Genomic DNA, 72,089 nt, shown 5'->3' with positions numbered 1-72,089 from the left:
TGCGGTTTGCAGAGATTGTCCAACCTCCCTACGAACTGGCAAAAGGGGGGGGGGGCTCAGTATGATAGAGTGGACAGCTGAGGCAGAAGGAGCATTTCAGGAATTACAAACAGCTTTACTGAGTGCCCCAGCATTGGCCATCCCAGATGTTACCAAGCCCTTCCACTTGTATATGGATGAAAAAGCAGGGGTAGCCAAAGGAGTTTTGACTCAGACTCTGGGGCCTTGGCAAAGGCCAATAGCCTATCTTAGCAAGAAACTAGATCCAGTAGTGGCTGGGTTCCCCTCTTGCCTCTGCATAATTCCTATCATGGCCCTCCTGGTCAAGGATGCGAGTAAATTGAATTTGGGTCAAAATCTCATCTTGACCACCACCCACGCTATTGAGGGCCTTCTCTGGACTCCCCCAGACCGATGGATGACAAATGCCTGAGTGACGGGATATCAGGCCCTCCTCCTCAACGAACCAAGAGTGACCTTCCAGCCCCTGGCAGTGCTAAATCCAGCCACGCTGCTGCCAGAGTTGCTGGCTGACCACCCACATGACTGTGGGGAGGTCCTAACCCAAGTTGCAGGAATAAGGCCAGATCTCAAAGACACTCCCCTTCCAGATGCCGAGATGACTCTGTTCACAGATGGGAGTAGCTACATGGTCAATGGAAAGAGGTATGTGGGGGCTGCGGTGGTTTCTCCTGAGCAGAATCTCTGGACAGCAGCCCTGTCACATGGAACTTCAGCACAAAAAGCGGAACTGATTGCACTCAGGCACTGCAGATGGCCAAAGGTAAAACTGCCAATGTCTATACAGACAGCAGGTATGCCTTTGCTACTCTCCATATACATGGGGATATTTATAAAGAAAGGGGTCTATTAACAGCAGAAGGAAAAGGAATTAAAAACAGAGGAGAAATATTGGCTCTCCTCCAGGCTATTTGGGACCCCAAAGAGGTGGCCATTATGCATTGCCCAGGACACCAAAAGGCGACTGATCTGATTTCAAAAGGAAACCATTTAGCAGATCAAGCCACAAAGCAAGCAGCCCGAGAAACAGTGCAAGAACTGGTTACACTCCCGGCTCCAGTCCTACCAGAAAAACTGAATTATTCAGAAGAAGATTTAAAGTATTTACAGAAATGGGTTAAATTGGACTATGAAGGGGACTGGGCTAAGACTAAAGCAGGAAAAATAATTCTTCCTCGAAGACTAGGTAAAAAGTTAGTAGACCAGATACATCAGGGTACTCATTTGGGGATATGCAAACTTAAGGAGCTTATAGGCAAGTAGTTCCAGGTTTCTAAATTAGGGCGTATGGTTCAGGATGTAGTTGATAGATGTGCTCAATGCCAGGCAGTTAATGTGGGAAAAACTAAAATGGGAAGAGGGAAAAGAGAAAGAGGTAAGGAACCAGGAATTTATTGGAAATAGATTTTACAGAAATGAAACCTGGAAAATACGGGCACAAGTACATGTTAGTTTTTGTAGATACCTTTTCAGGCTGGGTAGAGGCTTTTCCTGCCAAACATGAGATGGCAGGAGTGGTAGCCAAAAAGCTACTAGAAGAAATAATTCCTAGGTTTGGGCTGCCTCTCATGATTGGGTCAGACAATGGCCCTGCATTTGTGAGTTCAGTCTCACAGGCATTGGCCAAGGCCGTGGGCACTAATTGGAAACTACATCGTGCCTATTGGCCCCAGAGTTCCAGGCAAGTAGAGAGAATGAACCGGACTCTTAAAGAGACCTTGACAAAACTAATTCTGGAGACTGGCGGTGGATGGGTGGATCTCCTTCCTTTTGCCCTCCTCAGGGCATGATGTACACCCTATTTAAGCAAGGTGACCCCATTTGAAATAATGTTTGGGAGACCCCCCCCCATCCTCGGCTATAAGAGGTTGCCCTAGCAGAAATGACTGATCAGTCTGTACTCCAGTCACTGCAGGCATTACAGTCTGTCTTATAAAAAGCCCACTCAGGGATCCAGACTGCCCACACTGGGACAGAGACAGAGGTGGAACCGCATCCTTACCAACCCGGGGACTTGGTTTGGATAAGTGGCTATCAAAGGGGAAACTTGGAGCCTCGCTGGAAGGGACCATTTACTGTTATCCTGACCACCCCCATGGCAGCAAAAGTAGAAGGCACCAGGGCCTAGATTCACGCAGGTCATGTCAAATGAGCCGAGGACAAGGACATCCCCCAGAGATGGAAGCTGCAGCCGATGGACCCTGCTGACCATGGACTAAAGCTAAGACTAAAAAACTGTGAGTTTATTGTTGTTCCTATTGTTACCTGTTATGTAAAGTATAGGTGGGAAATTAGATGAACGGAATTAGGAAAAATGGAAAAGTTTATACAAAGCATTGAATGGCTAACTCATCAGCCGACTGTGCACTACTGTTAAACGCCCTAATGTCATTTGTACCAAAGAAAATTGGAGTGATAAAAATGTTAGTCTTACATGCTCAATATAACCCCCTTACAACAGGAGAACATAGAACTGGCTGAAAAGTCAAGGATTTGACTAATTTCCAAAGAAAAGGGGGGAATGTAGGGGCCTGATTAGCCAGAAGAACTGTAAACCCTGGATATAGGGGCGGGCCAGGCCAGAGCCGTATCCAATCAGTGGGGCATGCATATATTAACTGTGGTGAGTTGAAATCTCATTGGCCACCTGTGTGTGGGCCAGGCTCAACCACCTCTATAAAGGTTAGTCTGTGAGGCTGGGGGTGGGGGAGAAGTAGGAGGAGTTAGAATAGCCATTAGAGTAGTAGGAGCAGTTAGAATAGCCATTAGAGTAGTAGGAGCAGTTAGAATAGCCGTTAGAATAGCCGTTAGAGTAGCCGTTACAGAAGCCTCTGGGAGCTGTTAGGGTAGTCATAGGAGTGATAGCGTCGGGGTCATTGGGAGCGTCAGAGCTTCAGGATCATCGGGAGCATTGGGAGTGGAATTGCTGGGAGCGGCACTGCCCCGAGCAGCAGTGCCACCGCGAGCGGCCTCGCCACCCATGACCCGTCTCGCTGTGGCCCCGCTGCGACTGGCCTCGCTGCCCCAAGACACGGCCTTGCCGGAGCAGCCTCACCGGAGCGGCGTCATTCCGGGGAGCGGCCTCATCAGCGAGCGGCCTGGTCCGGAGTGGCCTCGTCCTGAGCGGCCTTATCCAGAGCGGCCTCATCTGGGGAACAGCCTTGTCGGAGTGGCATCATGGGGAGCAGAGTCTGTGTCATCGGGGTTGTCGTCCTCATCGCTATCACCTCTTTGTCGTCAGGAGCAGCATCCTTGTCATCGTCACCTCTTCATAAGAGATGGCCCCGACCGGTTGGTTTGATTTTCGAAGCTTGGCATGAGATAAAGCTATGCTTGATTTTCGCTTTGTGTCAGTCTCGTTCCTTTGATCACGGACCCTAACATAAGCATCAGTAGCAGACTCAGATATGACAGAAATCTTGGAATTATTAGACCAGGAATCTTAAACAACTATGATTAGTATGCTAAGGGCTGTAATAGAAAAAGTAGACAATAACGCAAGAACAGATGGGTAATGTAAGCTTTACATTTAAAGATATTGAAGTAGGGGGGCCTGGGTGGCTCAGCGGGTTAAAAGCCTCTGCCTTCGGCTCAGGTCATGATCCCAGGGTCCTGGGATCGAGCCCCGCATCGGGCTCTCTGCTTGGCTGGGAGCCTGCTTCCTCCTCTCTCTCTCTCTGCCTACTTGTAATCTCTATCTGTCAAATAAATAAATCTAAAAAAAAAAAAAAGATATTGAAGTAGACGTAGGGAGTTCTCTGGTTCATGGGAAGGAAGAATCACCTCCAAATAGTCTCAACAAAACTGTAGCTAAGAAATGAAAATATGATAGCAGCAATCTCCTTCTCAGCCATATATTAATATATTTGATATACTGTGTTGCATATTAATAATAATAATGGAACTGCATAGTAATATTAATAATGTATCTATTGTGTAATATACTACAGACATTTTTTATAGCATTGTGATGCCAGTTAAATTGTGGTTCCATTCTGAGACCAATTTCTCAGAGTTTTTAAGAAAAGGAATTATTTAAGTATAGACACAGTGAGCTCTTGAAAAAACAAGAATTGTTAGCTTCTCAAATTAGAAATGAAAAGATCACTGAAGCATCCTGCAAGTTTTAATTTCTAATAAAGTAAATATTAACGGGTGTTACCTTCAAAAACAAAAAAACCAGTGGGGTCTCCATCCCCTTTTTTGAGAGACTATAGAATTCTTGAAACCAAGAAGTGAGGAAACCACTGTGGATTAAATGAACCAGCTGTGACTGGTTCATTTTTTTGCTATGATCCCATAAGCAATAATTATTAGGGAATTCCAAGCACCTGTATAAACCCCTGGTTGGCCTAGGATTTTTGTCATTTTAACCTACAAAACTCATTTTGGTGACCTGAAGAATCTGGACCACATTAGCTTTATCCCTTTTTTACTTTTTGTCCATTTTATTTTTCCTTTATTCTTTTTCCCCCTTTCTCACCTTATCTTTTTATTTTTTCTTTTTTATTCTAATTTTTCTTTATTTTTGTCCTTTTTAGTTTTTTATTCTTTGATTTTTTAAATTTTTCTCACCTTTTTTCCTCAACTCATTTTTTTCTTTATTATTTTGCTTTTTACATAGTTGGTTAGTATTTTGGTATTGCTTTATAGTTAGTATATAAGTATTTTTAGTTAGCATTGTTAGTATTCTCAATGTAGTTATTAGGTCATCAGGCTGCAAGACCTGTGGGCCACCTCTGCTGACAAGAAAACCAATATTGACAACTACTGGCTCCTCTAGACCATCAGCCAGATCAGCTGTGCTGAGGTGAGGTTGATTTGGCACATCCTGGCTGGGACAGGTGCCCATGGAGGTTGTTAATAAGATCAGCAGAGCTCCTCCAGTGACTTTGCCTTGAAGTTCAGAGCACAATGGCCTTGAATCACCCCAATATCATGAAATTTTTGAAGTGATTAAGACCCAGGAAAGACTCCAGCTGGTGATGGAATGTGCTAGTGAAGAAGAGTTGGTTGATTACCCACTGCATCACAGCCACATGAAAGAAAAAGGCTTATAACAAATTCCTCCAGATAGTATCTGGTGTGCATTGCTGCCTCCAGGAGGGCATTGGCCACAGTCATCAAAGCCAGAGAACCTGCTTTTGGATGCTGACCTTAATGTCAAAGTCATGGACTTTGGCTTTGGCAACAAGTTCACCTGTGGTAACAAGCAGGATACTTCTGTGGCAGTCCCCCTGATGGTTCCTCTGAACTCTTTTGATAACTCCACAGTGGGTATGTGGATGGGTATCCTTTTCTATACAATGGTCACTGGGTCCCTTCCTTTTAATGGACAGAACTTCAGAGAGCTGTGGCAATGGATATTGAGAGAAATATGTCACATTCCCTCTTAGATGTCTGTGGAATGTGAAAAATATGCTTAAGAAATTCTTATCCTCAAGCCCAGTGACAGAGGCATTTTAGAGGAAATCCTGAGGGACCCATGAATAAGCACTGGTCATGAATAGGGACGGAGCCATTCTCTAAAAATAAGGACACCCTGCAGACTGAGTTGATGCTGTCCATGGACTACAAACAGGAAGAAATCTAGGACCCACTGATGGGCCTGAAGCATGACAAAATGATGACCACCTGTCAGCTTCTGGGCTACAAGACAACCCAGCCTGAGGGCTACACCATCGCCATGAAGCTCTTGTTTTAGCTGATCCCACCAACAGCTGAGTCCTGTGAGGTAGAGCCTAGGGTCTCTCTTATCGCAAGAATCTGGAGTTTCAGGAAGCTGCCATTCCCATTTTTACTTTGTTCTCTAACACAGAAAATAAGTGCCATGAGGACCAGGTGTCAGGTGGAAGTCCAACAGAGTAGCCCAAGGGCCTGCCAGTCCCCTACCTGGCCTGGAGACCACCATCTACTTCCCAGCCTCTCAAGGTGGCCCTGTCACCTTGCCCTCCACCACAACATCAGCGGCAGTGGGAGAGTCCCAGAAAGAACCAACTGCCCCCAAAAGGAAACTCCCACCACACTGGGCAGCATGGTAAGCACCCATAGAATTTGATTGAAGGTATGACCCCAGCCTCTCCCTCTGGCAACCGCCAGGGCCCATAAGAGGCAACTGGAAGTTTCCTCACCTTTATAGACACTTGTTTCAGGTCAGCTGGAAGGACCCAGCCTGCAGCTCAAAACAGACTGGAGCCCATCAAATACCCCGTTGTGGAGCAGAGATGAGAAAGTACATCAGGTCAGGCTGTGCTCCCTGGTCTTTACATGGAACACAAAGATTCTGAGCTCCACGGAGCCCAAAGATGAGGTGCAGGATGTGGCCAGGTGTTATACATGAACAGCTGCGGGTATGGGCAGTGCAGCATGTACGTGTTGCTGTGTGTGGGATCAGGAATGTTTTGTGGATGAGGCTGATTGGAGCTAAAGATTGAAAGATAGTTTCACCAGATGCTGCAGTCTTACCCATTATATTCCAGGTACTGGTACGGAATGAGACTATAATGACTGAAATAAATACAAGGGTTTACATTCTGGAGAAATAGAAAAACATTTTTCAGATTGTCATATAAATAAATATGTTTACATGGGAAGCTACCCAATGTCCTATAAGAAAATACTGAAGGGGCACCTGGGTGGCTCAATGGGTTAAGCCTCTGCCTTCGGCTCATGTCATGATCTCAGGGTCCTGGGATCAAGCCCCACATCAGGCCTTCTGCTCAGTGGGGAGCCTGCTTCCCCCTCTCTCTCTTCCTGCCTACTTGTGATCTCCTTCTGTCAAGTAAATAAAATCTTAAAAAAATAAAATAGTGAGGTAAATTATAACAAGTTCTTTCAATTTATTTTGTGCAGTCATTAAAATATACAGTTGAGGAATTGTAAAATGATTTCAGTAACACTGGGAGCAAAAAAAGTAAGGTATAATCCCTCCTTTATAAAAACAAATGGAGGTTTTTCCATGCATAGGAGAGTTGATTATACAGCAAAATGAACAATGGTTATCCCTGCTGGTGAGATTGTGGAGCATAGAACATGTTCTCATTAAAGAGTACTGGTTTTGCCAGCTAGCAAGTAGATTTGTTTTTCCATTGTTGAATTTATAATTAGATGCTTTCCATGCTTTAAATGAATAACTAATGTTTTAATGTATTCTTCCTCTTTTAGTTGTTTCTTTTTGATTTTGATGGGTGGGGGCGAAGGAAGCTAACTGTCTCTGAGGGCTCTTGTTGAGTGGGAGAATGGTCCTCATCCAGTGGGGCTTCTAAAGATGTGACATCTGGGAACTGAGTTCCTTTAGATGCTGCTCCAGCAGGGACTCCTCTTCCTTTGTCTGTTATGGGTCTTGGCTTGCTTTGGGTTTTATCTATATTGGAAGATAAAAACTTGTGTCCAGATGGAGAGTTCCATAAATGCTTTCTAGGGCTGATGATGGGAGTTTGATTTCCAAGTCAGTATTCCTGGGCATTTGATTTAATCCTATTGTTATTAACCAGTATTTGGATGGTTCTGGATTTGTTCCATCATTCATAGTGATAGCTCCCATCTTCTAGCATCCCCACCAAATATGACTATATTGTGAGCTTTTCCCCTGGAAGTCACTGATGTGTTATTGCTTTTATCAGCTTTAAGAAACAATAATTCTGAAAAAAAATTCTGTTTCCAGATTTTTCATTTTATTTGGGGGGGGGATTTTTAAAGAGCTGGGCATTTTCAAGCTAATAATTAAAAATATTTACTATGGAGGAATTAAGAGTATACCCATAAAATAGCATAGGGCATATAATTTGTTATGAGGTGTGAAAATTCTAGAGGTTGTTCCCCTGATCTGTAATATTCCTTCTACCCCAGGGAAGGCTTTCATTGTTGTTGTTGTTGTTGTTATTTTACATTCTACAACTGATTATAAACACCCAGTGGTGGGGAGATAGGGCAAGATGACAGAAAAGTAGGGGACCTCATTTCATCTGGTTCTCTGAATTTAGCTAGATAACTAACAAATCATTCTGAACACCCATAAATTCAAACTGAGATATAATAAAAGAATTGCTGGAATTCTACAAATAGAAAAGCAACCACTTTTTGAAAGGTAGGAGGTGTGGAAAAGTGGATCTTAGGGATTTATTGGAAGATAAATGTTGGGTGGTGGGAGCCTCCATAAGCCCACTACCAGAAAATGATATAGTCCTGGAGTGCAAAATCAGAACCTTTAAAAACTTAAACAATTCATGGAAACCAATGAGAATGAAGACACCTCGGTCCAAAACCTATGGGATACAGCAAAGGCGGTTCTAAGGGGGAAATACATAGCCATCCAAGCCTCCCTCAAAAACATTGAAAAATCCAGAATACACCAGCTGTCTCTACACCTTAAAGAACTGGAGAATCAACAACAAATCAAACCAACTCCACATGCAAGAAGGGAAATAATCAAGATTAGAGCAGAGATCAATGAGGTAGAAACGAGAGATACAGTAGAACGTATCAATGAAACTAGAAGCTGGTTTTTTGAAAGAATTAATAAGATCGATAAACCATTGGCCACACTAATCCAAAAGAAAAGAGAGAAAGCCCAAATTAATAAAATGATGAATGAAAAGGGAGAGATCACAACTAACACCAAGGAAATAGAAACAATCATCAGAAATTATTACCAACAGTTATATGCCAATAAGCTAAGCAACCTAGATGAAATGGATGCATTCCTGGAAAGCTACAAACTCCCAAAATTGAACCAGGAAGAAATTGACAACCTGAATAGACCGATATCTAGTAATGAGATTGAAGCAGTGATCAAAAACCTCCCAAAAAACAAGAGCCCAGGACCTGACGGATTCCCTGGGGAATTCTACCAAACTTTCAAAGAAGAAATAACACCAATTCTCCTGAAGCTGTTCCAAAAAATTGAAGCAGAAGGAAAACTTCCAGACTCTTTTTATGAAGCCAGCATTACCCTGATCCCCAAACCAGGCAAAGACCCTACCAAAAAGGAGAATTTCAGACCAATATCACTGATGAATATGGATGCAAAGATTCTCAACAAGATCCTAGCAAACAGGATCCAGCAGCACATTAAAAAGATTATCCACCATGACCAGGTGGGATTCATCCCTGGGTTGCAAGGTTGGTTCAACATTCGCAAATCAATCAGTGTGATAGAACACATCAATAAGAGAAGAGAGAAGAACCACATGGTCCTCTCAATGGATGCAGAAAAAGCATTTGACAAAATCCAGCATCCGTTCCTGATGAAAACGCTTCAAAGTATAGGGATAGAGGGAACATTCCTGAACTTCATAAAATCTATCTATGAAAGACCCACAGCAAATATCATCCTCAATGGGAAAAAGCTTGCAGCCTTCCCGTTGAGATCAGGAACACGACAAGGATGCCCACTCTCACCACTCTTGTTCAACATAGTATTAGAAGTTCTAGCAACGGCAATCAGACAAAAAAGAGAAATAAAAGGTATCCAAATTGGCAAGGAAGAAGTCAAACTCTCTCTCTTCGCAGATGACATGATTCTTTATATGGAAAACCCCAAAGACTCCACCCCCAAACTACTAGAACTCATACAGCAATTCAGTAATGTGGCAGGATACAAAGTCAATGTACAGAAATCAGTGGCTTTCTTATACACTAACAATGAAAATACAGAAAGGGAAATTAGAGAATCGATTCCATTTACTATAGCACCAAGAACCATAAGATACCTGGGCATAAACCTAACCAAAGAAGTAAAGGACCTGTACTCGAGGAACTACAGAACACTCATGAAAGAAATTGAAGAAGACACAAAAAGATGGAAGACTGTTCCATGCTCTTGGATTGGAAGAATAAACATTGTTAAAATGTCTATACTGCCTAGAGCAATCTATACTTTTAATGCCATTCCGATCAAAATTCCACCGATATTTTTCAAAGAGCTGGAGCAAATAATCCTAAAATTTGTATGGAGTCAGAAGAGACCCCGAATTGCTAAGGAAATGTTGAAAAACAAAAACAAAACTGGCGGCATCACATTACCCGATTTCAAGCTTTACTACAAAGCTGTGATCACCAAGACAGCGTGGTACTGGCATAAAAACAGACACATAGACCAGTGGAACAGAGTGGAGAGCCCAGATATGGACCCTCAACTCTATGGTCAAATAATCTTCGACAAAACAGGAAAAAATATTCAATGGAAAAAAGACAGTCTCTTCAATAAATGGTGCTGGGAAAACTGGACAGCAATATGTAGAAGAATGAAACTCGACCATTCTCTTACACCGTTCACAAAGATAAACTCAAAATGGATAAAAGACCTCAACGTGAGACAGGAATCTATCAGAATCCTAGAGGAGAACATAGGCAGTAACCTCTTCGATATCAGCCACAGCAACTTCTTTCAAGATAAGTCTCCAAAGGCCAAGGAAACAAAAGCAAAAATGAACTTTTGGGACTTCATCAAGATCAAAAGCTTCTGCACAGCAAAGGAAACAGTCAACAAAACAAAGAGGCAACCCACGGAATGGGAGAAGATATTTGTAAATGACAGTACAGACAAAAGGTTGATATCCAGGATCTACAAAGAACTTCTCAAACTCAACACACACAAAACAGATAATCATATCAAAAAATGGGCAGAAGATATGAATAGACACTTCTCCAACGAAGACATACAAATGGCTATCAGACACATGAAAAAATGTTCATCATCACTAGCCATCAGGGAGATTCAAATTAAAACAACATTGAGATACCACCTAACACCAGTTAGAATAGCCAAAATTAGCAAGACAGGAAACAACGTGTGCTGGAGAGGATGTGGAGAAAGGGGAACCCTCTTACACTGTTGGTGGGAATGCAAGTTAGTGCAGCCACTTTGGAGAACAGTGTGGAGATTCCTGAAGAAATTAAAAATAGAGCTTCCCTATGACCCTGCAATTGCACTGCTGGGTATTTACCCCAAAGATACAGATGTAGTGAAAAGAAGGGCCATTTGTACCCCAATGTTTATTGCAGCAATGGCTACGGTCGCCAAACTGTGGAAAGAACCAAGATGCCCTTCAACGGATGAATGGATAAGGAAGATGTGGTCCATATACACAATGGAGTATTATGCCTCCATCAGAAAGGACGAATACCCAACTTTTGTAGCAACATGGACAGGACTGGAAGAAATTATGCTGAGCGAAATAAGTCAAGCAGAGAGAGTCAAGTATCATATGGTCTCACTTACTTGCGGAGCATAACAAATAACATGGAGGACATGGGGAGATGGAGAGGAGAGGGAGTTGAGGGAAACTGGAAGGGGAGATGAACCATGAGAGACTATGGACTCTGAAAAACAACCAGAGGGTTATGAAGGGGCGGCGGGAGGGGGTGGGGTGGGGTGGGAGGTTGAGGAACCAGGTGGTGGGTAATAGGGAGGGCACATACTGCATGGAGCACTGGGTGTGATGCCAAAACAATGAACACTGTTATGCTGTAAATAAGCAAATAAAAATAAATAAATAAATTAAAAAAAAAAAATCTGCTCCTGTGAGAGAAATCCCTGCCTGAAAGGTGCTCAGGTGGTGAAGTGGGACAGAAGCCTAGGTGGGACAGTGTGGTCTCAGGATCCCTGTGGTCACAGAAAGAACAGGGGTGTCTGAGCCAGCAGAGTTCCCAGGCATTGGAGTGAGGAATCCTGTTAGGATCAGCAAGCCCAGGTTGGGGGGTGGGGGTGCTCTCAGCTCTGTAAGCCATAAACAGCCAACTGCAGCATGATGGAGACACAGCTTTCAGTGCAGGGGCCCTGCAAAAGGCAGAAAAGTGATGGCTCTCTGCCTTCTGCAGAAAAGGTGTCTTAGCTACATTCATAACCTGTCTTGACTGTCCATTTGGGGTCCCTGAAAAGGATAGAAGCACAGTGACACTCCACCTTCCCCTGGGAGGATCAGTGCAAGTGCACACCACAAGAGTATGCAGAATTTGGCACACACAAAAGTGCCCTGAGGGTCTAATGAAGAAAGGGGACTGGGATTTTTCAGCTCCAGGGCTGGAGATCAGGGCATGGACATTTTTATTTTCATCCTCTAAAGAAGTGTGGAAAGCCTTCAGGGAACAAAAGCCACCTGGAACAATCAGAAGCAGCTCACACTGAGCTTGGCTTTCCAGCAAGGGGAGTTGCAACTCTGCACAGGTAAAGACACCTGGAAATCAACACAGCAGACCTCTCCCCTGTGGGACCAGCTGGAACATCGGGGGAACACCAAGCTTCTGAAGCATATAGGACTGCAAAACTCCAGCACTAGGGAAAAATAGTATCTAGAATTTAAGATTTTTTTTCCTCATGATTTGTTTATCTTTCAATGTAAAATTTTCCTTTTTTCTTTTTCGAAATTTTTCTATTTCAAAAAATAACTTTCTTATTTTACCAACTCTTTTTAAAATTTTTTTAAACTTTCTTCTTTACATTTACATTTTATAGATATAGTCTTCATTTTTAGCTTTCTTTCATTGTAATCAATTTTATTTTTGTATATGTATAAATTTTGCTTTCTTTACAATTTTGGGATTTAGTGTCTTCTAATATACAGACCAAACACACTTAGGACTGAGTGGATCACCGTGTTTTGTCCACCTGGGAGATTATCTTATCTCCCCCCCCCACTTTTTTCTCTGCCTCCCCTTTTCTTTTTCTTTTCTTTTGGTTCCTGACCTCTTCAGATTTGTCTAGTGTGTATTTCACTTAGATCATGGCTGATATTATTGATTTTATTCTCTTGTTCATCCACCTTTCTCTGGGCAAAATAGCTAGAAGGAGGAATTTACAGCAAAAGAAAGAACCAGAGGTAATACTTTCTGCCACAGATCTAATCAATATATATATAAGTAAATGTTAGAGCTGGAATTCAGGATAATGATTATAAACTCACTAGTTGGGCTGGAAAAAAAAACATAAAAGACACCAGAGAATCTCAATGCAGAAATAAAATCTAATCAGGCTGAATTTAAAACTGCTTTTACTGAGATGCAGTCTAAATTGGATGTTCTAAAAGCTAGGATAAATGAGGCAGAAGAGAGAGTAAGTGACTTGGAGACAAGTTGATGGAAAGGAAGAAAGCTGAGGAAAAGAGAGAAAAACAACTAACAGATAATGAGGGGAGGCTTCAAGAAATCAATAATACCATAGATGAAGCAATATTAGAATTTTGGGGGTCCCTGGGGAAAAAGAGAGAGAGGGACAGAAGGTATATTTGAATAAATCATAGCTGATACCTTTCCTAATCTGGGAAGGAAATGGGCATTCATGTCCAAGAATTAAAGAGGATCCCTCCCAAAATCAATAAAAATAGTTCAACATCCCCAAGTATAATAGTGAAGTTTGCAAATTTCAGAGATAAAGAGAAAATCTTAAACACAGCTCAAGATGAGTTTCTTAAACTACAGGGGTAGAAACATTAGGTTGGCAACAAACCTATCCATAGAGACCCAGCAGGCCAGAAATTCTGGCATGATACACTCACGGTACTAAATAAGAAAAACCTGTAGCCAAGAATACTTAATCCAGCAAGGCTGTCATTCAAAATGGAAGGAGAGATAAAGATCTTCCAGGACAAACAGAAACTAAAAGAATATGTGACCACTAAACCAGCACTGCAAGAAATATTAAAGGGGATCCTGTAAGCAAAGAGAGAGCCAAAAGTAGCATAGACCAGAAACAGAGACTACAGAAACAGGGACTTTACAGGTAATACAATGGCACTAAATTCGTATTCTTCAATAGTTATTCTGAATGTAAATAGCTAAATGCTCCAATCAAAAGAAACAGGGTATCAGATTAGATTTTAAAAAAAAGTGAGATCCAGAGGTGCCTGAATGGCCCAGTTGTTACGTGTCTGTCTTTGGTTCAGGTCATTATCCCAGGGTCCTGGGATCCAACCCCACATCAGGATCTCTGCTCAGTGGGAAGCCTGCTTCTCCCTCTCCCAACTCCCCCTGCTTGTGTTCCCTCTTGCTGTATCTCTGTCAAATAAATAAAATATTAAAAAAAAGAATATCCATCCATATGCTCTCTGCAAAAGGCTCCTTTTAGACCTAAAGATACCACCAGATTGAAAGTGAGGGGGTGAGCAATTTGTCATGCTAATGGACCTCAAAAGAAAGCTGGAGTAACAATCCTTATAGCAGACAAATTAGATTTTAAACCAAAGACTGAAATAAGGGATGAAGAGGGACACTATATCATACTTAAAGGGTCTTTTCAACAAGAAAATCTAACAATTGTAAATATTTATGCTCCTAACTTGGGAGCAACCAATGACATAAACAAATTAACCAAATTGAAGAAATACATCAATAATACAATAATAGTAGAGGACTTCAACATCCCACCAACAGCACTGGACAGAGCATCTAAGCAGAAGTTCAACAAGGAAACAAGGGCTTTGAATGACATGCTGGACCAGATAGACTTCACAGATACATATAGAACATTCCATTCTAAAGCAACAGAATACACTTTCTTCTCACACAGTACCAGAAGTCCTAGCCTCAGCAATCAGAAAACAAAAAGAAATAAAAGGCATTCAAATTGGCAAGAAAGAAGTCAAACTCTCACTCTTTGTAGATGACATGACACTTTATTGAACATTCTCCAGGGTAGATCACATACTAAGTCACAAATCAGGTCTCAACCAATACCAAAAGACTGAGGTTATTCTCTACGTATTTGCAGACCACAATGCACGGAAACTTTAACTTAATTACAAAAGGAAATTTGGAAGGAACTAAAAAACTTGGAGATTAAAGAGCAACTTACTAAAGAATGAATGGGTCAACCAGGAAATTAAAGACGAATTTTAAAAAATTCATGGAAACAAACAAAAATGAAAACACACTGTTCAAAACCTTTGGGATACAGCAAAGGAGGTCCTAAGAGAGAAGTACATAGCAATACAAGCCTCTCAAGAAATTAGAAAGGTCTCAAATACACAACCTAATGTTACACCTCAAGGAGCTGAAGAAAGAATAGTAAACAAAGCTTAAACCAAGCAGGAGAAGACAAATAATAAAGATTAGAGCAGAAAACAATGAAATAGAGGCCAGAAGAACAGTAGAACAGATCAATGAAAACAGAAGCCAGTTCTTTGAAAGAATAAGATTGATAAACCCCTAGCCAGACTTACCAAAAAGAAAAGAGAAAGGACCCAAATTAATAATATCATGAATGAAAGAGGCAAGATCATGACAACCACCAAGGAAATAGAAAAAATTTTAAGAACACTTTATGAGCAACTATATGCCAACAAATTAGGCAATCTGGAAGAAATGGATGTGTTCCTAGAAACTTACAAACTATCAACACCTGAGACAGGAAGAAATAGAAAACTGAACAGACCCATGACCAGCAAGGAAATTGAAACAGTAATCAAAAATTCCTGATAAATAAGAGTCCAGTGCCAGATGGCTTCCTAGAGGAATTCTACCAAACATTTAATGATGCTAATACCTGTTTTTCTGAAGCTGTTTCAAAAGATAGAAAAGGAGGGAAAACTTCCAAACTCCTTCTATAAAGCCAGAATTACCTTACCCCAAAATCAGACAAAGACCCCATCAAAAAGAATTACAGACCAATATCCCTGATGAACATGGATGCCAAAATACTCACCAAGATACTAGCCAATAGAATCCAACAGTACAATAAAAGGATTATTCACCAACGCCAAGTGGGATTTATTCCTGGCCTGCAAGCATGGTTCAACATTCACAAATCATTCAATGTGATACATCACATTAATAAAAGAAAGGACAAAATGATCCTCTCAACTGATGCAGAAAAAGCATTTGACAAAATACAGCATCATTTCTTGAAAGCTCTCCACAGTGCAGGGATAGAGGATACATACCTCAATATCATAAAAGCCGTCTATAAAAAGTCTACAGTGAATATCATTCTCAATGGGGAAAAACAGAGCTTTTCCCTAAGATCATAAACACAACAGGGATGACCACTCTCACCACTGTTCAATGTGGTACTAGAAGTCCTAGCCTCAGCAATCAGAAAACAAAAAGAAATAAAAGGCATTTAAATTAGCAAAGAAGAAGTAAAACCCTCAGTCTTTACAGGTGACATGCTACTTTATGTGGGAAACCCAAAAGATTCTACACCAAAATTTCTAGAACTCATATAGGAATTCAGCAATGTAGCAGGATATAAAATCAATACACAGAAATCAGGTGCATTTCTACACACTAACAATGAGACAGAAGAAAGAGGAAATTAAGAAATTGATCCCATTTAAAATTGCACCCGAAACCATAAGATGCCTAGGAATAAACCTAACCAAAGAAGTAAAGGATCTGTACTCCAAAAACTATGGAATATTTATGACAGAAATTGAGGAAGACACAAAGAAACAGAAAAACATTCCATGCTCATGGATTGGAAGAATAAATATTGTTAAAATGTCTATATTACCCAGAGCAATCTATACATTCAATGCAATCCCCATCAAAATACCATCAACTTTTTTCACAGAACTGGAACAAATAATCCTGAAATTTGTATGGAACCATAAAAAGATCCCTAGTAGCAAGAAGAACATTGAAAAAGAAAATCAAAGCTGGTGGTATCACAATGCTTGTCTTTGTGCTATATTATAAAGCTGTGATCACCAAGTATGGTACTGACACAATGATAGCTACATAGATGAATAGACAACCCAGAAGTGGACCCTCAACTCTATGGTGAAGTAATCTTCCACAAAGCAGGAAAGAATAGCCAATGGAAAAATGACAGTCTCTTCAATAAATGGTGTTGGAAAAATTGGATGACCACATGTAGAAGAATGAAAATGGACCATTTTCTTACACCACACACAAAGATAAACTTAAAATGGATGAAAGACCTAAATGTGAGACAGGAATCCACCAAAATCCTAGAGGAGAACATGGGCAGCAACCTCTTCAATCTCAGCCACAGCAACTTTATGTTAGACCTCCAAAGGCAAGGGAAACAAAAGCAAAAATGAAATATTGGGACTTCATGAAGATCAAAAGCTTCTGCACAGAAAAGGAAACAATGAACAACTAAACCAAAAGACAATTTATGGAATGGGAGAAGATATTTGCAAATGACCTAGAAGATCTAAAAAGATCTTAACCCAAAAACCAAACAATCCAGTCAAGAAATGGGCAGAAGACATGAACAGACATTTCCCTGAAAAAGACATGCAAATGGCTAACAGACATGTGAAAAACTATTCCATATCATTTGGAATCAGGGAAATACAAATCAAAACCACAATGAGATATTACCTTATAACCAGTCAGAGTGCCTAAAATTAACAAGATAGGAAACAACAAATGTTGGCAAAGATTCAGAGAAAGGGGAACTCTCTTACACTATTGATGAGAATGCAAGCTGGTACAGCCACTCTGGAAAAGAGCATGGAGGTTGCTCAAGAAGCTAAAAACAGAGCTACTTTATGACCCATCAATATTTACCCCAAAGATACAAATAGAGGGATCAGAAGGGGCACCTGCACCTCCAATGTTCATAACAGTGATGTCCACACTAGCCAAACTGCGGAAAGAGCTGAGATGTCCATAAGCAGATGAATGGATAAAGAAGATATGGCAATATATATACATATACAATGGACTATTACTCAGCCACCAGAAAGGAGGAATACTTACCATTTGCATCCATGTGGATGGAACTGGAGGATATTATGGTGACTGAGATAAGTCAATCAGAAAAAGACAATTTTATGTGGTTTCATATGTAGAATATGGGAAACAGCACAAATGATCATATGGGAAGGGAGGGAAAACTGAATGGGAAGTTAGCAGAGAGGGAGACAAACCATGAGAGACTCTTAGCCATAGGAAACAAAGTGAGGGTTGCTGGAGGGGAAGTGGGTGGGGGGATGGGATAATTGGGTGATGGGCATTAAGGAGGGCACAGGATGTGGTAAGCATTGGGTGTTACAAGCAACTGATAAATTGTTGAACACTACAAGTGAGATTAATGATGTACTATACAGGGACTAATTGGATTTAAATAAAAAAAAGTAAACACCCAGTGGTTTGTTTAAAGTGACATAGTTCTGATGGGCAGGATAATATCGTATACACCCTGTATTTCATGCCACCTAGGACTGCTTTGCACTATAGACACCACAGGTTGACCTTATGAAGTCAGGGTTACTTTTCCATTATGATTTGAGAGATGCTGGAAAGACCTTCTAGTGCTTTCCTTAACACCCCAAATTACACAAGTAGTGAGTTAGGCTTTTAAGTCTTGAAGGCTTTTCATCATGAGTGTCTGTTGAAATATGAACATCTAGGATGGAGAGCAGTGATCATCCAGAGTCTTACCAGGGTTTCCTGCCAGCCACCTGGAGGCCGGAGGAGAATGGCCTGGGTAGTAAAGGGCTCATTACTGCTGGGCCTGAGGGAAGAACTGGAGGAAACTGCCTTTGCCAAGGATTAGCATGGCTGATCATGGTTCTGCAGTGAGAGCAGCTCCTAGTGTCCAGAGCTGTAAAATTATTCAAAAAAGAGTGAAGAAAATGCATACATTATACCTGCTTGAAACTGGTTGGCAATTTACTTCTGGGATTTATTCTCTATCCCAGGGTATTTATAATTGAGTCCACTTTCTCTTCCCTTACCTGCCAAGGTATTTATTCTCTATCCCAGGGTATTTATAATTGATTCCACTTTCTCTTCCCTTACCTGCTAATCACTGCTATTTTTAGTACTATTTGCAGAGAAGAGACTATGATCTTCTACCAAGGTGTTTGTTATAATTTAATTCCCCTATAATGTGAAAATGTGGACCCTCTCACCTCTTAACTATCATCTTTTCCCTTTCTCAGTTCTTGTTCTTCTACTTGCATGTTTTTTGGAAAATGTTGGTGAAGGAACATTTGAGCCATTTTGATGGAATGAGTTTCTACTGATCAGTGTATGAGAATGCACACTCAGGTACCACAAACATAGGTATATGATAAACTGTGTGCAAACAGTGTTCAAGACAGTCTAGCTGTTTTGCTAACAATTCAGTGCAGAGTGATGGAATCTAGCCTTTCCTCTGCCTTTGTGGGCTTGGCTGGAAGCTTCTGAGCTACAGTCCTGCTTCTGGGAAGACAAGTCCAAAGGCTACTGTGTTCAGTTGAAGGGGAGTCACTCTGGCTTTCCACTGAAAACAGACCATGTATTTTCTTTGTCACTTCCATGCCTCCTTGGATTGTCATGTGGAGAGACAGGTCATCTTGTCGCAGGAAGGAATTTGGTAGCAAGCACGGGCAAACATCTGGCTCCTTGTACTTCCCGTGTGCCTGACTGGTGTGTGCAAATCTTGAGGAATTTGAGCATTTATCAAAAATGATTTCAACTTTTAAAATGTTTCTTTCTAGTTCTGGTCAGTCTTTTTAGATTAAAAAAAAAAAGAATGTGTCTGTGTTGCTTGGTTTACTCCATAGATAGAAAGGGTATCAGTTCCTTTGTATATCTCAACCCTTTGTAAACTGGCAACTCTGGAGGATGTTTTAAAATCTGGTGGTTTTTATTTTTTATTTTTTTCCCTCCATAGTAGAAAGGGAGGAGAATTGCTGATGAAATGCATGTCAGAGCACTTGAAGCAAATCTGTTTTCAGCTTGAATATCAGAACTAAAGAAATTGCCAGAACGGTGCATTGTTTTTCCCTCCCTGATGCTAAGTGCACTAATGGGTACACTGAGTGCTGCCGCTCTAACATCCGGTGGCAGGCAGGGACTGGCATGATCCCACCTGCTTTGCCTGCCTCCCTGTGAGGGGCCAATGTCAACCCTGTCCAGCCTCCTCCAAGTATCAGGAGTACAGAGGATCACTCAACTGCTGAAAAGCAGAGACTGCAAGCATTTCTGGTGGTTTATCGTAGGGTGTGTTATCTTTCTTCAGCTAAAGCAAGTTTCTGAGAAAATAAGTATCAGGTAGAACTATTTTGCATACATTTTCAGGATAGTCATGAAAAAAATGCTTGTTTAGGAAGGTGACATGACTAATGCTTTGTGATAAAAATTTTTAAATGATTATTTAATTATTAAACACCATAAGCAAGGATGAAAGACAAATGGTCAAACATTTCCAACAAATGCAATATAACTGATGGACAAATCAGTAAGAAAACAATCAATAGCTTACCAATGAACTGTCAAGGATAGGTGGTTTAAAAAAATACAAAAATATAATAAAAATATGAAAAGATTTTAAATATCATTAATAATCAAAGAAATGAATATAAAAGCACAATTCTATTTATTTATTTATTTATTTTCAACGTAACAGTACTCATTGTTTTTGCACCACACCCAGTGCTCCATGCAATAGGTACCCTCTTTATTACCCTCCACCTGGTTTCCCAACCTCCCATCCCCGCCCCTTCAAAATCCTCAGGTTGTTTTTCAGAGTCCATAGTCTCTCATGGTTCATCTCCCCTTCCAATTTCTCACAACTCCCTTCTCCTCTCCATCTCCCCATGTCCTCCATGTTCTTTGTTATGCTCCACAAATAAGTGAAACCATATGATACTTGACTCTCTCTGTAAAAGCACAAATTTTTATGCATGGGTGTAGCAGAGATGAAATAAAGCCAAAATGCTCAGTGTCAGAGAGGAGCTGCAAATGTGCCTTCTCACCCGCTGTCAGAGGGAGTCACAGGTACTATGCCTTTGTAAGGGTGTTTGCCAATATATGATGCAATTTAGAAGGTGCTCACACATATTTGACATGGAGGTTTCCTTCGTCCAGGACAGTTCACTGCAGCATTTTTTTGTTTCATGTGACCATCCGTGGGGAGCTTATTCCGCCCCCCACAACCCGGTTCTCTCTGATGTGTGAGTCACCAGGCTCAGCTTGGTCTCAGCGCAGCCCACGTGGCTGTGCTGGTGACTGAAAGGACATTTCACTTGCCCTGGGCAGAGTGATCACAGATTCTAGAGCAGGGACCCTAACATTGTCAGGAGACTTGCCAGGACCCTGACATGGTTGTCAGGAGAAACACTTGTTATTTCCCTCAATCATTAGCACCTGGCCTGTGCTAATGATAGCACAGGTCCATCCTGGCAAGTCTATGGAGGAAGCCTGGCCCCCATTGCTGCTTCCCCAGGGCTCCAGTGGGGACTTTGAGATCCTCCTGGAGGTCCTTATCCAGAACAGGTCAGGTTTCTCCCCCTGTAGCTGGCAGTAGCAGGGGTTAGAGATTGGCTCAGCCTGGGCCTCCTTTTCTCATTCCTCTGCCACTTTGTTAAGGCTTTGTATTCCAGAGACAATGGCCTTGTCACTCTGCTCCCTCTGAAACCTGGGCCAGGACATACCTGCCACATGGGAGACCCCAAGTAAGCCCTCATGGCAGCAGCGTTTGCTCTGAGCCTTACTGTGTCTCCACGTGCAAGTGCCATCGGATGCTCGGAGTAGTGGGGAGAGGGGCGTGCAGTTGGGGTGTGGACTGTTCTTCCCCAGAGGTAACATTTCGACTTGAACCTATTTACATATACTTTGCATTAATTTACATACCAGCCGAGCTCTAAATAACCTTCTGTGAATTCAACTAGTTATGCCGCTAACCACTGTGGTAGCCAGACCTGGTATTAAGGGCATTACACACATGAAAACCTGAAAAGGTTTGTGAGAACATAATCATGAACGTGGTAAATCAGCCCAGGCCCCTCACAGATGCAGCTCCTCCTTAGCCTGATTCCTTATGCTGGGGTGACAGTGCATTCAACACTCTGGAGGGAGAGCGTGCCTTTCTAGCACTCAGCTGATTAACCCCCACCCTGGAAAAACAAGGAAGGAAAAGAAACATTTATTTCTCTTTTACTTAAGAAGAAATAAACACTTAGATTTACTTAAACGAATTTATTTATAGTCTTTCATTTAAATAGTCATGGATGCTACCAGTTATTATTTCACACTTTTCTGTTACTTGATGTGACATCTAGTTTATGAGGTTGGTGAAGAGAAGAACACAGAAAAGGTGACATTATGGATGATGAAAATTGCCCGTAGGGTTTGCAATGTGCAACCTGTGTCCTTGCACTCCGTTCAGCTCTAAGTTAACCTTTTCCTCCTTTTCTCCTTTCTCACCCTTCATCTTGGAGTGACTAGAACACAGTCTGCCTCACTCAAGAATAGAAAGTTGAGGGGAGGTTGAGCAGGGGACAGCTACACCTGCACTGCCCCTTGCCTTGTGTTGATTCCCACGTTATGGATTCCACTGGGTGTTGACATTGTCCTTTATTGAAATAACATACTGACTACTTGTTTGTAGAGCTGGACTTTTAATACATTTTGGGAAATTTACCCCTTTCAGAAATCTGGCAGGTAATAGAGATCAGTTCTTAAACAGTGACAGAGTCCTTTAAATTCATGCTACTCTTTGCAGAACACCTAAAAATACTGAGCTTAATAGAACTTGAAATAAGTAAATGTATACTTTCTATTTTTGTTCCTGTTGAAACAGACATCCATTTATACTAGATTTTAAGATAGGCCAGCATTAATAAGTGCCTATCTCCCTCTCCCCAGGTTGTAGGACAATAAGTTCAAGAGTCCACCGATTAGATTTTTCTGCAAGAATAGAGAAAAAAATTTTTTTAGTAGGAACTCATGAAGACTCCCTCTCTCTCACCACCTCCCACCCCAATTCAGTGTGAGCAGAGTTATTTAAGAATGAACTTCCAGGGAACAAGGTGTAATCTCAAAGAGCAGTACTGCCACCCATGAGTTTTTGAACATGAATGATATAAAGGAAATTTTCTTCCTTTACCACCAGAGAACTTGAATTATCTTCTTTACTGGTGATGTCATATCATGAAAGACCAACAGCTTGAGACTCAGTAGATCCAGCTCCCATATGACACTGGGCAACCTCTGCCTCAATTTCCCAAGCTAATCCCTGTGTTCTATCACACCTATGAAATATATTGTCTACATCTTTTTATTAGCATTAATTTGTAGTTTTATACCATAACTAGTGGAGATGTATTTTTGTTGTTCTGATGTTTTATCCCTGTTGTTTTCCAAGAAATGGCATATATTGAATATTGAATTAGGAATTCTTTTGTAGTAAGAACAACTTCTGAACCATTTTCTTGGTGAACATCTTTTCCCTTGCAGCTCCAAGGCTGCAGACAAATACATTACAAGAAAGGAAAACTATATATCACTATCCCTCATGAATATAGACACAAAAATCTTCAACAAAATATTAGCAAATAAGATCCAAACATATATTAAAATTATATAGAACAACCCAGTGGGATTTATTCCAGGAATGCAACTCTGATTTACCATTTGAAAATATAATCCATCATATAGGTCAAAGAATAAAAATCATATGATATCATTAGATGCAGGCAAAGCATCCAATACCCATTCATGATAACAACGCTCAGCAAACTAGAAACAGAGGGAAACTTTCCAAATTTGCAAAACACAATCCACAAAAATGCTGCAGCTAACATCTTATGTAATGGTAAGAAACTAGAAGCTTTCTTGCTAAGATCAGGAACAAGGCAAATATATCCTCTCACACCATTTATATTCAACATTTTATTGGAAATCCTAGCTGATGCAATAAGGCAAGAAAAAGGAAAAAAGAGTATATAGATTGGGAAGGAAGAATCCTTGCCTACAGATGGTATGATTGTCTATATAGAAAGTTCAAAATATCAACAAATCTTCTAAAATAAGGAATTATAGCAAGGCTAAGGTATATGAATTTAATACACAAAAGTAACTTTTCCCCTCTATATTGGTAATGAATAATTGCAATTTGAAATGAAAAACAGAGTGCCATTTACATTAGCACATAAAAAAGGGAAATGTTTAGGGAAAATATGTAAAAGATCTATATGTAAACTACAAAACTCTAATGAAAGAATCAGAGAACTAAATAAATGGAAAAATAATCCATGCTCATGATAGGAGGACAACACTGTCAAGGTGAGTTCTTCTAGATTGATCTACAGATTTAACATAATCCCAATCAAAATCCCAACAAGTTATTTTTTAGGTTTTGTCAAATAATTCTAAAGTTTATACAGAGTGGCAAAACAAACAGCTCCAACTCCCCCAAAAAGAATATTTAACAAAATATTGAAAGAGAAGAACAAAGTCAGAGGGCTGACACTGCCCAACTTCAAGACTTACTATAAATCTACAATAATCAAGACAGTGTGGTATTAATGAAAGAATAGAGAAGTAGATCAATGAAACAAAATAAAGAGCTCAAAAATAGAGGCACAAAAATATAGTCAACTGATCTTTCACAAAGAAGCAAAAACAATGCAATATAGAAACAGAGGAGTCTTTTCAGCAAATCAAGCTGGAATAACTGGACATACACATGCAAAAAAGTAAATCTAGACCCATAACTTATACTCTTCAGAAAAATTAATTAAAAATGCATCATTGACCTAAATGTAAGATGCAAAAATATAAAACTCCTAAAAAGATAACATAGTCTAAATGACCTTAGGTTAGGTGATGGCTTCACAAATACAAACCAAAAACATGATTCATGAAAAGAAACTGATGACTTGGACTTCATTAAAATGAAAAACTGTTTAATTCACTGTTAGAGAATATATATGTGGTTTCATGGCCTTCTTTAATATGCTTGGATTCCTTTCTCTTTATTTTTTTGTATATCTGTTATATGTTTTTGATTTGTGGCTACCATTAGTTTTGTATATAAAATCTTATGCATATGGCAATTTATATTAAGTTGATGGTCGCTTAAGTTTGAGCTCACTCTTTATTCTTATCCTCTAGGATATCCTCTAGGTTTTAGGTATATGGTATCATATTTCTGTCCTTATTTTGTGAATCCCTGAACTGATTCTTCAAATTATACTAAATTTTACTACTTTTGTACATCTTTTTTCTTACTCCTGCTTATGGTCTTTCCTATTTACCCAAAGAGCCCTTTAACATTTCTTGTAGGGGTGGTTTAGTGGTCATGTATTTCTTTAACTTTTTATTGCCTGGGAAACTCTTTATCTCTCCTTGTATTCTGAATTATAGCCTTATTGGATAAAATATTCTTGACTGTAGGTTTTTTTCTTTCTGCACTATGAATATATCATCCCACTCCCTTCTGGCCTGAAAAGTTTTTGCTGAAAATTTAACTGGTAACCTTATGGGATTTCTCTCATATGTAACCATCTCTATTTTCTTGCTGCTTTTAAAATTCTCTATTTATCACTACTTTTGCCATTTGAATTACTATTTGTCTTGGTGTGAACCTCCTTGGGCTGATTTGCAGGGGGGATATCTGTGTCTCCTGGATCTAGATTTGAGAAATTTTTAGCTATTTTTCCTCAAAAAATTGTTCTGCCCACTTTTTTCTCCTCCTTTTGGGATCACTATAATATGAATGTTATTATGCTTGATAATGTCCTTGAGTTTCCTAAGTCTATCTTCATTTTTCATTAGTTTTTTTCTTTCTCCTTTTCGGCTCAATTGCTTTCCATAACTCTGTCTGCAGGTCACTGATCCATTCTTCTGCTTCCTCTATTCTACTATTCTAAATTTCAGTTATTAAGTTCTTCATCTCTGATTCATTTTTCTTTTTAATGTTTTCTATTTCTTTGTTTTTATTTTTATTTATGTATTTGACAGAGAGAGAGAGAGATCACAAGTAGGCAGAGAGGCAGGCAGAGAGAGAGGAAGAAGCAGGCTCCCCTCCCCGCTGAACAGGGAGCCCAATTTGGGACTTGATCCCAGGACCCTGGGATAATGACCTGAGCCAAAAGCAAGGGCTTAACCCACTGAGCCACCCAGGTGCCCCTCTATCTCTTCATTAAGGATCTTTCTGAGGTTCTCCCCTCTTATCAAGTCTAGTCATTATCTTTATGACCATTTCTTTAAATTCTTTATCAGGCACATTACCTCTATTTTGTTTAGCTCTCTTGTGATTTTTTTTTCCTCCCTCCGGCTCTTTCATTTGGGACATTTTCCTCTGTCTTCTCATTTTAATCTAACGCTTTGTGTCAGTTTCTCTGTGTTAGGAAAATCAGCAGTGTCTCCTGTGGTTTTTTTTTTTTTAAGTTTTTATTTATTTGTTTGAGGTAGAGAATGAGCATGGGTGAGGGGCTGTGGAAGAAGGAGAAGCAGGCTCCCAGCTGAGCAGGGAGCTCCATATGGTGTTCAATATCAGGACCTTGGGATCATGACCTGAGCTGAAGGCAGACACTTAACTGACTGAGCCACCCAGGCAGCACCCCCCCCTCCCACTTTTTAAAAAAGATTTTATTTATGTCTCCTGCTCTTGAAAGTAGTGATGTTATGAAGAAGATGTCCTGTAGTGTCCTGCAGTTCAGTGTCCCCTGTTCGCCAGAACCTGGTGCTTAAGGGATATCTTCTAGTGTGTTGTGTGTGCCTTACTGTTTTGCCTGTAGGCCAGTCATCTTAAATGGCTCTCTTTGTCATTTTTGGGAGGGGTCTGGTCCCTTTTTTGTTAGTAGGCCAGTCTGGGGCTGCCTTGGGCTTGAGTTGAGTCAGACCAGGTGTTTGCAGTAGCACCAAACTGCAGGATGCTTTCCCTGTGTTGTTCCCTGGGAAATTTTTATTGCTGGTTAGAGCCTGTAGTCAGAGCAGCTATCTGTCCCCAACTCATCACTTGGCTTGCAGTGGAACCAGTGCATGTGGTTAGTTATCTTCCCCTCTCCCTGGGGTAGGAGTCACTTTGGAGTGGTGCTTGTTCACATTGGGGCTGCTTGCCCACTTCCAGGTTTGTGGCACACTTCAGAATGATTCCAGTAGGAGGGGGCAGTCTGCAGGAGAACATGGGGGTGGGGTGCACAGTGTCAGCAAGGTTTAAGCAGGTCTGCTGTGGGAGGGGTCCTGGAGTGGAGGCCTGGCTGGAGGGGGCATGTCTGCAGGAGAAGGCAGTGACTGCATGCTGTTAGAAAGTTAGGTAGCGAGTGTTGGTGTCTCGCTGATTCCTGCACTTGTTCCTGTAATTAGTTTGGGGAACGGGGGAGGGAAATTGGTGCCTGATAGTTCTTAAAGTCTCTCAGTGATCCCTGCCCCTCCAGAAAATGTTCTGAGATTAGTAAGCAAGTCTGTCTCTCTTATACCCCAGGAATTTTTTCAAACTGCTGCTCCTATGCTGTATCTTCATGGGCTTGTTTGTTGTGCTGTCTCTTTAAAAGCAGAGACTCAATTTCCTCTTGCCCTCTTGCTCTCCCTAAGCCAAGCCCCCTGATTTCTAATGCCCCAGGTGTTAAGCCCTGCAGATTATAAGAATTTGTGAAATTTGGTCCCTCTTGTTTTCAAAGCCAAATGTTCTGGGGATTCATTTTCCAAAGCAGGTTCCCCAGTTGATGTGAGAATGTTTCTCTCCCCTCTCTGAGTTCCCTCCCTCCCACAGACAGTCCTATGCATACATTTAGGGCCTGAATCTGTCTCTGCTCTTCCTACCCTCTTCAATGTGACCCCTTGTCCACATTTAGCTGTGGAGAGTTTTTTCTGCCAGTCTTTGGATGTTTTCTGATTTATTTACACTAATGTGGGTGTTATCTAGTGGTATCCATGGAACAATGTGAGCTTAGGTCTTCCTACTCCTCTCATCTTCCCCAGAAGGACCTCCAAATCAACATCTTTAAAGTGCAGAAAGAAAAACCTAATGTCAACATTTGATTCTATATTTGCAGAACTCTTTTTCAAAAATGAAGCAGAAGCCAAAATGAGATGCCTCATATTTATTAGAATGACTAAATGAAAACATTATTGTAAAGACAAAGTACTGGTTAGGATTTGGAGCAGTTAGAACTGGAAACACAAAATAGTACAGTATCTTTGGAAAAAGAGTTTGGCAGTTTTTTATAAAATTAAAAATACACCTATTATCTGACCCCAAATATCCTTTTAGATATTTCACTTTTCAAGAAAATTGAAAAGTACTATTTAAACAAAAATCTTATATGAATGTTTATGTCTACTTTAGTCATATTGGCTAAAAATGGGAAATAAATCAAAGTGATTTATTCACTGAATTCATTTATTCAATAGATGAATAGGTAGACAGACTGGCACATCCGAACAATAAAATGGCACAATAAAAAGGAGCAAAGTATTGATTCACACAAGAGCATGGATGCATCTTAAAGACATTCCGCTAGGGACACTTGGGTGGCTCAGTCAGTTAAACCTCTGACTCTTGATTTCAACCCAGGTCCTGATCTCAGGGTCCTGGGATCTCAACCCCACACTGGGTTCTGTGCTGAGTGTGGAGTCTGCTTGCCCCTCTCCCTGCCCCCCCAACTTATGCTCTCTCTCACTCTAAAATAAATAAAATCTTTAAGTGTCTTCCTGTGAGTGAAGGAAGTCAGATCCAAAAGATTGTACATACTATGTAATTGGATTTATAGGACATTCCAGAAAAGGCAAAAATAAGGGATGGAAGATCATCAGTGGTTATCAAGCTATGATGTGGGGGAAGGGCCAGAATAGAGAATTTGGGGGAGTGATGAAATAGTTCTGTACGTGTAAAGAAAACCTCAGTATTCCTTCTGAAGTTTCTTATTCTCTATTTTCTCTGTTCTCACACTACTTCCACACAACACTTCTGGCACCAGATGTGTGGGTTTTTCTCCACAACAAGCAGTTTGCTGTGACACCAGCTGAATCTCCTATAACTTGGCCCAGTTCTGGCACCATTGGCCTAGAGATAGCCTCAGATGCTACAGATTAAGACTCAGTTCTACAAGACTGTCCCATCCCCCCTGCTTCAGATGTAATTAGAGTTCCAGGTTGTTATTTGTGCTCTTGACCTTGGAGCTTGTATTGGAGGTCCCCAGGACCTCATCCTAGGGGTTGATTAATTTGCTAGAGTGGTTCATAGAGCTCAGGAAAACAGTTTACTTACTGTTTGCCAATTTACTATGAGGGGATATGGTAAAGGATATGATTAACATTCAGATGGGAGAAATGCATAGGGCAAGGAATGTGGGCGGGAACAGCCAGGCTTATCACTCTGCCATACTTCCATGTTCAGCCTGGAGGCTTTCTGAACATTGTACTTAGGGGATTTTTATGGAGGCTTTATCACATAGGCATGATTGATCATTAACTCTATTTTTAGCCCTTCTCCTCTCTCTAAAACAGGAAATAGGGCTGAAAATCCAAAGCTTCTCATCTTAGCTTGGTGTTTCTGTTGACCAGCCTTTTTCAAGGGGCCCATCATTATCCCCTTAGGACAAAAAGATACTGCTATCACCCAGGAAATTCCAAGTGATTAAGTAGCTTTATGCCAGGAACTGGGGTCAAAGACCAGCTAATAGAAAAGCTGATCCTACTGTTCTTATTACTTAGGAAATTACAAGGGAATTAGGAGGTCAGTGCTAGGAAGTAGAAACAGAGATCAATATAAATATTTTTAATTATCTCACAATATGCTACTGTGGAAGTAGATACATAACTATGCAGATATATAACTATAATTATATATAAAACCTACCATCTACCACAAAGAGTAAATTTTACCCTATGCAAATTTTATATGTCAACCAGATGTCCTTTCCCATGGAAACCACAATAAAGGTTCTTGCCCACAGTTCTGCCCCACCTTCTATGTTGTGATTGACTTTGGTGTCTCCCCATGTGAGCTTCATGACTTGGTATGCCACTGTCTCTTGGGATTTATGAGTAATGAATTATCTTTTCAATGGCAATCATCTCTTGATCTGTTGGTCTTCTTATACCTCAAATTTTTCTATTAATGCCCTATATTTTAAAACAATTAACACAGTGAACAGAGTAGTTTAGCCTTAGACTGGAATGATATGATATTAGATTGTTCTTTGCTTACTGACTTGGTTCTAGCAGATAGCAGGGACAGCCTGGGGAGGTACCACTGCTAAGTTGGCTTATGCTGTGGTAAGACTACTGTTTGTTGCATGTGCTAGGTGTTGCCATTGATTACCACCCTAAATTCAGAATTTGAAAACAAAGATCTCTAGGTCCTATTTGAGTTACTTGCTTAGATTCTGGAATAGACTCCCAGGGGCACCTAGCTAAATTTTCAAAAAACTCCACTGAAGGGAATAAGGTGTGACTTTCTTCACAGTGCTGGAGCATGGGCCTGACTGATTCACCAGGAAGCGCTGACAAGTTGTGGGGCAAGCTGAGTTGCTATTTTTTCATACACCTTAGCCTAACCCATTGAGGAGAGGGAGAATGTGCTTTGGAGGTGCTTCAGGAAACATGGCACTCCACAAAGGGTGCTCTTCTAGACCTGACCTCTTCTGTTGTTGCTTAAGGGATCTTACCCTTGGAGACCAGGGTAAGATCATGCTTAATTACGAAAAAGAGAGAGAGAACATTTAGTTCCTATCCTGCCTAAGACTCATGAAGAGGTTGTAGAATGGAATGGATAAACAGCCCAGATAATGTACAGTGGGCATTATCAAGCATTTCTGATTACCAGCATGCCAAGGGCCTTATACTCAAAATCCAGAGTCTTCAAATACTGTTAGGCTGCAGTTACTCTCCTAAACTGGATTAAGCTCCTCAGAGGACAACTGGGGCACCCTAGAGAGGGAGGCCGCTCCCTATGCTTAGCCTAGTCAGGACTAATATGAATTTATCTAGTGAACCCCCAAAGGATGAAAACAGTCTGAGATAGACAGGAAGCTTTAAAAAAAAAAAAAGCCAGTGGGAATGCAAGTTGGTATAGCCACTTTGGAAAACAGTGTGGAGATTCCTTAAGAAATTAAAAATAGAGCTACCCTATGACCCCGCAATTGCACTGCTGGGTATTTACCCCAAAGATACAGAAGTAGTGAAAAGAAGGGCCATCTGTACCCCAATGTTCATAGCAGCAATGGCCACAGTCGCCAAACTGTGGAAAGAACCAAGATGCCCTTCAACGGACGAATGGATAAGGAAGATGTGGTCCGTATACACGATGGAGTATTATGCCTCCATCAGAAAGGATGAATACCCAACTTTTGTAGCAACATGGACGGGACTGGATCAGATTATGCTGAGTGAAATAAGTCAAACAGAGAGAGAGTCAGTTATCATATGGTTTTGTTTATTTGTGGAGCATAAGGAATAACATGGAGGACATGGGAAGATGGAGAGGAGAAAGGAGTTGGGGGAAATTGGAGGGGGAGAGACTATGGACTCTGAGGAACTAACTGAGGGTTTTAGAGGGGAGGGGGTTGGGAGGTTGGGTGAGCCTGGTGGTGGGTATTGTGGAGGGCACGTATTGCATGGAGCACTGGGTGTGTTGCATAAACAATGAATTCTGGAACACTGAAAATAAATTAAGAAAATAAATAAAAATAAAAAAAAAGAACATCCAGTGCTCATTTAAAAAAAAAAAAAAGCCAGTGAAAATGGACTGATCCTTCAGACAACAGAGCTAACTGCATTGTTCCAGGAAGAGGCTGCTGTAGCTGTAAATGCAAACCCTAGTCTCTGGGAGATGGATTGAAGAGTCTTGGAATGAGAACTGGCTGCTTTTGAGACCTCACCAGGCCCCTTATCTCTTTTCCTATAATTGCCCATAAGTTCCACATTATGAGCTATCAACTGGAAACTAAAAATCATAGCTTCTGGTGGTTAACAGCCTAAAGCGAAACCCAGAAGACAATGGCAATAGGAAAAAAAAAAAAGGTAAAAGACAAAAAAAAAAAAAAGCCACCTAAATACAGAAGGAGAAAAATAAAGGTAAATAAGTAAATTATTTTTATATATATATAATATTTTAAAATATAGAATAAATGATGTACATGTCCATATATTAAAACCAAATTAAAACAAAGCTTCATAATTTGGTCCAAGTGGAACACCAAAATTTATATATTAAAAGAGTTTATGTAACAACAACAAAAAATGAGAACACCAGTTGGCTTTTTTGCCTTTACAGTGTAGATTCTAAATCAACTTTAGTGTTTGCTAAAACAAAACAAGTGACAAAACTTAACATGCTTAATTAATACTGGGGCTGAAATTATATGCGGATTGCATGGGAACCCCACTAAATTTAAACACTGTACCCCCTATAATCTTAGAAAAATAACTGTAAAACAGAGGGAAAATAAATCTGCTTCACTGTAGTTGTAGCCTTGCCTAAATTTCTTGTACTCTTAGTACTCATTGCCCTAAAATATTTTATTTGGACATAGATGTTCCAACAAAATGAGTAATAATGAAACATTAAATAAGTATTTAGCACTGACAAATCAGCTTGATGAAATGGGACCCACAAAACCCTGCTAAAATAGATAAGACGGCCCATATATCAATTAACACAGGGATTAAAATTTACTGAATAATACCCAATTAACAAACAGATTATTATCCTCAGTGTTTACCATTCAACAGCCCTGATCTAAGCTTAGCCTGTTCTTAAACCTGGAAAAAATAAACGTCTCCTACAACGTTAATGCTGTGGTCTCGGTCATTAAGGCCACCATACTCAATATCAAACACTTTAAAAATTACTGATATAGATTTGACTAATCCGTTCTGTTCAATGTTTATTTCGACAGCATCTCAGCCACAGTTAGCCTTCTCTCTGAACAGACCCGATCCATCTTTTCCAGGCTATCAGTGCCTCAACAGCTTTCCCATTCTACATTGTCTTTGCAGGAGATCTTTGGCTACATCGATCTTCATCTAGGAGCACAGGTACAACATTATATCAATGTCGTTCTCTTCCCAGGAGATTCATCCCTAAGGATATACAAATCCGATATATTCTAGTCCTGCCTGGGTTTCTGGTGACAGTGTATTCCTCATTCACAGATTTTGCTTATTTCCCTGATGCTGCTAATTGCAAGACCTCCCAGCTTAAATGAGTATCCCTATAACAAAAAGGCTCTAAAATCTGTCCACATTAAAATTAATGGGCACTCTCATTAGTGCCTCAGAGGCTTCATCACTGTAGAGGCTTGACAGCCTCTTCTCATGCCTCCTGGAATCTCTGGACCATCTATTATAGCTGTAAATTCCTAAAGGTCTTCTGATGCAAGAAAGTGCCCTTTCTGGCTCTGTGCTATACACCGTTAAAACAAAAAAAGTTGGATGCATCTGGGCTTCCTTGGAAATGGAGGCTTTTATAGACCCTGAACATATGACCCTTCATACTTAGTTGCTCATTACACTTTGGACCACAGAAAGAGCATCCCATAAACTTGGCATAGTTACCAACACCTCCTTAATACAGGATGGAGTCAAACTTTGGCCCTAAGGCATATTTCACTTGTAGAAGGGGCTGGCATCTCTTGACCTCAGTCTTTTGCCAGAGATGGCATCCCTCCTCCAGAGGAACCCCTTGGGCATAACTGAGTGAGGAGCAATAGGAATTTGAAGACTCTAAGGATGCCACTGATACTCTCATAAAAATGATGAAGTTCAATAGAATGTTGCTGCTTTCCACCCCTTACCCATGATGTCTCTGATAAGGGATGGAACACCTTTAGGCAATCATCTTAACACTGGATGCTCTGGCCGTCAAATGGCCCCATCTTCATATTTGTTACACATTGTCAGGCCATCACCCAAGAGATGAACACTTAAGGAATTCTCTTGTCTCACAGATACTCAGAATGTTGCTACATATACTAAGGCCCCAGTACAAGGCCTTACCAGGATACTCATTACCCACTTAGTAGTTGCAGACATTACCAATAAGAACCAAGGCACACTTTTCACTTCTCAAAATATACAGCGTTAGGCTCTTGTAAAAAGCATTCAATAGAAATTACATGTTCCTGTGGAATCCCAGCCACTTTAATTAGAGACTTTAATAGTCTCCTCAAACAACTTCTTTTCAAATTCTAATACAGTAAGTGGGTCTCTATCTTGTTCTAAGCCTTAATTTCTCTTGATCTACTGCCTCCTGGCCAAGTTACACCTTAAATCAAATTTTAAAAAAAAGCTAAACTTTTTCCATCAACTTTTCTTATATTTAAAGGAGGATATATCTCTCTTCCATGTATATAAGGACTCATTATGTGAGGTTTTAAAATTATATCTCTCATCTGTACAAATTTTTAATCTTTTCCATAAGGGCTGAAGGCTGGGACATCTACATTCCTGGTACTCATTAACCATAGAATGTCCCATGGGTCACATAGCTCCTCCTCTGATATGGATCCATTTGAGCCTAAAAATTCCACCACCTCCCAAAACAAAAACACAAACAAAAACACCTATTATGTGCAACTGTATACCATGCCATTGGTTATTTATCTCATTATAGTTGGTCTGGGTGCTTTCATTGGCTTGCAGTATGGAGCCCCAAACCCTCCAAGTAAGTCATTGTTTCAACCAGACATGACAAGTGCTGAGGCCCACACATCATCAAGTTTGACTAATATAAGCCGCTCCACCCAAAGACCTCTCTGGCTTGCTTTTCAACAACCAAACCAACAACTGAGGTAAAGGGCTTATAGTTATTGGCAAAATCCAAAGGGCTGCTTACGAGCTAATGTTAAACTTCCAACCTTAGGTACAGCATTTTAATTTGCAAACAATCTTACACCCTATTAACAACACACACCCAAACTGAGCCATATATATTTTTGAGATATAATGGACATATAGTCTTTTTTTATTAAAGATTTTATTTATTTATTTGACAGACAGAGATCACAAGTAGGCAGAGAGGCAGGCAGAGAGAGAGGAAGGGAAGCAGGCTCCCTGCTGAGCAGAGAGCCCGATGCGGGGCTCGATCCCAGGACCCTGGGATCATGACCTGAGCCGAAGGCAGAGGCTTTAACCCACTGAGCCACCCAGGCGCCCCTGGATATATAGTCTTATAAAGGTTTTAGTTTTACTTGTATAACATAATGATTCAATATTTGTATATATTGAAAAATGGTCACCACAATATCTAATTATCTAGAATTTTTTCTTATGATGAGACATTTTAAGATTACTTTCCATAACTTTCAAATATACAGTACAGTATTATTAACTAGTAACCAGGCTGTACCTTAGGTACCCAAGACTGACTTACTTTACAAATGGAAGTTTATAACTTTTGACCACCTTTACCCATTTTACCTACTTCCCATCCCACCCATATTAGATTCCACATATAAATGAAATCATGTAGTATTTGTCTTTCTCTGATTTATTACATTTAGCATAATGCCCTCAAGGTCCACCATGTTGTCTCAAATGGCAAGATTTTATTCTTTTTCATGGGTGAATAATATTCCATTGTCTATATATGCCAGAACTTCTTTACCCATTCATTCATTGATAGACACTTAAGTTGCTTCCATGTTTTTGTTATTGTAATTAATGTTTGTTTTGTAAATAATGTTGTTATTCTTATTGTAAATAATGTTGGTTATTGTAAATAATGTTGAAATGTATATGGGAGTGCACATATCTTTCCAAGTTAGGTACTTTGTTTACTTCAAGTAATAACCCAAAGTTGGAATTGCTGGATCATGTGGTAGTTTTATTTTTAATTTTCTGAGGAATTTCATAATGTTTTTCATGATGGCTACAGCAATTTACATTTCCACCAGCAGTGCATAAGTAATTCTTCACATCCTTACTAACATTTATTATTTCTTGTCTTTTTTGATAATTATAATTCTAACAGGTGTGAGGTGATATATCATTGCAGTTTTGATTTACATTTACCTGGTAATTAGTGACTTTGAGTACCTTTTCATGTATCTGTCAGACATCTCTGTGTCTTCTTTGGAAAAATGTCTATTCAGATCCTCTGTCAATTTTCTAATTATATTGTTATTGATTGTATGAGTTCTTTATATATTTTGGATATTAATCCTTTGTCAGATTATGAGTAGCAAATATTTTCATTTGGTAGGTTGCCTTATCTTTTCTTTTTCCTCTTTTTTTTATTTTCTTTTTTCTTTTTCTTTTCCTGTGTAGAAGCTTTTTAGTTTGATGAAGTCCCGTCTGCTTATTTTTGTTTTTATTGCCTCTGATTTTGATGTCAAATCCAAAAAATCATTACCACAGTCAATCTCAAGGAGCTTATTGCTTATAATTTCTTGTAGGAATTTTATGGTCTTGGTCTTATGTTTAAATCTTTAACCAATTTGAGTTAATTTTTGTGTATAGTGTCAGACAGTGGTCCAATTTCATTCTTTTGCATGTGGCTATCAACTTTTCCAACATCAATTATTAAAAAGACTGTCTTTTCCCCATTGCATATTCTTGCCTCCTTTGTTGTAAATTAATTGGCCAAGTATATGTGTTTATTTCTAGGCTATCTATTTTGCTATTTTGTTCTATTGACTTATATATTTATTTTTATGTCAATACCATACTATTTTTATTACTATAGCTTTGTGATATAGTTTGAAATCAGGAAATATGATGTCTTCAGCTTTGTTCTTCTTTCTTAAGATTGCTTTGGCTATTTGGGGTCTTTTATGGTTCTACAAAAATTTTAGGATTATTTGTTCTGTCTGTGAAAAATGCCATTAGGATTTTGATAGTTGACCGTATGATTTAAAACCTATTTGCTACAGAACCCCTCTTATTACCAATCTGGGGTAAACCTTGGATTGTTGGAAACTAAGATTTAGCCACTCTTAATTGGGGCTTGAGTCAAGCCAGTTGGGCTCTGGGATGGGTGTCAATATCACCTTTGCTAGCTTTTCACTTTTGAGCCCCTTGACATATAAGGTATTTACAGGTTAAGTTCCTAAGCCCAACATGACATTCAAATTATGTAAGTGGGTCAGTCTTGTTATAATACCAAAAAGAGTCACAAAAACAAGACCCACATCAACTCAAGTAGATATCCACATGGAAAGGATACAGCAGTCCTACATCTCAATTGACATTCCTGTGGCCCAGAGGCCTGTTGTTGGAGATGACATCACTTCAGAAGACTTCATCCTAGCCCAAGATCTCACTGTTGAAGATGACTTAGCCCTCTTCACCAAAGACAGATTTATTCCAGACACTAAAACCTCCACCCCAGAATTAAAAGTGTAAAGCTTACAAGTTGTATTGAAATTATCAGTTTAAAATAGTGTGCTATAAATTAAAGATATTTTATGAAATACTCATGGTACCCACAAGGGAAAATCTGGTAGGAATTGCACAAAAGAATGTGGTAAAGAAGTCAAAGCATACTCATACCAAAAGACATCAAAACACACACACAGAAGAGCAGAATAAAAAACAAGGAACAATAAAGGTCAAAAAACCCTATAAAACAATTAGCAAAACTGCAATAATAAGTCTTTACCTATCAATAATTACTTTAAATGTCAACAGATTAAATTCTCTGATTAAAAGATCTAGAATGGCTGAATGGATCAGAAACAAGATCCAGAAATATGTTTTCTGCAAGAGACTCACTTTGATGTTAAAGACATATAGACAAAATAGACTTTAAAGCAAAAATGGTATGAAGAGAAAAAGAAGGTCATAATATAATGATAAAGGAGTCAACACATCAAGAACATATAAAAATTATAAATATTTATGCATTCAACTTGGAACAACTAAATATATAAAGGAAAAACTAACAGAACTAAAGGGAGAAATAAACAGTAATACAATAATAGTTTGGGACTTTAATACCTCACTCTCAACAATGGATAGATTATCTAGATAGAGAATCAAAAAGGAAATGGTGAATTTGAAAATCACTATAGACCAAATGGACCTAATAGACATATACAGAACATTCTATCCAACTACAGAAGAACACACATTATTTTCTTTTTTTTTTTCCATTTTATTTATTTTTTCAGCATAACAGTATTCATTCTTTTTGCACAACACCCAGTGCTCCATGCAAAACGTGCCCTCCCCATTACCCACCACCTGTTCCCCCAACCTCCCACCCCTGACCCTTCAAAACCCTCAGGTTGTTTTTCAGAGTCCATAGTCTCTTATGGTTCGCCTCCCCACACATTATTTTCAAATGCAGAAGGAGAATTTCTAGGATAGACTGTGTTTAGCAAAGTTGAGAAGACTGAAATACCAGATACCTTCTCTGACCACATAGCATGAAACTAGAAAATCAACATAAAGAGGAAAACTGGAAAATTCACAAATACATGGAAATTAAATAACCCTCTTCTGAATAACCAATGGATCATAGAAGAAATTAAAAGGGAAATTAAAGGTTTCTTTAAAAAAGATTTATTTACTTATTTGAGAAAGAGAGAGAGAGAGAGAGAGAGAGAGAGAGCAGAAGCAGAGGGAGAGACAGAGGAAGAAGCAGACTCCCTGCCAAGCCAGGAGCCCGAAGTGGAGCTTGATCCCAGGAACTGGGGATCAGAACCTGAGCTGAAGGCAGATGCTTAACTATCTGAACCACCCAGGTGCCCTGGAAATAAAAAATTTCTTAAGACAAATGAAAATGGGAGGGGTAAGATGGTGGAGGAGTAGGGGACTCTATTTCAACCAGTTCCCTGAATTGAACTGGCTATCTACCATACCACTCTGAACACCCACAAAATCAACCTGAGACATAAGAAGATATATCCAGATCTATACCAACAGAATATCTCTGGTGGCTGGTTTCACAGTATGACGTGGGGAGCCGTGATTCTGCAGGCAGATAAAAGAAGGTAAATGGGGGGCTCCTGGGTGGCTCAGTGGGTTAAAGCCTCTGCCTTCAACTCAGGTCATGATCCCAGGGTCCTGGGATCGAGCCCCACATCGGACTCTCTGCTCAGCAGGGAGCCTGCTTCCTTCTCTCTCTCTCTGCCTGCCTCTCTGCCTGCTTGTGATCTGTCAAATAAATAAATAAAATCTTAAAAAAAAAAGAAGGTAAATGGAAGGGGGAGGGAGTCGCCATAAGCGCTGGCACTGGAAATGTGAAATAACACAGGAGTGCAAAAGCCTCCTGATCTGGGGACTGGGCATAGACTAGCAGACTGGTAGTGGCAGGGAAAGGACTTTAGAGCAGCCCCTCAGGGCTGAAACCTGGAGTTGCAGGGGTTTGCATGTGAACTGGGGGCAGCTGGCAGTTTTAGAAGCACAACGGGCAGAGACATGCCTGGACCTGGAAGCGAGGGCTGGGAGTGCTGCTGTGGGGTGCTCAACACAGGATGTTGTGGTTTTTAGCAGCACAGACAAAAATGGAGTCAGTGTGGCCTGGAGGGGTTTCTGGAGAACAGATAGTCATCTCTCAGTTGATATAACAGTCTGGTCTGAGACAGAGGATTGGATATGGTCACTTCTGCTCTGACTCTCAGAAAAGACACAGAAAGCCACCAGAGAACAAAAGCTCCCCCAAACCACTTTTCACTGAGCCCATTCCATACACAGGGCAGGGCAACTCTGCCCAAATAGGGTTGCCTGAGTAACAATGTTGTAGCCCCCCTCCCCACCCCAGAAGACAGGCTGGAAGAACAAGAGACCAAAACCCCTAAGGTCCCTATAAAACAGGTGCATCTAGCTTAGGTTGTGGTCTGTAGTTTGGACTCTGTAGATTCCTTCAACCATCCCTTACCAGAATGACTAGGAGGAGGAACCCCCAACACAGGAAAATTTCAAGACTGTGGCATCTGCCACAGAACTAATGGATATGGATATAAGCAACATGTCAGAAATAGACTTCAAGGTAACATTTATGCAGACAATAGCTAGATTAGAGAAAACCATTAATGGCAACATAGATTCTCTAATGGCAGAAGTGAGAGCTGATCTGGCAGAACTTAATAATGCTATCAATGAGATCCAATCTAATCTAGATACTCTAACAGCTAGGGTAAATGATGCAGCAGAATGAATTAGTGATCAAGAATACAAACTGATAGAAAAGAAGGATCAGGAGGAGGCCTAGAACAAGCAGCTTAGAACCCATGAAAACAGAGTTAGAGAAATAAATGTTGTCATGAAACATTCCAGTGTTAGAATTATTGGGATCCCTGAGGGGGTGGAGAAAGAGAGAGGACTAGAAGATATATTTGAGCAAATCCTAACTGAGAATTTTCCTAATCTGGAGAATGAAGCAAGCATTCGTGTCCCAGAGGCAGTGAGAACAACCCTTCAAGATCAAGGAGAGCAGACTGAAGCTCAGGCATGTAATAGTAAAACTCTTAAATCTTAAAAGGGGGAAGAGGTTCCTTATGTACAGATGGAGGAACATCAGAATAATGTCAGACCTGTCCACAGAGACCTGGCAAGTCAGAAAGGGCTTGTAAGACCTATTCAGGGTATTAAATGAGAAGAACATGAAGCCAAGAATACTTTATCTGGCAAGACTGTCACTTAGAATGGACGGAGAGATAAAGAACTTCCAAGACTGGCAAAAACTGAAAGAATACGTGACCACTAATTTGGCCCTGCAAGAAATATTAAGGGGGGTTCTATAAAAGGAGAAAGACCCCCAAGAGTGATATAGAGCAGAAACTTAGAGACAATCTATAGAAATAAAGACCTCACAGGCAACATGATGACAATAAAATCATATCTTTCAATAAACACTTTCAATGTGAACAGCCTAAATGCTCCCATAAGGCAGGACAGGCTCTCAGATTGGATAAAAATTAGGATCCGTCCATATGTTGTCTATGAGAGACTCATTTGAACCTAAAGATACACCCAGACTGAAAGTGAAGGGATAGAGAAGCATCTTTCATGCCAACAGACCACAAAAGAAAGCTGAGGTAGCTATTCTCATATCAAAAAAATTAGATTTTAAGCTAAAGACTGTAGTCAGAGATACAGAAGGATACTATATCATTCTTAAAGGGTCTATCCAACAAGAATATCTAATGACTGTAAATATCTATGCCCCCAACATAGGAGCAGTCAACTACATAAGCTAACTGTTAACCAAAATTAAGAGACATATTGGTAATATACATTAATTGTAGGGGAACTTAACACTCCATTCTCAGCAATAGACAGATCATCTAAGCAGAAAATCAACAAAAAAACAAGAGCTTTGAATGACATGCTGGACCAGATGAGCCTTGTAGATATCTACAGAACATTCCACCCTAAAACAACAGAATACTCCTTCTCGAGCACACATGGAACTTTCTCCAGAATAGACCACATACTGGGTCACAAATCAGGCCTCACTGATACCAAAAGATTGAGATTATTCCCTGCATAGTCTCAGACCACAATAATTTGAAACTGGAACTCAATCACAAGAAAAAGTTTGGAAGAAATTTAAACACTTGGAAGCTAAAGACCATCCTGCTCAAGAATGTTTGGGTCAACCAGGAAATCAAAGAATAACTTAAACAATTCATGGAAAGCAATGAGATCAAAAACACATCAGTCCAAAACCTATGGGGTAAGGTCATCCTAAAGGGGAAATACATAGCCATCCAAGTCTCACTCAAAAAAAAAAAAAAAAAAAAAAAAAAAAAAAAAAGAAAGAAAAAAGAAAAAGAAAAGAGAGAAAAATCCCAAATACACAAACCATCTTTATACCTTAAAGCACTGGAGAATCAATAAGTTAAGCCTAACCCATGCATGAGAAGGTAAATAATTAAGATAAGAGCAGAGATCAATGCATTAGAAACCAGAAATACAGTAGAACACATCAACAAAACTAGAAGCTGGCTTTTTGAAAGAATTAATAAGATCAAAAACCACTGGACAGACTTATCCAAAAGAAAAGAGAAAGGACCCAAATTAATAAAATTATGAATGAAAGGAGAGAGATCACGATTAACACCAAGGAAATAGAAACAATCATCAGAAATTTTTATCAACAGCTATATGCCAATAAGTTAAGCAACATGGAAGAAATGGATGCATTCCTGGAAACCTAGAAACTTCCAAGACTGAAACAGGAAGAAACTGACAACCTGAACAGACCAATAATTAGTAACAAGATTGAAGCAGTAATAAAAAAAACCTTCCAAAAAATGGGTCCAGGACCTAATGGATTCCAGGGGAATTCTACCAAATATTCAAAGAAGAAATAATACCAATTCTCCTGAAGCTGTTTCAAAAAATAGAAACAGAAGGAAAGCTTCCAGACTCCTTCTATGAGGCCAGCATTACCTTGACCCCTAAACCAAACAAAGACCCCATCAAAAAGGAGAATTTCAGACCAGTATCCTTGATGAATATGGATGCCAAGATTCTCAACAAGACACTAGCTAATAGGATCCAACAGTACATTAAAAAGATTAACTACCATGACCAGGTGGGATTTACCCATGGGATGCAAGGATTGTTCAACATTCACAAATCAATCAATGTGATAGGACAAATTAATAAGAGAAGAGAGAAGAATCATATAGTCCTCTCAAGTGATGCAGAAAAAGCATTTGACAAAATACAGCATCCCTTCTTGATGAAACTCTTCAGAGTACAGGGATAGAAGGACCATTCCTCAATTTCATAAAACCCATCTATGAAAAATCCACAATGAATGTCATTCTCAATGGGGGGAAAAGCTGTAAGCCTTTCCCTTAAGATCAGGAACACAACAAGGATACCCACTCTTGCCACTATTATTCAACATATTACTAGAAGTCCTAGCAACAGCAATCAGACAACAAAAAGAAAATAAAAAGCATTCAAATTGGCAGAGAAGAAGTCAAACTCTTTCTTGGCAGATGACATGATACTTTATGTGGAAAACCCAAAAGACTCCACCCCTGACATTGCTAGAACTCATACAGCAATTCAGTAATGTGGCGGGATACAAAATCAATGCACGGAAATCAGTTGCTTTCTTATACACTAAAAATGAAACTGCAGAAAGAGAAATTAGAGAATTGATTCCATTTACAATAGCATCAAAAACCATAAGATACCTTGGAATAAGCCTAATCAAAGAGGTAAAGGATATATACTCTAGGAAATATATACTCTATTATATATATACTCTATATATATACTCTAGAACACTCATGAAAGAAATTGAAGAAGAGGGGCGCCTGGGTGGCTCAGTGGTTTAAGCCTCTGCCTTCGGCTCAGGTCATGATCTCAGGGTCCTGGGATCGAGCCCCACATCGGGCTCTCTGCTCAGTGGGGAGCCTGTTTCTCTCTCTCTCTCTGCCTGCCTCTCTGCCTACTTGTGACCTCTCTCTCTAATAAATAAATAAAATATAAAAAAAAAAAGAAATTGAAGAAGACACAGAAAGATGGGAAAACATTCCATGCTCATGGATTGGAAGAATAAACATTGCTAAAATGTCTATCCTTCCCAGAGCAATTTACACTTTCAATGCCATCTCTATTAAAATACCATTGGCATTTTTAAAGTGCTGGAACAAACAATCCTAAAATTTGAATGGAACCAGAAAAGACCCCAAATCACCAAGGAAATGTTGAAAAAAGAAAAACAAAGTTGAGGGCATCACATTGCCTGATTTCAAGCTATATTACAAAGCTGTGATCACAAAGACAGCATGGTACTGGCACAAAAACAGACACATAGGGGCTCATGGGTGGCTCAGTGGGTTAAGCCTCTGCCTTCAGCTCAGGTCATGATCTCAGGGTCCTGGGATCGAGCCCTGCATTGGGCTCTCTGTTCAGCAGGGAACCTGCTTCCCCCTCTCTCTCTGCCTGCCTCTCTGCCTACTTGTGGTCTCTGTCTGTCAAATAAAGAAATAAAATCTTAAAAAAAAAAAGATGCATAGACCAATGGAACAAAATAGAGAGTCCAGATATGGACCTTCAATTCTGTGGTCAAATAATCTTCAACAAAACAGGAAAAAATATTCAATGGAAAAAGGACAGTCTCTTCAATAAATGGTGTTGGAAAAATTGGACAGCTATATACAGAACACTAAAACTCAACCATTCTCTTACACCATACACAAAGATAAACTCAAAATGGATGAAAGAACTCAATGTGAGACAGGAATCCATCAAAATCCTAAAGGAGAACATAGACAGTAACCTCTTCAACATCAGCCATAGCAACTTCTTTCAAAAAACATCTCCAAAGGCATAAGAAACAAAAGCAAAATTTGGGACTTCATCAAAATAAAACCTTCTGCACAGCAAGGGAAACAGTAAAAAACAAAAACAAAAACAAAGATACAATGCACGGAGTGGGAAAGATATTTGAAAATGACACTACAGACAAAGGGCTGATATCTAAGATCTATAAAAAACTTCTCAAACTCAACATCCAAAAAACAAATAATCAAGTAAAAAAAATGGGCAGAAGACATGAACAGACACTTCTCCAAAGAACACATACAAATAGCTAACAGATACATGAAAAAATGTTCATCATTAACCATCAGGGATATTCATATCAAAACTACATTGAGATACCACCTTACACCAGTTAGAAAGGCAAAAACTGACAAGGCAGGAAACAACAAATGTTGAAGAGGATGTGGGGAAAAGGGAACCCTCTTACATTGTTGGTGTGAATGCAAGTAGGTACAGCCACATTGGAAAACAGTACAGAGGGTCCTCAAAAAGTTGAAAATAGAGCTACCCCATGACCCAGCATTTGCACTACCAAAGATACAGATGTAGTGAAAAGAAGGGGCACCTACACTGCAGTGTTCATAGGAACAATGTCCACAATAGTCAAACTATAGAAAGCAGAGATGCCCTTCAATAGATGAATGGATAAAGAAGATGTGGTCCATATATACAATGGAATATTACTTAGCCATCAGAAAGGATGAATACCCAGCTTTTGCATCAGCATGGATGGGACTGGAGGAGATTATGCTGAGTTAAATAAGTCAAGTAGAGAAAATCAATTACCATATGGTTTCATTTACTTGTGGAACATAAGAATAGCATGAAGGATGTTAGGAGAAGGAAGGGAAAAATGAAGGGGTGAAGTCGGAGGGGGAGACAAAGCATTGGTGACTATGGACTCTGAGAAACAAACTGAGGGTTTAGAGGAAAGGGAGGTGGGGGGATAGGTGAGCCCAATGATGGGTATTAAGGAATGCACATATTACATGGAGCACTGTGTGTTATATGCAAACAATGAATCATAGAACACTACATCAAAAACTAATGACATACTGTATGGGGACTAACATAACATAATAATCATAATAATAAAACAAATGAAAATGGAAACACAGTAAACTATAACTTGTGGAATGCAGCAAAAGCAGTTTTAAGAGGGAAGTTCATAGCAATAAATAGCTACATTGAGAAGCAAGAAAGATCCCAAATAAACAACCTAACTCTACACTTTAAGGGACTAGAAAAATAAGAACAAACTGAGCCTAAAGTTATCAGAAGAAATGAAATAATAAAGATTAAAACAAAAATAAATGAAATAGAGATAGAAAAAATCAACCAAACTCAGAATTGGTTCTTTGAAAAGATACACAAAATTGAAAAACCCTTAGTTAGACTTGCTAAAGAAAAAAGAGAAAGGGCCAAAATCAACAAAATTATAAATGAAGAAGGATACATTAAAAGCAGTAACACAGAAAATCAAAGGATCATAAAGGGCTACTAAAAACAACTATATGCCAACAAATCAGACAACCTAGAAGAAATAAATACATTCCTAGAAACATACAACTACCAAGATTGAATCAGGAAGAATTACAAAGTATGAAGAGACAAAGTACTAGTAAGAAGTTTATGGCAGTAATCAAAAAATTTCCAATCAGCCCAGGATGACTTTACTGATGAATTTTACCAAATATTTAAAAAAGAATTAACACCAATCTTTCTCAAACTCTTGCAAAAAAATTGAAGAGATGAAACTCTTCCAAACTCCATTTTACAAAGCCAGCATTATCCTGATACCAAAACCATGAAATAAAACTATAGGCCAATATCTCTGATTAACATGAAAGCAAAAATTCTCAATAAAATACTAGCAAACTGAATTTGGCAGTGCATTAATAAGATTATTCACCATGATCAAGTGGTGTTTATCTGTGGGATGCAAGGAGGGTTCAATATATGCAAATCAATCAATGTGATACATCACACCACATGAAGGAAAAGAATCATGTAATTATCTCCATAGGCACATAAAAGCATTTATCAATATGCAACATCCATTCATGATAAAAACTCTTAACAAATTAGGCATAGAAAGAACATATCTCAACATAACAAAGGCCATGTATAAGCTCATAGCTAACATCATACTCAATTGTGAAAAGATTAAAAATTTTCCTCTAAGATTAGAAATAAGACAAGAGAACCTACACTCACTGCTCCTACTCAATATAGTACTAGAAGTCATAAATAGGGCAATCAAGCAAGAAAAATAAACAAATGATATCAGAATTGGAAAGAATGAAGTAAAATCATCTTTATTTTCAGATGACATGATTTTATACATAGAAAACCCAAAAGACTCAAAAAAAAATATTGGTATATCTAACCAATGAATTCAGTGAAGTTGCCAGATTCAAATTAACATACAAAGATCAGCAGTATTTCTTCACACTAATAATGAATTCTCTGAAGAAGAAATAAACAAATTAATCCAATATGTAATAGTGTCAAAAACAATAAAATACTTAGTAATAAATTATCTAACCAGCTGAAAGATCTCTACTTTGAAAGCTGTAAGACACTGATGAAAAAAATAGAAGACACAAATAAATGGAAAGATATCCTGTGTTCATGGATCTGAAGTGTTAATATTATTAAAATGTGAATACTACCAAAAGCCAACTATAGATTTAATGTAATGTTGGGCCAGCTTCTAACGTCATTTTTTACAAAAGTAAAAAACAAAACAAAACAAAACAAAAAAACCCCAAAAAACAAAACAAAACAAAACTCTTAAAATTTGTGTGGAACCACAAAAGATCCTGAATAACCAAGCAAATCCTGAGAAAGAAGAGTAAAGCAGGAGGCATCATTCTTCCTGATTTCAAGATATTCTATAAAGCTATAGTCATCCAAATAGTATAGTACTAGAATAAAAACAGACAAATAGACCAATAGAACAGAATCAAAAACCTAGAAATAAACCCAAACCTATGTAGTCAACTAATATTTGACAAGAGAGAAAAAAACTCAATGGAGAAAAGACAGTAGCTTAAAAAATGGTACTGGAATAGTTGAATATATAAGAGAATGAAACTGGACCCATGTCTTACACCACTCAAAAAAATTAACTCAAAATAGAGTAAAGACTTAAATTTAAGACCTGAAGACATAAAATTACTAGAAGAAAATGTAGGAATAAAATTCATTGATTTGGGTTTTGGAAGTGATTGTTTGGGTATGACACCTACAGCAAAAGCAATAATATAAAAAAAATAAAGAGGTAACGCTCATCAAACTAAAAAGCTTTCCACACAAAAGAAACCATTGACAAGGTGAAAAGAAAACCTATGGAATGGAAAAAAATGTTTGCAAACCATATATATATGGGGTTAATATCCAAAACATAAAGAATTCACACAACTCAATAGCAAAAAAACAAATACCCAATTAAAAACTGGGGAAAGGACCTGAGTAGACATTTCTGTAAACAAGATAAAGGAAGGGTCAACAGATACCTGAAAAGATCCTCAACATCACTGTTGAGGGAAATGCAAATAAAATCACAATGAGATATCATGTTATGCCTGTGAGAATGGCCATCATCAAAAAGACAAGAGATAATACATGAATAGGAGAAAGGAGAATCCTTGTGCCTATCCTGTTGGTGGGATTGTAAATTGGTGCAGAGATTATGGAAAACACTATGGGGGATACTCAAAAAATTAAAAATAGAACTACCATGTGGTCCAGGAATTCCATTCTGAGGATATGTCCAAAAAACACAGAACAGTAACTTGAGAAGATATCTGTACCACTATGCTCATTGCAGCATTATTTAAAATAGACAAGACATGAAAACAACTTAAATATCCATCAGTAGATGAATGGATGAAGAAGTTGTGGTATATATATACACAATGGAGTACTATTCAGCCATAAAAGATGAGGAAATTCTACCATTTGTGACAAAATGGATGGAACTTGAAGGAAGTTTGCTGAATGAAAAATGTCAGACAATGACAAATACTGTATGATCTCATTTGTATGTGGAGTCTAAAGCAAACACCACACTCATAGAAAAAAGAGCTCAATCTTGAGGTTACCAGAGGCAAGAGATGTGGGGAGAGGGAATTGGAGGAAGGTGGTCAAAACGTACAAAGTTCCAGGTAGGAAAAAAATAAATACTAGGGATGTAATATACACCATAATAACTAGCTAACACTGCTGTATGGTGGGAAAGTCAAGAGTTAATCCTAAGAGTTCTCATCACAGGAAAATTTTTTTCCCCTTTCTGTTGTCCTCTTCCTTTTCTTTTTATTGTATCTGTATGAGAAGATGGATGTTGGCTAAACCTACTGTGGTAATCATTTCACAATATGTGTAAATCAAACCATCATACTGTACAGCTCAAACATATATAGTGACGCATGTAAATTATTTCTAAATAAAATTGGGGGGGGTGGGAAACCCCTTCATCCCAGAAATGCCTATGGATTTCCTCTCTTAAGGTGACAACCATTTGGACACATTTAAGGATATTTAATTGCCTTTCTTCCTTTGATATTAGGGATGCCATTATGATTCTTGACCTACTTACTGCTTAGCCCATGATCTGGTGTATTTTTGGCTCTTCTGCCAAAGCATACACCATATTCTCCCATAGTAAAGGGAAATCTGGTCGAGTTACTGTGATTAGTGTCATTCTAAAATTAGCAGAGATCATTGTTCTCTCCATCAGGCTCCTGCCTCATATTAATCTACTTCCTTGACCCCTTGAATAGAGAACTGCTCCCTCCCTAGTGCCTGTTCCTGCTCTTTTCTATCTTCCATCAAGGCCCCATATGATGTCAAAGCATCACAAAGCCAATTGTATTAACCACATCTTTTATTTTCTATATTCTGATGCTTTGACATCTGAATATGGGCTGACCCTGAGGTGACTGCCTCTTCCAAGGGTTAACCAATTTTTAGAGATAAAAAACAATCCACCCCATAAGCACATCTTTCAAATGCAAACCAACTTACACCCAACCCCACTTCTTTTATCCAGCTCTCACATTCTAGGCAACTGACACTAATCACCTGGAAACAAGGTACCAGACAACTAGACAGCTGTGGATAGTTCCTATGCCCCAGGGCCTGTTGAAATTATTCAATCCTAAACCTGCTTACCCTTTTCACCCATTTCATCTCATGGAAACCACAATAAGGGCTCTTACCAGTTTCTGCCTCTCCCTCTGCCTCCTGACTTCCCTGTGTGGCCCCCTGTGGTATGGCATGCCCTCTTCTTTTGAGTTCTGTGATTCTAATAAGCTTCTTTTAAATATCAGTTGTCTCCTTATCTGTTGTCCTTACTCTTAATAATAATAAAGCCTATATTTATTATTATTTTTTAAAAGATTTTATTTATTTATTTGACAGACAGAGATCACAAGTAGGCAGAGAGACAGGCAGAGAGAGAGGAAGGGAAGTAGGCTCCCTGCTGAGCAGACAGCCCAGTGAAGGGCTTGATCCCAGGACCCTGGGATCATGACCTGAGCCGAAGGCAGAGGCTTTAACCCACTAAGCCACCCAGGTGCCCCTAAAGCCTATATTTAAAAACAGTCCTATGTTTATCTTTATCTTTGTTCTGACTACATGGTGCAGAAAGTAAATGGTTTGTAGTCTGTATACCCAGCTAGAACAGGGATGGTATCCAAAGCTAAGATCCTGGTACATGGCAGGAGGCATGTAACATGGTTATTGAATTCGACTCAAATTTTATTTACAGTTAGTCTATCCTCTTAATTATTTGGAATTGTTTTTCCCACCTCTGACACCCATTTTTTTAATTAATTAATTTTTTTTATTTGTTTATTTGTTTATTTACAGCATAAGAGTGTTCATTGTTTTGGCATCACACCCAGTGCTCCATGCAGTACGTGCCCTCCCTATTACCCACCACCTGGTTCCTCAACCTCCCACCCCCCGGCCCCTTCAAAACCCTCTGGTTGTTTTTCAGAGTCCATAGTCTCTCATGGTTCATCTCCCCTTCCAGTTTCCCTCAACTCCCTCTCCTCTCCATCTCCCCATGTCCTCCATGTTATTTGTTATGCTCCACAAATAAGTGAGACCATATGATACTTGACTCTCTCTGCTTGACTTATTTCGCTCAGCATAATCTCCTCCAGTCCCGTCCATGTTGCTACAAAAGTTGGGTATTCATCCTTTCTGATGGAGGCATAATACTCCATTGTGTATATGGACCACATCTTCCTTATCTATTCATCCGTTGAAGGGCATCTTGGTTCTTTCCACAGTTTGGTGACCGTGGCCATTGCTGCAATAAACATTGGGGTACAGATGGCCCTTCTTTTCACTACATCTGTATCTTTGGGGTAAATACCCAGCAGTGACACCCATTTTTTAATGTTACATTAGTTTCAGGTGTACAACATAGTGATTCAACAACTTTATATGTTGCGCTATGTTCACCATTAAGGTAGCTACCATCTGTCTACATATATTGCCATTGCAATATCATTGACTATATTCTCTATGTTGTGCCTTTTATTCTTGTGATTTATTCATTCCATAACTGGAATTCTGTATCTCCCACTGCCTTTTACCCATTTTGTCCAAACTTCTGCCCCCTCTCTTCTGGTAGTCATCAGTTTGTTCTCTGTCTCCATAGGTTTAGTTTTGCTTTTTTGTTGTTTTTTTTTTGTTTGTTTTTTGGTTTTTTGATTTTTTTTAGAGTCAACTTATAAATGAAATTACAAGGTATTTTTCTTTCTCAGTATGATTTCTTTCTTTTAAATTCTTCTTTTTTAAAATTCCAGTATTTTTAACTACATTGTTATATTAGGTTTAGGTATACAACATAGTGATTCAACAATGTTATACATTGCTCAGTGTTCACCACTCAGTCTGATTGGATAGCATTTCATTTAGTATAATACCTTCTAGGTCCATCCATGTTGTCTCAAATGTCACGATCTTATCCTTTCATATGGCTGCATAGTATTCCATTGTGAATATGTGTGTGTAAACCACATTTTCCTTATCCATTTATCCAACACCATTTTTACACTATAATGGCCAGAACTCCCTGGCCATTCCAAGCTTCGACCTACTGTGAGGTAGTGTGGGGGAGAAAGAGCATAGGAGTAGAATTAACTGGTCAGGTTTTCAATGTTGGTTCTGCCACAAGGTTGCTGTTTCTCTTAGCTGGATTATTTTATACAACTTCTAGGACTTAGTTACTTATCTATAAAATGAGGCCTATGACCTAGGCACTCTCTGAGATAGTGCTGCCTGCAAAAACTTGCATGGGGAGAGAAGTGTTCCGTGTCTGTGTTGTCCAATATGGCAGCCATTATCCACGTGCCGCAACTGAGACCTTGAAATGTGGCAGGTGTGACTGTGTTGGAAGCTCAGTGCTAAGACCCCTCCCAGCTTTAAGTTAGCACTTTCTTTATGTATTTCTGCACATTCTTTCCTCTAGCCTTGTTTTCGACTTCTAATATATGAAAAGAGAACACTCAAAGATCTTTTTTATTTTTGTTTGTACAAAATATCAACATGTTTGCGACATAATTCATGGTAAAGGAAACTTTTTAGATAAGGATTTTGGAGAACGGAGGAACACCCAAAAGGATGGCGTAGCTGCAGAGTGTAAGGATGTGAGGCATGAGCCCCAGGAGGACATACCTGGGCAGTGCTGTGACCAGACAAGACTTGCGGTATCACCAGCTCATTGAAGGTGCCAGGCAAGCAGCCCCAGCTTCTGTCTGGGGGTGGGAAGTGGGGACATCCAAGCATCTAGAGGCTGCTGTATCTGCCCAAATGATGGGAAATGAGTTTGGAACACAAAGTCCTACTGCCCCCTGTGGACCTGTGTCTTCAGTGCATTTAAAAGGGTGCTCACTGAAAAACAATCTGAGGGTTTTGAAGGGGCAGGTGGTGGGAGGTTGGGGGAGACAGGGGGTGGGTATTACGGAGGGCCCGTATTGCATGGAGCACTGGGTGTGGTGCATAAACAATGAATTCTGTTACACTGAAAAGAAATAAATAAAAAATAATAATAATAAATAAAATAAAATAAAAGGGGGCTCACGTACACAGAAAGGCTTTTGTAGGAGTGATGCTCAAGTGGTTCTCAAAGGTCTCCCAGGGACATTTGGTAATGTCTGCAGATCCTTTTGGTTGTCACAAATTGGGGTAGGGGGTGCTATTGGTATCTAGTGGCTAGAGGCCAGAGATGCTGATAAACATCTTACAATGCACAGAAGAGCCCCCCTCCCAACAACAAAGAACTATCCAACTGTTCTAAACCTCAATAGTGCTGAGATTGAGAAACGCTAATTTTTTTTTGAGAAACGCTAATTTTTTAAAAGATTTTATTTATTTGTTCATCACAGAGTGAGCACAAGCAGGCAGACTGGCAGGCAGAGGCAGAGAGAGAAGCAGGCTCCCCGCTGAGCAGGAAGCCCCATGCAGGATTCAATCCCAGGACTCTGGGATCACCACCTGAGCCAAAAGCAGCGGCTTAACCAACTGAGCCACCCAGGTGTCCCAAGAAACCCCAATTTTATAGCAATATTCTATCATTGTGTACTCTTGGATTTCTAAATTTTTTATCGTATTGATCAACCCAAATAGTCTTATGTGAAGGAGACATTTTTCCACTTTGTTCTTTAATAATTTTGGCTTTCTTTTTTCTTTTGATGTATGCATGCATGCATTTATTTGTATATATTTTCAAATGGCCTATAATTTGTAACTCCAAATTGGCTGTAAAAATGCAACTTCATATTTATAGTACAGTTAAGTGCCACTTTCCAGACAATATTTATCAAGTATTTAATAATTATGTGCAACCGTTTCACATGTATTAATTAACCATGAGCAGTCTTGTAAGATGACATTGTTTTCATTTCATTATGAGGGAAACCAAGATGGAATAAGGAGTAAATGGTTTCCTCAAGGCTGTAAGAGGGATCAAGTTTCTAACATTCAAATGTTTCTGTTCCTTGGATCTTTATATACAAAATAATTTAGCAAATGATTCCTTTTTTTACTTTAAATAGCCAAATTTTTATTTGCTGATTTTAGAAACCAAGTTTTATTGAGGTACACTTTACATATACCAAAATTTAAATGTACAGTTTAAGTTATGACTTCTGTTGTTTCTAAACTTACTATTAGAGCAAAATTTATATGTGCAAAATAAATAGATTTAAGATCTATTGCACAGAGGGGCGCCTGGGTGGCTCAGTGGGTTAAAGCCTCTGCCTTCAGCTCAGGTCATGATCTCAGGGTCCTGGGATCGAGCCCCGCATCGGGCTCTCTGCTCAGCAGGGAGCCTGCTTCCCCCCTCTCTGCCTGCCTCTCTGCCTACTTGTGATCTCTGTCTGTCAAATAAATAAATAAAATCTTTAAAAAAAAAAGATCTATTGCACAGATTGACTGTATGGCATCTTAGTATATGCAAAGGTTAACAGTTCTGATACATCAATAAAATGTCACTAATTTAACACATTGCGAAAATGTCCAGTGTGCCTGAATAGGAACAATTTTGAATTTTAGAATATTTCTTAGAAAAAGTGTTTTATTACTCCTTAGGCATCAGGGATCCTGCTGTGAAATCACAGTGTGACTTGAAGAATTCACCTCACTTCTTTGAATCTAGATCTCTTCATCAGAAGAAATAAGGGGATTAGATTAAAAGATTCCTTGGGGAGTTCCTAGGTGGTTCAGTCAGTTAAGCTGATGCCTTCAGCTCAGGTCATGATCTCAGGGTCCTGGGATCAAGCCCTGCATTGGGTCCCTTGCCCAGCAGGGAGTCTGCTTCTTCCTCTGCCCCCACTAGTTCCTCCACTTCTCTCTCTAATTCTCTCTCTTTCTCTGTCAAATAAATAAATAAAATCTTAAAAAAAATAAACAAAAGGTCTCGCAGTCCCCTCCAGCTCAAAACTTTTATGACTTTCAGTTTATGCTTTCAGAACATTAAGTGAACTCACTCCCTGTCAGGGACTCTCCTTCCCTGCCCTGTTATCCCATGCTCTTCTGGTTTTCCTCCTGCTGCTGCTCTTTCTTGAGCTCCTTTCCAGTCTCTCCTCTGTACTGGGATTCCTCAGGCTTCGTCTTCAGACCCCTGAGGCTGGAACTACCCATTCTTTGTGGTTGTTGCAGCCACTGGCCTGCTTATCACTTCCAAATCTGTATGTTTCTCCCCCAACTACTCTTCTCCTGGCCTCTTGCGAGCATGTCAAGTAGCCTTTGTTCATGGATGTCCACAGGCATATCCAACTTATGTGTCCAGTGGGACTCCTCCTTCCCCAAACCTCACATGCTGCTGCTTTCCCTGTTTTCCTTACTCTTGTAGGAGTGGAAATGAAAACACCAGCACTTATTTAAGTCTCAGAATAACTCTGAGGTGTTATTTTCCCTTTATATGGAATCTGTATACTAGAGAAGAAAACACTGAAGATTGGAGAAGTGAAGGAGAATGTCTATTGGCTATAGAGCTAGTGATCTGGTGGAATCTGGATTTCAGCTCAGGCATCTCTGACTAGGAGACTATAGAGCTCACGCATGGCTCTACCCCACTCATCTGCCCAAGCCCGAACCCTGGGAGTTGTCCTCACTTCCTCCCTCACCACTCATCCCCAACCCAACGCTGGCACCGGGATTCTAACGGCTCTCAGACCCGCTCCCCAAACCTCTGCCCTGGCTGAGTTCATTCACTCTCACCCTCAGGCAGCACAGCCATCCCTTGCCTGTTGCCAGTCTTCCCCTCTTCAAACCACTCTTTACATTTAGAGACAACTGCTTTCTCTACAGCAAAGATTGTGTCACTCTCTTGTTTGAAACCCTCTGGTGGCAGTGCATGGAGATCAGACAAGAGCAAGCCTCTGCACTCCCAGCAGCCTTCATCCGCTTGGCCAGCAGAGCAGCCCATCTGCATTATTTGTGGATTCCGTGTTTGCCTATAGCCTACTCTCTACAATGTATTTGTAATTCCAAAATCAATACTCCTGGCACGTTTGCAGTTATTTACAGATATGTATGGAGTGGCAAAAAATTCAAGTTGCCTGACATGCATCTTGCTGAATGAGGGCGAACAAGGTGAGGCTCTGCCATTTGTTTCAACTCTCATGCTAGAAACAAACATCCTTTCCATGGTCTATTCAGTATCATGGTTTTCACATTTTGGACCTTTCTACTGGTGATTCATTGTTTGAAATGGCCTCTAAGCAGCATGCTGAAGTGCCACGTCATGTTCCTAAGTGCAAGCAGGTGGTGACATGCCTTATGGACAGAGGACACATACTAGATTAGCTTTGGTCAGGCATGAGCCATAATGTTGTGAGCCATGAGGTCAGTGTTAATAAATCAACAACATAAATTACATGAGGTGTCTTTAAATAGAAACAAACATAAAATAAGGCTATGTGTTAACTGGTTAATAATAACATGACCACAGACCCATAGGAGTCTAACCCTGTATCTTCTCTAGTTCAGCATTTGCTAGTTCAGTGTTTGTGGCAACTTTGTATGAGACCATAACTACAGCAAAGAAGGAGAATCAACTGTACTTTTCTCTAGTCTGTGGTTTGTCTGTTTATTCTCCTAACAGTAGCTTTTGAAGAGAAGAAGCTCTTAATTTTGGTACAGTCCGTTTAAATTTTTTTAAAAAAATTTTATGCCTTGTGAATATACAGATTTAATGCAATCTCTGTCAAAATACCAACATCATTTTTCACAGAACCAGAACAAACAATCCTAAAATTTGTATGAAACTACAAAAAGGCCATCAGAGCCAAAATAATCTTGAGAAAAGAAGAAGAAAACTGGAGGAATCACAATTCCAGACTTCAAGTTAGACTACAAAGTCATTGTAATCAAAACAGTATGGTGCTCGTTGGGTCAGTGGCTCCGGGAAAGCAGGAGGAACAATAAAGTGACCGCTGGGCCGTCATCTTCCAGGCGGCCCTCTTCCTTTACCCGTGACTCTCCTGTCAGAAGGATGTATGCCTAGGACACATCACCATAACTAAACTGATACCTATGCAGGAAACAGGAACATCAGGACTCCCCCGACCCTCCAATCACCAAATACCTTACCTTATATGGCTATAAACCTATACCCTGTCTTAACCCAAATAAAAGACCCACTCGACTCCCTCCAGGGTGCGACTTCCCTGACTATCCTCTCCTGAGTCATGGAACTTCACCCGAGGGCGCCTTTAATAAATAAACCTTGCCTTGTGCCTATCTCGCCTGGGGTCCTGTGTATCTCGCCTGGGGTCATGTGTATCTCGCCTGTAAAACCTTACAGTGCTGACACAGAAATGGACATATAGATTTATGGAACAAATAGATAACCCAGAAATAAACCCAAAATCATATGGTCAAATAATCTTCCACAAAGTAGGAAAGAATATGCAGTGGGTAAAAGTCTTTTCAACAAGTGGAGTTGGGAAAACCAGACAGCTATATGCAAAAGAAAGAATTTGAACCACTTTCTTTCTTACACCATGCACAAAAATAAACTCAAAATGGATTAAGGACTTAAGTGTGAAACCTAAAACCATAGAAATCTTTGAAAAGAGCACAGGCAGTAATTTCTCTGACATTGCCTGTAGCAACATTTTCCAGATATGTGTCTTGAGGCAAGGGAAATAAAAGCAAAAATAAATATTAGAAGCCATCAAAAGAAAAAGTTCCTGCACAGAGAAGGAAATAATCAACAAAACTAAAAGGTAACTTACTAAATAGGGGATGATATTTGCAAATGACATATCCAATAAATATATGCAGAATAAAATTTAACACTCAAAAACCAAATAATTCAATTAAAAATGGACAGAGCACATGAATAGACATTTCTCCAAAGAAGACAACAGACTCAAGAAAAGATGTTCAACATAACTGATCATCAGGGAAATACAAATCAAAACCACAAAGAGGTATCATCCACATCTTTCAGAATGGCTAAAATCAACAACACAAGAAACTGCAGGTGTTGGTGAGGATGGCAAGAAAGGGGAGCCCTCTTAAACACTGTTGGTGGGAATGCAAACTGGTGCAGCCACTGTGGAAAACAGTATGGAGGTTCCTCAAAAACCTAAAAATAGAACTACCCTACAATCCAGTAATCACACTGATGGGTATTCACCCAAAAAATACAAAAGCACTAATTCACAAGGACACATGTAGACCAATGTTTATTACAGTATTATTTACCTTAAAAAAAGATTTATTGATTGATTTCAGAGAGATAGAGCATGGGGGAAGGACAGAGGGAGAGGAAGAAAGAAGAATATCAAGGAGACTCCTCACTGATCATGGAGCCAATGTGGGGCTTGATCCCACAACCCTGAGATCATGACCTGAGCCAAAACCAAGAGTTCGATGCTTAACTAACTGTACCACTCAGGTGACCCATGGTGAATGATTTTTTTTTTTAAAGAGAGATCACAAGCAGGCAGAGAGGCAGACAGAGGGGGAAGGGGAAGCAGGCTCCCCACTGAGCAAAGAGCCTGGCGTGGGGCTCCATCTCAGGATCCTGAGACCATGATCTGAGCTGAAGGCAGAGGCTTAACCCACTGAACCACCCAGGTGCCCCTGAATGATTTTTTAAAATACCTTGTTGGATTCAATTTGCTAGTATTTTATTGAGAATTTTTGCATCCATGTTCATCACTGATGTTGGCCTATACTTCTCTTTTTTAGTAGAATCTTTGTGTGGCTTGGGTATCAAGGTAATGCTGGCCTCAGAAAATGAACTTGGAAGGTTTTCTTCCTTTACTAGTTTTTGGAATAGTTTGAGAAGTATAGGTACTAAATCTACCTTAAATATTTGGTTGAATTTGCCTGTGAAGTCATTGGGCGCTGGACTTTTGTTTGCTGGGAGTTTTTGATTACTGACTCAATTTCGTTGCTGGTTATCAGTCTGTTCAAGTTTTCTATTTCTTCCCGTTTCCATTTTGGTAGGTTATATGTTTCTATGAATTTATTCTAGGTTGCTCCATTTCTCCTAGGTTGTTCACTTTGTTGGTGGATAGTTGTTTGTTTGTTTGTTTGTTTTTTTTTTACAATACTCTTTTCTAATCCTCTGTATTTCTGTTGTGTTGGTTGTTATTTTTCTTCTCCCATTTGTGATTATATTTTTGGGTCTTTTTTCCCTTTGATAAGTTTGGCTGAAGGTTCATCAATTTTATTACTTTCTTTCAAAAAAAAAATCACACTTGCAACCCAGGAATAAATCCCACTTGATCATGGTGAGTGATATGGTTTTGTTGATTTATTCTATTTTTTTGTAGTATTTATATCATTTATTTCTTCTCCAGTATTTATTATTTTCTTCCTTCTGTTAGCTTTAGGCTTCATTTGTTGTTGTTGTTCTCATTCTTTTAGGTGTAATGTTAGGTTGTTTATTTGAGACTTTTCTTGCTTCTTGAGGTAACCCCCTGTATTGCTATATGCTTCCTTTAGTACCATTTTTGCAGCATCCCAAGGGTTTTGGACTGCTGTGTTTTCATTTTCATTTGTTTCCTTTCAGTTTTTATTTGTTCCTTGACTTCCTGGCTGACTCATTCATTCTTCAGTAGGATATTCTTTAACCTCCATGTATTTGCGGTCTTTCCAAATTTTTGCTTGTGGTTGACTTCTAGTTTCATAGTGTTGTGGTCAGAAAAGATGCATGGTATAACTTCAATGTTTTTATATTTGTTGAGGTCTGTTTTTTGACCTAATATGTAATCTATTCTAGAGACTGTCCTATATGCACTTGAAAAGAATGTGTATTCTGCTTTTTTAGGATGGAATGCTCTGAATATATCTGTTAAGACCATCTGGTCCAGTGTGTCATTCAAAGCCATTGTTTCCTTGTTGCTCTTTTTCTTAGATGATCTGTCCATTGATGTACACAGGGTGATGAAGTCCCCCACTATTATTGTAGAATTATCAATTATTTCCTTTATGTTTGTTATTGATTTTTTTATATATTTGGGTGCTCTGATGTTTAGTGCATAAATATTTATAATTTTTAGATCATTTTGTTGGATTGTTCCCTTTATATAGTGTCCTTCTTTGTCATTTGCTTTGGTCTATGTTTTAAAGTCTAGTTTGTCCTATATAAATACTGCTACTCCATATTTTTGACATCCATTTGAATGATAAATGTTTCTCCATTTCTTCACTTTCAAACTGTAGGTGTCTTGAGATCTAAAATGAGTCTCTTCTAGGCAATATATCGATGGGTCTTATTATTTTAATCCATTCAAACACACTATACATTTTTATTAGAGAGTTTAGTCCATTTACACTCAAAATAATAATAGTAATATATTTTAAAAAGATTTATGTATATATTTTTTCTTTAGAGAGAGAGAGGGAGCATCTCCAACAGACTCCAAACTGAGGGCAGAACCTGACATGGCGCTCTGTCTCAAGACCCCAAGATCGTGACCTGAGCTGAAACCAAAAGTTGGATGCTTAACCAACTGAGGCACCCAGGCACCCCTCAACATACTTACTGATAGATATGTATTTAGTCTAATTTATTACTTGTTTTGTCTTAGTTTCTGGAGATTTTCCCTGTCCTTGTCACTTTTGGTCTTTCCTTCCCACTCTAAGTGTCCCTTTTAACATTTCTTATAGGTTTGGGTTAGTGGTCATGAACTCCTTTAGTTTTTGTCTGGGAAACTCTTTATATCTCCTTCAATTCTGAATGGTAGCTTTGCTAGATAGAGTATTCTTGGCTACACACTTTTCCCATTCATCATTTTGAATATATCATGCCACTTTTTTCTGACTTGCCAAGTTTCTGTGGAAAAATCTGCAGTAGCCTTATGGATCTTCCTTTGTAATCTAGGGACTCCTTTTGCCTTGTTATTTAAAATTTTTTCTTTATCACTATATTTTGCAAATTTAATTACAGTATATCTTGGTGTTGGCCTGTTTTTGTTGATTTTTTTATGGGTAATCTCTGTGCCTCTTGGATCTGGATGTCTGTGTCCTTCCCCAGATTGGGGAAGTTATCTGCTATTTCTTAAAATAAATTTTCTGCCTTTTTCTCTCTTTTTTTTGTGACTCCAATAATATGTATGTTATTACATTTGATGGAGTCACTGAGTTCCCTAAGTCTATTCTCATGTTTACAATTCTTCTTTCTCTCTTTTGTTCAGCTGCATTGCTTTCCATTATTTTGTCTTCCATGTCATTAATTCATTCCTTTGCTTCCTCTAGCCTGCCATTCATCATATCAAGTCTGTTTCCAACTTTGTTTACTTCCCTCTTCATCTCTGACTGATTCTTTTTTAACTCTTTTATCTCTGTGGTTAGGGTCTCACTGATGTCCTCCATTCTTTTCTCAAGCCCAGTGAGTATCCTGTGATTGTTGCTTTAAATTCTCCATCAGACATATATGTTTCACTTAGATATGGCTGTGGTCTTATCTTGTTCTTTCATTTGGGATAACTTCCTCCATCTTTGCATTTGTATGAGTCTTTGCCTTCTTCTGTGTATTAGAAAAGCCAGTTATGGCTCCTGCTCCTGAAAGTAATGACTTTATGAAGAAGAGCTCCTGTAGTGCCCAGGGCCTGGCACTTCAGGGAGTACTCTGTTGTGTGCTGTGTGTACTTTGTAGTTGTATTTTGGCTACTCTGTCCTTCAGACCAGTCATCTACAGAGGCTCTTCTTGTCTGCAGTGAGCAGTGTTTGGTCCCTTGCCTGAACATGGGAGTTTTAACCAGGTGTGCTCTGGTCTGCTTGTAAAATGAGACCTGACACTGCCTCCACCAGAACTGAGGCCCTGTAGAACTCACTGGTCTGGAGACATGGTGTGGGCAGCTGTTTGTGTTGGTTTTTTGTGGGAAAGCCCCATCATACTTGGACTGAGGCAAGCAGTCCTGTTAAAGTGTAGGGCATGGGGCTTGTAAGCAAGTTGGGCAGCCAGTGTTGGTGGTGCATTACTTCCCACAGGTGGGTCTGTGCTTATGCTGAGTCATGGGGAAGGAAATGGCTCATGGGCCACCTCCTTTCTTCCCAGAGAGGCATTTCTGTGAATGCTTCCTCTCAGGGATGTGCTCTGAGAAAAACAAATAATCTCCTCTCTGTATGCTTCAGGCATTCTCCAGATCAGTTTCCATGCTGTCTTCCCCCAACCCTACCCCATCTCAAGTTACCAGGGTGTTAGCCTGCCTTCTGTCCAGGAGCAGTGCAGTACTCCCTATTCCAGCCAAACCTGCTGACCATTAAAATTCTAGGCCTTAAGAACTGCTGGTTTCAAGAACTTATCTCATTTTTCAAACAAATGACTGGGGAGACATTCCCCTTGTGCATTCTCTTGTGTGTTTCTCTCTTGCATGCCCATCTTTATGACCATGGCTCCTTCCCCTCTACTGCACCTCCAAACCACATCTCTGCGCTTCCTACCTTGCTGGATGTGGCCTCTTCTCTCCCATTAGTTGTAGAGTTTGTGATGCCAGACCCCAGTCTATTTCTGGGGTATTTAGGATGATTTGATAGTTATCTTGTTGTATTTCTGGGAGAAGTGGAGCCTAGGTTCCTCCTACTCCACTGCTATCTTCCTACCAGACCTCTCATTAAAAACTTTAGAATCTTTTCCTATCCATCCATAAAATAACTTTCTGTGATTTCGATTGGAATTGCTTTGAAAATACAGATCATGTTGCTAAGAACTGACGTGACAATACTGAGTCTCTCTATTCTTGAACCTGGAATATCTGTTTATTTAGTATTTTGAGTTCATTCATCGGAATTTTGTAGTTTTCTTTGTATAGGTTTTCTACATATTTCGTTAGATTTATACCAAAGATAAACTCGAAATGGATAAATGACCTCAACGTGAGACAGGAATCTATCAGAATCCTAGAGGAGAACATAGGCAGTAACCTCTTCGATATCAGCCACAGCAACTTCTTTCAAGATATGTCTCCAAAGGCCAAGGAAACAAAAGCGAAAATGAACTTTTGGGACTTCATCAAGATCAAAAGCTTCTGCACAGCAAAGGAAACAGTCAACAAAACAAACAGGCAACCCACATAATGGGAGAAGATATTTGCAAATGAGAGTACAGACAAAAGGTTGATATCCAGGATCTATAAAGAACTTCTCAAACTCAACACACACAAAACAGATAATCATATCAAAAAATGGGCAGAAGATATGAACAGACACTTCTCCAATGAAGACATACAAATGGCTATCAGACACATGAAAAAATGTTCATCATCACTAGCCATCAGGGAGATTCAAATTAAAACCACATTGAGATACCATCTGACACCAGTTAGAATGGCCAAAATTAGCAAGACAGGAAACAACGTGTGTTGGAGAGGATGTGGAGAAAGGGGAACCCTCTTGCACTGTTGGTGGGAATGCAAGTTAGTGCAGCCACTTTGGAGAACAGTGTGGAGATTCCTGAAGAAATTAAGAATAGAGCTTCCCTATGACCCTGCAATTGCACTGCTGGGTATTTACCCCAAAGATACAGATGTAGTGAAAAGAAGGACCATCTGTACCCCAATGTTTATAGCAGCAATGGCTACGGTCGCCAAACTGTGGAAAGAACCAAGATGCCCTTCAACGGATGAATGGATAAGGAAGATGTGGTCCGCATACACAATGGAGTATTATGCCTCCATCAGAAAGGATGAATACCCAACTTTTGTGGCAACATGGACGGGACTGGAAGAGATTATGCTGAGCGAAATAAGTCAAGCAGAGAGAGTCAAGTATCATATGGTCTCACTTATTTGTGGAGCATAACAAATAACATGGAGGACATGGGGAGATGGAGAGGAGAGGGAGTCGAGGGAAACTGGAAGGGGAGATGAACCATGAGAGACTATGGACTCTGAAAAACAACCAGAGGGTTTTGAAGGGGTGGGGGGGGTGGGAGGTTGAGGAACCAGGTGGTGGGTAATAGGGAGGGCACATACTGCATGGAGCACTGGGTGTGATGCCAAAACAATGAACACTGCTATGCTGTAAATAAACAAACAAAAAAAAGATTTATACCTAAGTATTTCATTGGGGGGGTTGCTAATGTAAATGGTATGTACTTTTAATTTCAAATGCCACTTGCTCATTATCAGGATATAGAAAGCAACTGAGTTTTGTATATCAACTTTGTATCCTACAGTGTTGCTGTAATTGCTTAGCAATAGGGTTTTTTAGCCCATTCTATTTAGATGATCATGTCGTCTATGAACAAAGACAGCTTTATGTGTTTATTTCCTTTCCCTTTCCTTTCTTCTCATCCATTATTGCATTAGCAGGGACTTCCAGTGCAATGTTGAAAGGAGTAGTGAGAAGTGACATTCCTACTTTGTATCTTATCTTAGCTTCAAATTTCTTACCATTAAATATTATGTGACCTGCAGGCTTTTTATAGATAGTCTTTATCAAGTCAAGAAAGTTTCCCTCTACTCTTACTTTATGAGAGGGTTTTTTTTTATTGCAAATGAATGTTGGGTTTTATCAAATGCTTTTTCTGCATCTATGATATGATCATGTGATTTTAAAATTCTGTTTATGATAAATTATATTAATTAATTTTTGAATGTTGAACCAACTTTGCATACCTGGATAACTCCCACTTGATCATGATGTATAATTCTTTTCATACACTGTTGAATCTTATTTGTTAATATTTTGTTGAGTATTTTTGCATCATATTCATGAGATATATTGGTCTATAGTTTTCCTTTCTTCTAATGTCTGTCTGTTTTTAGTACTGGTGTAATTCTGTCCTCATAGAATCAGTTAGGAAGTATTCCCTCTGCTTTAAACCTCTGAGAGAGATTGTGGAGAATTGATGTCAATCCTTCCTTAAATATTTGGTAGAATTCACCAGTGAACACATCTGGGTTTTTTGCTTTGTTTTTGAGAATGCTATTTACTCTTTAATGGCTATAGATCTATTCAGATAGACTACATCTTTTTGTGTGAGTTTTGGCAATTTGTGTCTTTCAAGGAATTGGTCCATTTTTCTAGGTTATTAAATTTGTGGGCATGAAATTGTTCATAGTGCTCCTTTATTGTCTTTTTTTAAATTAAAGATTTTATTTATTTGAGAAAGAGAGAGAGAGAGCATGCAAGAGAGAAAGCATGAAGGGGGTGAGGAGCAGAGGGAGAAGAGACTCTCCCCCGAGCAGGGAGCCCAATGTGGGGCTCAATCCTGAGACTCCAGGATCATGATCTGAGCTGAAGGCTGGCATGTAACTGACTGAGCCACCCGGGTGCCTCTACTTTATTATCTGTTTAATTTCCATGGGATCTGTAGTGATGCTCCTCTTTCATTTCTGATATTAGTAGTTTGTGTTCTTTTTAAATTTCTAGTTATTTATTCTTTAGTTAGTCTGGCTAAAGACTTATTAATTTTATTAATCTTTTCAAAGACACAGCTTTTTGTTTTATTGAATTTTCTCTATTTACAGTAACTAAATTATGAAAGTAGCCCAGTGTCCACAGATAGATGAATTGATAAAGAATACATGGTACATTTATGCAATGGTATATTATTCAGCTGTAAAAAAAGAATGAGATCTTCCCATTTGCAATGACATGGATGGAGCTAGAAAGTATAATACTAAGTGAAATAAGTCAGAGAAAGACAAATGACATATGATTTCTCTCACATATAGAATATAAGAAACTAAACAAATGAGAAAAGAAAAGAGAGAGGGGGAGTGAGAGAGAGAAAGAGAACAAAGAAACAGACTCTTAACTACAGAGAACAAACTTATCTTTACTAGAGGGGAGCTGAGTGGGGGGATGGGTGAAACAGGTGATGGGAATTAAGGAATGCACTTGTCATGATCAGTACCTGGTAATGTGTGGAAGTGCTGAATCACTATATTGTATGTCTGAAACTAATATAACACTGGATGTTAACATATTAGAATTAAAATAAAATTAAAAAATAAAAAAATTTGATTTCTACTCTAATTCTTATAATTTCTTTTCTTCTGTTTATTTTGGATTTTATTTTCTCTTCTTTTTCTAGTTTCCTAAGACAGAAATTTATATTATTGATTTTAGAACTTCCTTCTTTTCTAAAATATGCATTTGGTGCCATAAGTTTCCCTCCAAGAACTGTTTTCACTGCATCCTACAAATTTTGATAAATTGTGTTTTCACTTTCATTTAGTACAAAATATTTAAAAATTTGCCTTGAAAATTCTTCTTTGACCCATGTGTTTTTTAGAAGTTATGTTGTTTAACCTCCATGTATGTGGAAGTTTTCCAGTTCTCTTTCTGTTACAGATTTCTAGTTTAGTTCCACTGTGGTCTGAGAACAGACACTGTATGATTTCTACTCTTTTAAAATTATTTAAGTGATGTTTATGCTCAGAATGTGGTCTGTCTTGATGGATGGTCCATGTGAATTTGAGAAAATTGTTTGCTCTCCTGTTATTGGATGAAGTAGTCTGCAAATGTCAATTATATCTAGTTGACTGATGGTGTTGTAGAATTCAATTGTGTCCTTACTGATCTCCTGTTAACTGGATCTGTCCATTTCTGAGAGGAGAGTGTTAAATGTTCCAACTGTCATAATGGATTTATCTATTTCTCTTTGCAGTTCTGCCAGTTTTGCCTCACATAGTTTGTTAGGCACATACACATTAGTAATTGTTATGTTTTTCTGGACAGTTGGCCTCCTTATCATTATGTAATTCTTTTCTTCATTCCTGATAACTTTCCTTACTTTGAAGTCTGTTTTGTCTGAAATTAGGATAGCTACTCCTGCTCTCTTTTGATGAGTATTAGCATGGTATATTTTCTCTATTCATTTACTTTAAATCTACATGTATCTTTATATTTAAAGTGGGTTCTGGGGTGGCGCCAGGGTGGCTCAGTGGGTTAAGCCTCTGCCTTCGGCTCAGGTCATGATCCCATTGGGCTCTCTGCTCAGCAGGGAGCCTGCTTCCTCCCCCCCCCACCCCCCGCCTGCCTCTCTGCCTCCTTGTGATCTCTGTCAAATAAATAAAATCTTAAAAAAAAGTGGGTTCTGTAATAGCCAAAACATGGTAAGAGACCAAATGTCCATCAACTGATGAATGGATAAAGAAGACGTGGCATATCTATATCTATAATGGAATTTTACTCAGCCATCAAAAAGAATGAAATCTTTCCATTTGCAATGACATGGATGGAATGAGAGTTTATTATGCTAAGTGAAATAAATCAGTCAGAGAAAGATAAATATCATATGATTTCACTCATACATGGAATTTAAGAAACAAAACAGATGAACAGAGGGGAAGGGAAGGAAAAATAAGATAAAGATAGAGAGGGAGGCAAACCATAAGAGACTCTTAACTAGAGGGAACAAATCATGGGTTGCTGGAGGGGAGGTGGGCGGGGGGCTGGGGTAATTGGGTGATGAGCATTAAGGAGGGCACTTGATGTAATGAGCACCGGGTATTACATGCAACTGATGAACCACTAAATTCTATCCCTGAAACTAATAGTACACCATATGTGAACTAACTTAAATTTAAATAAAATCTTGGATGAAAAAAAAATAAAGTGGATTTCTTGCAGACAAAGTATTAGTTGGGTCACATTTTTTTGGACCCACTTTGGCAATCTCTGTTATTATTTATTTATGTGTTTTTTTGTTTGACAATCTCTTTTAATTGCTGCATTTAGATCATTGGCATGGGCCTGTGATTTTGATGAAGCCCCAGCAGGTCTCAAATAGCAAACAGTCCTTCTTGGATATATTTTAATGGTAGATAAGATAAGTCAAATAATGCATTTAGTACATAGCAAGTGCTCAATAAACATTAGGCATCATTGTTGGGATTATGATTTTTACTTGTCAGCTTCAAAATTCACCCCTTGGATGTTCTTCATGGTGCCTTGGTGGGACTGAAGAAATTGCTGTTTATTACCCTGTCTTGTTCTATTCATATATTGTCACTTCTAACACTCTGTTTCAAATCACATCAAAGTAAGCATTCATTTAGCTGACAACCTATCACAGGGCATCTTTCCATGTAAAATGAACCAATTTATAGTCATTGCTGACAGCTGGTTTTTGAAGGAAAGGCCATTTTCCTTAGTTGATTGTAAAGAACAGTGATTAATTCAGCTCACCAGACTGCAGCAGCAAATGCTAAAAAGGGCCTCATTGTGTGAAGCCCCCTCCCCCCCAAGTCTCTTAAATCCTACTTTTCCAAATTTGTCAGAATTTCCTGAGCCTAGGCTGGACTTCAGAGGTCACTTCGGCCACCCTCCCACCTCCTACATTATTTTTAAGGACTTCTAAATAAAAATAGGCCCTGTTTTTCTCCTTGGCAAAGAGCCATCAGGAGAGGCGAATTTGGCAGCATCCATATTTTAGGATTCTGTAGACTTAAGAAAGGGGGCTCTGCCTCAAAAAGTGACTTGCCAGTGCCTGAAAAGGTACGAAGTCTGATGCTACAATTACGAGAAATGTTTAAAGAGAAAGGCCAAGTGGTGATATTGGTTTTTTCTTCCTCTTTGCATCTAGCAAGATGGAGGTACATGGTAAGATGGAGTTGAGACAGAAATTCGTTACTCTGATACCCAAAGAACTTTTGCTACAAGAGGCATCACTGTAGCGGGAACACATTCTGTGCATCTCCTGATGGTCTCCTGTGAGGAGAAATTTTGAAGATCATATTCAAAGTGACCTCCAGGACCTCTCTGTGGAGTTAGGACTCTTCAGGAGAACTGTGAGGGCAGAAAAGCCCAGGAGAATGTAGGGAAACGAAAGAAAGAGAGTAAGAGTGGCCAGAGAAGGGACCTTCACAGAAATCCCTGTGAAATGGATGCCAACTAGACGGGATAAGACAAAGAGTGAACTGCATTCTGGACTCTGTGATCGGCTGATTTTGAGGACATTTTCTTTCTAGTAACGGGCAGACCTGCCCACTGGACCAGACATCATCATTGCGGACCCTCCACTTCCCTCTGCAGAGTCGACCTGGACTGAAACATCTGAATGGATCTGCAGAGCAAGGACCACAAGTGAGGGACAGGTGGCTGTTTGAGGGTGACCTCACAGCCTCTTGAGTGTGCCTTGCCAGTTTTTCCACAGCCCGTCATGCAAGTCGCGGGTCACCGAAGTCGGGCTCCCGCTTGCTGTGGACCCAGGCGCTGGGCTCCAGTGTTGAGAAAGTCCCTCTCCTCAAGCCCATGGTGTTCAGTCAGGGAAGGACAGTGAAATATAGAGCCCCGAGTCCCTCCATGGTGGCCCAGATAAGAATTTAGGAAGTGAACTTGCTTTCCATCATTCATTTGTTTATGGTATCATTCATTGAAGGAGGGAAGAGTTCTGCTGTCTTGGGAGGAGTATTGAATTAATTCATGTGAGTGGAACGTGGAGGTTCCAAACAGCTTCCCTCTTTGCAAACCTGGCCCAAAAGTCTACTTTTAAAGTTTTGGGCTGCCTGTGGTGGGAGGGTGAGATTTAAGGCAGATCTGCTCTCCTTTATGAAGCGGCCGCCTCCCCGTGCTCCAGGGGGCACGTCTGCAGGTCCACGAGGATTGCAGATGGTCAGATTTCCAGAACCATTGGCAAGAACGGTGCTCCAGATTTCCCAGAGAAGACACACTGCTCTGAAAGGAAGAAATACTTGGTTTTCCTCCAACTGCTTAGCCAGGAGGAAGCTAGAATCCTTATCTCACACACAGCGGTATTCTGCTTGGTAGTCTCCTAAGCAGAGAGAGGAGGACCCTTCCTCACAACGGGGCAGAAACTGCAATGTCTCTGCACTAGCTCACACAGCCGGCCTGGCCCTGGTCCTTCTGGGGCTTCATGGCTCGAGGAACCCCAGGCTCCCCACAGAAGATGGCATCAGAGGGGCAGGGACATACTCTGCACTGAGGATTTGTGCCCAGGAGTGCAGATCTAGCTGAGCAGGGGCAAAGGGGACCGCATTCTGCAACACCAAGAGCAAAATAGTATCTTCCTGTTACTGCTGAACTTTACGTGCTGGGAATGAGCAGTTTCACACCTTTTTCTTGGTGTGGCAAGATATTCTAAAAAAAATTTTTTAAAGATTTTATTTATTTATTTGACAGAGACACAGTGAGAGAGGGAACATAAGCAAGGGTGTGGGAGAGGGAGAAGCAAGCTTCCTCGTGGAGCAGGGAGCCTGATGTGGGGCTCTATCCCAAGACTCTGGCATCCCGACCTGAGCTGAAGGCAGACACTTAACGACTGAGCCACCCGGGCACCCCATGTCAAGACCTTTTAAAAAGTGCTATTGTGGGCCACCTGAGTGGCTCAGTTGGTTAAGCATCTGCCTTTGGCTCAGGTCTGGATTCCAGCATCTTGGGACATTGGGCTCCTTGTCCAATTGGGCTCCACATTGGGCTCCGTGCTCAGTCCATTTCTCCCTCCCCCTGCTGTTGTGTTCTCTCTCTCTCTCTCTACCGCTCTCTCAAATAAATAAAAAATCATTAAAAAATAAAATAAATAAAAGTAAAAAACAATTTAAGAAAATGCTAATGTGATTGGAAGTCATTTTCCAAAACCTGGGTGAGGTCGACATAACTCCTTATAACGAGCAACCAATATAATGAGTAAATAATATGATATAATATAACATGTTCTTATTTACAGGACTGTATGGTGCCTCCAGGGTCGCGGTGCTTAATAAGTAGCTCCAAGCGGCTAGGAACCCTGCTGAAACTGTACGTAAAACACCATCCTGCAGCTTACCCAGTGAGGGTGTGAGAGTTGAGCCTTGAATCATTTGCCTGAAAGATTTTTTTTCCTTTCCCTTGGAAACAGGAAAAAGACTTTCTCCCTAAGCCTCAGGCCACAAGGCTCATGCAGGAAGTCTCTTTCCTTGCCTTCGGCAGAACACAAAGATGCATACATGCTCCCAGAATGCTGCAAACACAGTTCGGCTTTCAGCCGCAGCTGGGTCCCCACATCACCTTCCCCGCCCCGGGCTGCACCCCGTGTAAACCATCACCTCTAGGGAGTCGTTCCTCTTACACAGGCAGCTTTGTAAGTGGGAGACATGATTCATAACACTTTTAAAATATTTTTACTTATTTGTTTATTTCAGACAGAGAGAGAGAGAGCGCGCACGCACAAGTGGGGAGTGGGGTCAGAGGGAGAACCAGGCTGAGCAGGGAGCCTGACAACGTGGGGCCGGACCTCAGGACCCTGAGACCATGACCTGAGCCAAAGGCAGATGCTTAACCAGCTGAGCCACCCAGACGCCCTCCATGACACTTTATACTAAGTCTCCACAGGAACCGAGTGGGTCAGTGTGTGTTGACATGTGCACCTGGACGTAACACAAACTGACCGGAAAGATGCTGACCTAGCTGATTCATAAAGATGCTTACCAGCGATGTGCTCAGTATCCTAAGGCTTCAGTCCCGACCCCAATAGTCTTTACGCTCGGAGAGATCCCAGGGCCGAACATGAGGAGCTTCCAGGGTAAGTCACAGCACAGCGGTGCCCTGCACCTTTTGCAGACCAGGTGGGCTCCTAACATGCCTTTGTGAGCCACTGGTCCCAGCCAGAACTCCTCTGATTGCTCAGCCGGCCGATGAGGTAGAGTTTGCCAGCCGCAGAGAGGGTGAATGCCTCCACTGGTGACCCTTCCTACACCTTCGGCTTCCCTGCTTGCCGAGCTCCAAAGCCAGAAGAGGAGCCACCGGGAGCTGGTTCTGGGACATGGCAAGCCTGTTTCCAGTTTTCCCATTGAGTGTTTGCTAAAATAGCATCTTAGAAGTGTCTTAAGAGTGCTGTCATCATAGTTGCCGTTCACTGGAGCATGGACTCTGTTTTAAAGTAAGAAACCCGAAATGGGCTCTGTCTGGGGTTCCCTCCAGCCGTCTGACTCCCACAACTCCACCAGCCTGTCGGATTAAAATCACCTCCTCTCTATTTCCCCCACTCTCTTCCTCCCTTTATGAGTCTTTTTCTCTTAAGAGTAATCTCCAAACACCTCAGTTAAGTTTTCAGGGTGCTTTTGATTTTCTTTTTTTTTTTAAATAAACCTTTTTAAATTAAACATAATGTGCATACAGAAAACCCCACAGGTCCAGAGGGTTCAGCTCAAAGAATGTTCACAAAGTGAACAGATGTGTGTAGCAAGCACTCAGATGAGGAAACAGAGCCTGGGCAGCATCCCAGAAGCCCTCTCTGTGCCCCTCCCCATCACGCCACCACCCCCTCACAAGAGTAACCCTCACAGGACCTCCATTACTGTACATTAATTTTGCCTAGTTTGCAGATTTACTGAAATGGACTCATACAACAGAATCTCTGTGGGACTCATGCATGTCGTTGAGTATGGAATTGCTGAAGAGGACTAAATTTGTGGTTTTCTCTAAAAGAATGCTCCAAGAATAACAAATCCAAAGGAATTTTAAAACCAGCATGAGTGTGAATGGGAGATCTGAGGGCCTCTGGCCCTGTGAGCCCAGGGGAGCTTGAGGTGAAAGATGAGAGCCACCCAGTCCCTGCTCTGCTCTGAGATCTGCTCCTAGGATGCTTCCAACTTCTGCTCTCTCTTAATTCCTGATGCAATGATTGGAATGATGACAAATTAAACGTCAGTTGTTTGCTTAAGTGAGTTTACATATCAAGCTATGTGTATCTCATTGAGACGGTTCACCTGAGATCTGGAATCAAAGTGGCTCAATGGAGAATCTAATTCCAAGAGATGTAGAGTCAGAAGCAATCAGTGAATTAACCAACAGGCATTTGTAAATGCCTCTGTACTTTTCCTTCACATACCTCTGTCCACAAGCTCTGAAGTAATTCCTTCATTTTTAAAATATGTGAATGGGATTACTGTATCATAGAGATAATGTGCAAGACATTATTTTATATAGCATTTTTTAAAAGATTTTATTTATTTATTAGAGAAAGAGAGCACAAGCAGGGTGAGCAGCAGGCAGAGGGAGAAGTAGGCTCCCCACTGAACAAGAAGTCCACTGCAGGACTTGATCCCATGACTCTGGGATCATGACCTGAGCCGAAGGCAGGTGCTTAACCAATTGAATCACCCAGGCGTCCCTATAGCATTGTTGTATATACAACTAAGAAATAAAAAATTCCTGAGATGGATTGTTTAAGAGGAGACCTCCCATAAAACTGGGATGTCAAAGGAATTCTGTGTGTCAGAATAAAGAGAAATTAACACTGCCATGCAGAAAGGTCGCTG

The sequence above is a fragment of the Meles meles genome, chromosome 5 (assembly GCF_922984935.1).
Source record: "Meles meles chromosome 5, mMelMel3.1 paternal haplotype, whole genome shotgun sequence".
Taxonomy (NCBI): Eukaryota; Metazoa; Chordata; class Mammalia; order Carnivora; family Mustelidae; genus Meles; species Meles meles.
The sequence above is the reverse complement of the archived record's forward strand: the minus strand, read 5'-3'. Positions refer to the sequence as shown.